Here is a 72089-nt window from a genome sequence, read left to right as displayed (position 1 = left end):
GTATAGGAAGCTATGTGTCGTGCTGTACTAGGGTGAGATGGGGAGGAACATTTGCTTACTCTTAATTTAAGACAGCCCCAGATCAGCTTTAAATCCCCACCACCAGCTGGGAGAAGAAGAAAAATTACGTACAGTTACTTTTGATTCTCATTTTAAAGATACACTAATTGTAGCTAATGCCTAAAATAAAGTGTTTACCCAATTAACTGGGTCACCAATCCAATAAAGGAGAAAGCAGAACCCATCCATTGTCGTGCTGAAGGGTTCAGCGAGTTCATGGCTCACATTTATACACTAGCATCTAACCACATTTAAAACTTTTGATCTTCATTTCTTTAGAGCTCAATTACCATCACTAAAGATGTGTTAAGTCTGGTCTTAAATATATATTGGAATAAATGTATAATGATTGTGAGGTCTCTAGACACTATGATAATGAAAGCCATAAAAATATGGAGTCCACATAAGTGACTCTTTGCTATTTTCTCTCCTAACAGAACTTCATTAATAAATATTAATGTTATTTTAATACTTAAACATGTTCCACCATGTATTTCACATACTTTTTACTTTGGCACCTAAGCTTCCTAAGAGAAATTACAATGAATTTCAGAAGACTTCCTCAGCCTATCCTCTCAGACCAAACAAACTATCATTATTTCCTATTTTACTCTTCCTTACCCTGTTTTGGTAATAGTCATCTACATCATTCTGAGTACGGGTGAGTGATAGGTGGTTCTCTCATTTAAAGGAGTGCAGTTATCTGAATGATATTTTATAATTATGTCTCTCACTGAGAAGCAAGCAGCAAAATAGAAAAATCCTATTTTTTATGTATTCCTATAAAACTAACAACCTACTCCTTAGAATTTATAGATACTATTGATTTCTGGAAGCAGCTTTCTCTAAACAACTCTTAAGGCTTTATAGAATGACCTGAAAACTATTTTTTTTCTCATCAATTACTTAGTTTCTAACAGTTTGAAAATTTTACTGCCTCTGTTTCTGAAGTATTATAAAAAATGCAGAGCCCCATTTCCATCTTGGCATGAGTATGTAAATAAATAAGATAAATGTGTGCTTAGAAAATACTTTATTTGTGTTCATTATGTTACAGATATTTTTAACAAACATTTATTTATTTGAATAAGTAATTATGATAGCCCAGCTGTTCAGTGATTTAACTGAGAGTTTAATGGAGGAATAATTTTACAATAGTTTATTTCAAACACATAAAAATTCTACTGTAACAGTCCTTTGTTATTGAGCATTTCTGAATCTCTCAATTCATTATAATTCCTATTGACACAGGTAGTCTACTATAAATCTACAGAAGACTGTTAAATCTTTCATATATTGATAGCATGAGATATATATTGCATACAAGCATATCTCGTAGGCTATAACAATATGAACTTTGGTAGACATTTGCTTCACTTCCAATAACTGGAAGTAAACACCTTCCTGCTGCAACTGTACAAATAAATAACACAGGAAAATACATAGAAATTAAACTTGGGAGATGGGTAGTAACACTACTGAACTGCAGGAAGGCTTCCTCTGCCTCCTTGAAAAGGAAAGATGCATTCTTCCATGACTCCCTGAAAAATAATTCACAGCTACGTATTGTTGTAAAGTACTGAAGAATAAGAATACAGGGTTTTAAGCCAGCATATACAGAAGGCACAAGGAAAATGTATCCAGAGATCTCAGCACAGAACAAAATAAATAAAAATCTGACTTGAGATCGAGGATGAGGACATACAGTCACAGGAAATTTGGCCAGAAAGTCCTGAATACAAAATAAAAGAAGCACAATGGCAAAGAATAACAGCCAAGTAACAGAAATTAGCAGGCAATTTATATGAACACAGAAAAAAACCTTTTTCATGATGAGAACTGATTATTTTATACAGGTCTTGAAAATATCAAGTGTCAGCAGTGAAGTAGATCAAATTGATACTGATATCACATAGCCTTTGCAATTAACTTAAGTAGATCAACAGGTTGCAAACAGTTTTTGTCTTCTAAGCACCCAGCTTTCTGGACAAAGCAGTATCTGCTTATCTAAAACAGATAATAAAATTTTTGAATAGATTTTATTGGATTTGCAAAATTACCTGAGCATACTAATAGCATTAGGAATTCTGGCCAAGGACTCTTTTCTATCTCTTCAATTTAGGGATAAGAATGTCATGTGGGACCACACCCACTCACTCCAGTCTGGTTGGCTTAATTTACTGAGCTTCACTCATTCTGTAAATGATCTAAAGAAAATGAGTACAAGCAGGACGCACAATACCAAGCTGAAGCAGGACGAATTATTTTCAGGACAAAGCTGAAAGCAGAGGTAATGAAGTATCTAATGTGAAAACACAGTTCATGGGAGATGTCAAATGTAAGCAGCCTGGATGGGCTTCTAAAGTGTCTCCAAGACTGAGGATGCATTTCATTTTTATTAATATTTTACTTTATTTGTTAGAAAAAAAATGTCATTTAAAAAAGATGCACAGAATCAAATCAGTAGTTATAAAGAATATACAGGTGAACAAGAGACTGAATGAAATACCCAGAACCTTAAGGCAGAGCTGGATGCATCTGGGGAATTCTATGACTGAACCTGCTCAAAAAAAATAAAAAAATAATAAAATAAAATAAAATAAAATAAAATAAAATAAAATAAAATAAAATAAAATAAAATAAAATTAAAAAAAAAAAAGCACTATACCTATTTGTTTGTCTAGAATAATCATTAATGCTAAATACTTCAGAAAACACAGAAAACAAAGTTTATAGTAGTAGCTCACAGGTTGCCTAGAACTAATGCAACCTGGCCTCTGATAGTGAGCATCAGAGAATCAAAAAACAGCAATTTTTTACCTTGAAGAAGGGGTGCAATAAAATATCTGGAAGAATGTGATCCAAAATCCTAAAATCACCTGAAGTTTGTGACTTTCCCCAGGACTAGTAGCTAAGTACTAGGATTTAACTTCAAGGGTAGATTCATCATGAGGGAAGGTAACTAATGGTCCGTAGCACCTCTTTCATTATATATTCATATATAGTATAGTGCATAACTTCTATCAGAGCACTCACCATACAATCTTCCTGTCCCTATTACAGAGACAGCCTTCCTATGCACGTCCAAAATTATTAATTAACTGTTTTCAGGTGTCTCTACTGAAATCTATTTGTTCCTTTTCAGGGCAACAAAAGGATATGAGAAAAGTTATTCTTTTAGGTCTGAATATAGTCAGATAGAATAGATATCCATAGATTTCACTTTGATTGTTTGACTATAGTGCTAAAAACAGTCTCATTTCAGGGAGATTTTACTCAACTGAATTATTTTTAGCTTTACAAAACAAACAAAAAACTACACACACACACACACACACACACACAAACTACTCACTCATATGAGTATTGAGAAAAATAAAATTTAAGTAATTAAATATTTAAGGAAGCATCTTTTCACAGAATCATAGAATCATGAAATTGTAGGGGTTGGAAGGGACCTCTGGAGACCATCTAGTTCAACCCCTCTGCTAAAGTCTGTTCTCCAGTATATTTTACAAATGCATATAAGAAGGTATTAAATATCTCCAGAGAAGGAAATATTTTCCTTTCAACATAAGGAAATATGAAAGGAAATATTTCCTTTCAACATAAGCCCAAGCCTTGTCCTTGCACTTACAAGCTTAGACTTTCCTCTTTTTTTCTGTGGGTTGCACTTGACAATTCTCAATCACATTGGAAATGTAGAGGCTTGGGCAGGACAGAATAATTAAGTGCATAATGGTTTCTTTCTACTGATCCCTAGTTCTCCCCAACTTTCCTCTACTCTGTCTTATGCTGTCATGGTTTTCCTCTGCTTCTCAGAGTTCCATTCCCAGCATGGGTTACCCAAGGCTACTGTTCCTCAGAGCTGCTCCTGCCTGGGAATGCCTGAAGGCTTCTCCACCACACCAAAATTTTGTCTTCCTGTAGACTGAGTTCTGTTTTAACAACTGCTTGGCATGGATTCTTTCATAGCAAGAGCATCCAAACTCTGTCATTTAGAGATTAATGATAACTAAAAACTGCAACCTAAACCTTGTTTCTTTCACCCAAGTAACAATAAAAATGAGTCTGAGCATAAATATAATAGTAATCCAAGGCTGAAATGGATGCAAAACATTATGGCAAGCCTTTCATCTTCTCAAAAAACATCAGAACCCACAAGAAGGTATGTAAGAAGCTAAACAAGAAGCTACTCTTCTCATACACATCATTCTGTGCCTGGTTACTCTGTTACTTCATATAATTTGACAATGAATGGACATATTTCACATGATGTGCCTACTCAGATGGAAGGATGAAGTGCTACCAGTTCTTCCAGTCTCAATATGTCTTTAGGAAACTTAAAAGACTGAGTGCTACAGACAAATTACAGCTTCTGTGAATGTTTTATTATTTATATTCAAGTACAACATTCCAAATAAGGGGCAACACTATTGTTTGTCTATTTTCATGCTAGTGCGATTCACCAGGATCAATTTCATTTTCACTCAGTTTTTATTTTTGCTGGAGTATTTCACTGAATTCAGAAGGAATGGAATCTCACATGGGTAAGAAAGGAAATTTATAACTTTGGGTTTCTACATCAGATGATTTGCAGTACTGAGGAGGTAGAAAAGTAGAGAGAAATCTGCTCTGGGAAAACTCCTAGGAGGCCTAGTGTAAGAGTGATTGAGTCACACTGTGTGGTTCTACATAGTGGGATGTTAGCAGATCTAACTCCCTAACCTAATCTATTAAATTCCTAGAACACTGGAAATAAATAAGGAACTCTGACACACTCACAACTTCAGATAACCAGAAGCTGAGCAGAAGACTGCCACTGGAGACTGAGTACATCGCTGATAGATTTTGAAATACAGAGAAATTTCAAAATGCAGACGCCGACTAAAAATTCTTTAAAGAGAAGGTAGATTCTTAGCAGTCTTTCGTTCTTCTGGGAATTGGAGTGAGTCAATAAAATTCATTTATAATTCAGGTTCCTTGAGTACGAGTCATATTTTCTCTTACTCTACCAATTTTTTGCTCAATTTTTAATAACTCATTGGACTTTGATCAATTTCAAGGTCATTTCTCCCAAATGGTCTGAACATTTTACAACCAGCTTTCCTGGGTGTCATTATATTTGGCCTCAGAAAAAACAGTTTCTCAGTTAGCATGTGAAATGCTAAGTATCATCCAAATATTCAGGGTCTCGTGCAATCAGAATGATTTGTGTCAGGTCAAATTGTTCTCCCAGAGAGAGAACCATTAGAAAAGGTCGTGATCATGTGACTTTTCTAACTCCTGGAACTTCTGAGCCACATTCCTCTATAGTTTCTGTGACATTGAGTATGAGAAAGGAAGAATGTGCAGGTTCACTTAGAATAAAGCTAGAAGACATCAAATACCACATTCAAGTGGCATCCACAAACAGTTTGAACTAAGGAGCTGATGCCATTCAGCAAGGAGTATACATGACCAGGGAACGAAAGAAAAGAGCTTTTCAGATCTTTATTCCTTCTGCTGCCGGAGAAGACTTCATGAAATTCTAAAATGAACTTCAAGTATAGTCTTAAGAGTTGTTTTCACAAAGAGGCAACTTCCTTGCAAAAGTCAACATTAAAAAATATAATAGGAACTCACAGCAGAGACTGACTCTAGTATTTTGAAAGCCTTGCACTTGCCACAGTCTGTCAGAGAAGTCCTGCACTGTGGGTATATCAGCAATAGGGCTAATCATGGTTTTGTGTGTATGAGTCCAGTGAAACCCCACATTACAACTATATCTATGCATAATCTGCCTCCTCTCTCTCAGATGAGTATGTAAAGAAAGCAAGCTAGGAATGCAGGTCAGAAGAGAGTTGTGTTATGTGTAAGCAAATTCTCATACCCAATTATCAGAAGATTAGAAACTTTAGATGCTCTTATATGTGGACATTTAACTCAGTCAAGACATGACCCAAAGGGCCCTCTTATAACAAGGACAGTGTATTTTTATTTACACAGTAGTATAGATGACAGTAAAGATAAAACAACAACTTGCATTCAGTTTTTTTGCTGTTAATACATAAATGTAAAATGGTATCTTGGGCTGCATCAAAAGTAGCACAGCCAGCAAGTTGAGGGAGGTGATCCTGCCTTTTTGCTCTGTGCTATGAGACCTCACTGTGTCCAAGCATGGAGTCCTCAACAAAGGAGAGACATGAAGCTGCTGGAGCATATCCAGAGAAGGGCAGCAAAAATTACCCAAGGGATGGAACATCTCTCCTGTGAGGACAGGCTGAGAGAGCTAGGATTGTTCAGCCTGGAGAAGAGAAGGCTCTGGGGAAACCAGATAGCTTTCTTTCAGTAACTAAAGAGGAGTCACAGAAAAGAAGGGGTTAGACTCTTCATCAGGGTCTGTTCTGATAGGACAAAGGGAAAAGGTTTCAAACTAAAAGAGGGGAGATGTAGATTGGATATATGGAAGAAATGTTTACAATAACATTAGTGAAGCACTGGCACAGGTTCCTCAGAGAGTTCCTCTCTAAGGCGGAAGCCCCATCCTTAGAGACATTCAAGGTTAGGGTGGACAAAGCTCTAAGCACCCTGATCTAGCATCACAGAATCATAGAATGGTTTATATTGCAAAAGAAATTCAATACTATCCACCTCCAAATCCCCTGCCATGGGCTGGTTGCCAGCTCAGGATGCTCAGAATCCCATCCCACCTGACCTTGAGTGCCTCCAGGGATGGGGCATCTTTGGGCATTCTGTTCAACTGCCTTATCACCTCCTGAGTAAATAATTGTTTTCCTAATGTCTAACCTAAATTTTCCCCCTCTTGGTTTAAAGCCATTCCTCATTGAACGTGTTCCTGTTCATTGCAGGGAAGTAAGACTAGATGGCCTTTAAAGGTCCCTTCCAACTCAGACAATTCTACAAAAGTTCAGTGGACAGCCACTAAATATCACAATCCCTGATCTTTATTTTCTGATTCTAAACAGTCTGATTTCATTCAGGACAAGAAATTTATTTGATACAATATCCACCTTCTGCTTTCTATGCTAGCTCACATAAAATAACCCAGCAAGTTTTCCAAGCTTTTCAGATGAGAAAGAAACAATTAACCAAAAATCCATTCTTTTTTGTGTGCTTTTCAAACATATACTCTGTATCCATGGTTACATTCTTATCAATCTTTCTCTAGTAGTATTCAACTTTCTAGTTGAATATGTCTAGTTTGACTTATTCAGAGCCGTGCTTCTCACAAGAACCAAGGAGATATGATGCATTTCCTTGAGCTTAAAAGCTCAGTGCTCTACTATTTCAAAATAAAATGCTTCAGTGAATTGTGCTTACTTTCATCTCAAGGATATGCATTCTGCATTGAAGACATGGAACAGTAAATTAATGCACAGCCATGATTTCCAGCATCTTTGCCCATTAATTAGGGTTACTGACAAATTAAATACCTTGCTAAGAAACAGTACAAAGCTCTTCTTAAAATAAATCTTTTTTTTTTTTTTCTTTTTTTTTTTTTCCCTTCACATAGTGATGCATTGCTTTATTGACTAAAATGTGTTACACTCCAAAGCCTAACTGTTTTCTTCAGGACACAAAGTTCTGGCAAACAGACAAAGAAAATTAATTCCATGTTCAGAATTTCTCTCACACTTAGTGGTTCACTTGCTCTTCAGAATATCATTTTTACACATTTTTCTTTCATTTCTCCACAATTAACCCCAGAAGAAAGAAATTAAGTTCAGTGAACTAATGAATTGAACCTCACACAATCCCATATAATCCTGAAGTTCCCCTTTGAGTGTATCAATTTTATGCTTTAACTATAGATAGATATCACTATCCCCAGCAGTGCAATAACTTAATACTTCTGCTTTTTGAAGACGGATTGTGTTAAGAAAGTGAAAGATCCAGGAAATAATTTGGTTGCTTAGCATAGAACACAGGCACCCAAATTCAGACTACAGTCAGAATTATGAGGCTGAAAATCTCTTGTGAAGGACTGCTTAACTGTAGGTGCATCCAAACTCAGAAGGAGCCTCCTGGTTTTACCTTCACATTTATATGTTTTCAGAATACTGTTTATGCACATACTCATAAATTCTTCATTACTGCTCTTGCTGACTGAGTTGCTTGTCTCCTCATACCTAAGCTAAGGATGGGGGAACAAAAGTTACTGCGTTCCAGTTTCCAGAAAATATATGATCTATAAACCACATATTGCTAGGAACAGGTAATTCAGCAGTGTGATCTGTGAGGTCCTTTTCAGCCCAAGCCATTCTATGATTCTCTAATTCTATAATTCTGTGATATGCTTTTTTTTAAATAATATATAATATTTCATGCTATCTTTCCTCTCATTAAGCAACAGTTTATTTTGCAGACTGCTACGGGGAAAATGAATGTCTTGAATGTCTCTAGGAATGGGGCATCCACAGCCTCCTTGGGGTAACCTGTTCCATGCGTCACCACCCTGTGTGTGAAAATACTCCATACCTTTTTTTTTTTTTTGAGAGAGAGCTATGGTCCTAAAAATGGTTCTAGCAATTAGAGGTAAGAATATTCAGTGACTTTTTTTCTTAGTTTTAAGCTGTTTGAATTATAGTTTTTATAAATGCCCTGACAAATTACATAAAAATTGGTCACTTAAATTATTGGCTCACCATAGTAGTATCTAAGTGATAAAATAGAATATAACTGGAATCCATAATACATCACTGTATTGAAATGTAAAAATAGTTGGTAATAACTAAAATACTTAAAAGGATATATTAATTTTTAAAATAAAAAGAATAACCATCTCTGAAACTTTATTTGTGTTATAAAACCAAGTTACACCTTATTAGTAATAAATTTTAATACTCTATGGTTATCTATAGAGTAATAAAATGATGCAGAGAAACTACACTTCTGAAAGTTACTATGGTTAATAAATATAATTTTTCTGTGAAAATCTGCGTAAAGCTAGCAAAAGAGGAAAGAGAATCTCAGTGTTCTAGTTTTTCAGCTCTTGTTGTTGCAGCATACTTTATATGTGCGTGTTTATAGATTAGTTGCACCATAAGACACAAAGTGAAGTGAGACGGGAGTCGGTTATTTCATCTGAACTAACTTACAGTTTTTACCAATAATAAAGACTGAATGTGATGTGATTATGTTTTCACAATATGTGTATTTGCTTGAAGCACATTAGTCTTCCAAACACCTGAAACAAAATTGTAAGAGTTGAGAAAGAATTTTACTTTATATCTGGCAGTGAAAATGTTCAGTTTGTTAATGTTTGATATTAATTATGAAATGGTGGATAGTCAGATTAGTTTTCATTGGCAGTATTTTGGTAATCATGAATCTTTTTGGGCATAACTTCATTTTTGCAGTAAAATAAAACCTCTTAAAGGTGTTTTCTGATAAGCACACATAAACAGTAAAGGGTGTGGGAGAGAAATCATAGTTTCATAGTTTCATAGTTTCGTGCGGGTTGGAAGGGACCTTAGAGATCATCGAGTCCAGCCCCCGGGATTCGAGCCTCTGTGCAGCAGAGCGGCACTTCTACCACTTGCGCCACAGGGGGGATTCGATCTCCGGGCCCCAGTGTTGCAAGGCGGCGTCTTTAACCACTGCGCCACCGGGACACACAATGAAATAAATATTTACAAAGGATTAAGGTCTGTAAATTATGTATCTTTCAAAGAATGTAACTTTCCTGTCAAACATCCTATTGATTTTTTTCTAGACTCTTTAACACTTCTTCATCTCTGGAGAATTCATATTAATAAAAAATAGTACATCACTAAGTTTCAGAGATAACTGACCTCTTCATTCACTGTTTCACTTCTGTACAGATATCAAGGAGAACTTGTGAAAATGCATAAAAATGTAGGAGTGACAATACCTATACTATTCTGAATACATCAGGAGTGATCAGTCTCACTGATACTCCAACCCAAGTAAAAACCTCATTATATAACCAAGAGCCATAAGATTCATAGTGCATACTTTGGGAAGGTGAAAAAAATCAGTTCTGGACAACATTTACAAATATAAGAACACTTCCAAGGGTATCATCATTACATTGCAGAATGAGTTTCAAATGGCTGTACAGTCTGGGAGATCAAGTAAAATTAACTTTTCCTATTGACCCAATATAATGCAAGAATGACTTAATTTCCCCAACTTGGCCAACAGCAGATGTTAAGGAAGAATAAGAAAAGATCAAATACACATAATACTTTTTCCAGGTCCTGGCTCCTGGGAAGAATATAAGTGGAGCTGGGAATGTGTACTAAAGAAAGAATATTATCCTCATGCCACTTAAGACTTACAGCAAAAACATGGACCGTTTCAGGCCTCAGTAGCTAATTAATAGCAGAATATTTTTAAATAGGTTAAATAGTTGTTGTACATGCTTTGGAATTCAATGAAACAGAAAAATCTAATAAGCAAAATCATGGTCTTTTATGTAAACTAATCACCAACATTTAAGCTCTCTTTGTAACATCTTCACTGCATTATTCCACAGACAATAAATTGCTCCTTTCAGTAAAGGCAATATTTCTCAACTCTTATGCACTATAAATCACGTTCTCAATCTGCCATGCCAGTTTTATTTTAAACAATTGCAGTGAAGTGAGTGCCACAATTCACATGCCATATATTACTTTAAATCAATTTAACAGCCATAATCATTGTTTTCTAGTTTCAGTTTCATATTTATGTGTCTTGTCAGCTGGGAAAACAGATATCTTGAATTCACTTGTACACCCCACGAAAAGCAGAATATTATATTTGATAAAGCTGTCAGTAGCACCTGGGGATTTTCAACATTATTTTGATTGGCCAGCACTTATAACAATTGTTAATGATTTTGATAACTGGTAATAGATCATATTTCTAAGGCCTAATAAAATGTATTTATTTATTATTGTCACGGGTTACCTAGATTTACCTGTGCCCGTGACAGGGGCCGCTGCCCTGGAAATGAAGGGAAAGAGGGGAATGGACAAAAACAGTGGCAGCAATCTAAGGAGGAAACTTATTTTACTAAATACGATATTGGAATACAAGATAACACAATATAATACAATATAATTGAGGCTAACAAATCACAGTATCTTAGTCACAATCTCATGCGGGTTGGAAGGAACCTTAGAGATCATCGAGTCCAACCCCCGGGATTCGAGCCTCCTGTGTAGCAGAGCGACACTTCTACCACTTGCGCCACAGGGGGATTCGAACCAGACACACTCTAGGCGACAGGGCTGGAACGCAGAGAGAGAGCGAGAGAAGAAGAAAGCGTTCCAGCCTGGGAGCAAGATTATATATGTCCTCCTCCAGTGACTTATCTCTGGCCGCAACATCCTCTGGGATGTGTAATTCTCCTCCGAGAGCTGAGTACTCGGGACGCTGCCATTCCACAGAACAAGAGCTCATGCTTCCACCTTCCACACTTCCACATACCCTTAATTACACTTCCACATAGCTTTAATTACACTTTCACATACCCTCTATTGCACTTTCACATACCCTCAATTACACTTTCTTATACCATCAAAACAGTTTGTCCCATTCAAACACCCTTAATACCATATAAATTTCCCTTAGCAATCCATATCATTCAGTTATAAACATAAACTTACTTTCTCTTTAACCCTTTTTCCTTTGTACACAATTCCACTATTTATACCCCCAGCTAATGATTCATACTGCACATGATGTTATGATGTAGAATATTGACAGCAACAGCACAAAACCATGACAATTATTACACACTGTTTACTTTGAAATACTTTGAAGTAATTGCTGTTAAAACAGATTACAGGATGCTGAATGCTTTATGATGGAATATTCTTGCTTCTTATTTTTGTTTCTCATCAGACCACAATTTTGGTTATTTTGGTATCCCTGAAAATAAAAAATAAAATTAAAACAAAATGTTTTAATTATATTAATTGCTCAGTATTATAGTTCAAAAGGCATTAATTCCCAAGCAATTTGATATGTAATACATGAAAAAAAAATGACTGGACATTCAAAACTAATGAGCAACCATGTTCAGATGGGGAAAAACAGAACAAAACAAAAGAAAACAAAACAAAAGAAAACAAAACAAAAATTAGAGGGGAACTTACCAATTTTTATAAAGATCTAAAGATTAGAGGTACCAACTGTTGTACTACTTCAGTTGAAAAGTTGCTCCTTGAAGTCTGCATTTTTTCTTCTTTTGACTACAGATCACCCTAACACATTGTTTACAAATTTACAACTCAAACTTCCATCATGAAAATGATGAGTGACCAAATACTGTCACAGTTCTTCAGGAAGAACATGTGTATTAAAAATGCAACATCCAACATCAGTAATGGAATTCCCAGTCCTTGGAAATCCTCTTAGAAATATAGCAAAGTTTAAGTCCCAAAGAAATAAAACTTATTCCTAATGGAGTATCAATATTCACCTATATTTTTCTTTCATTTGTATATAAAGAAATTTTATCTTTAATGAGTATTCAAACTGACGATGAATTGACAGTTTCCTGTGATAATGTCTTCCCATGACTATTTATTCCCATTGTCATCATATATTTTCCTTCAGTGTGAAAATTTGTAGCCCTATCTTTCAGTCACTGGAACTGAAAGATTGCTCAAATCACCCCTAAAATTTTGTAAATTGTAATGCAATACTTGGTACATTCACAGTACATCATACACATTTAAATTGTTTGTGTTAATCCTATCTCAGTTTTCCTTTATTTTGAGCTCTGATATGTCTGTAAAAGTCTATGAGCAAAATTCGACGTCATCTTCCAGTATCAGTCTCACAAATATGCCATATAAAAGCAATATGACCTACAACATGGTGCTCCTGGTTTTATAACAGGAATTCATTTCTTTCTGACAGTTTGTATCCTGACTTTTGGTGTATCAGTTCTCTGAAAAATAAAGGAAAATTTTCCTCCCTGAAGCAGCACTGAAGAACAGAATAGACATCCCAGGGCACTTGGCTTCTTGACTTTGTGGTGAAAGTGGGCAGAGACATAACAGGGCCTTATTTCATAAGGCACCCATAAGAGTGGAGTACTATCCCAGTGTAACTGAAAATCTTGTCATACTTTTTTCCAGTTCATTCTTTATAAAAAACAGGTGTTTGAAGGAGAAAGTTCAAAGGTAGAATCAGATATTCTGTAGAGCAGGAAAAAGGTTAGCAGGTAGATAAGGTGACTTTTAGTTGATTGCTGGAATGATCTTGTAAATTACCAGCATAAAGTTAAAAAAAAAAAAAAAAAAAAGTGCGCAACCTTGAGAGCAAGGAACATTGTCACATCTCTCCTAAGCAAATGTATTGTGGACTGTCTAGTCCATCACCTTTTTCAAAGCAAGATCAGCTAGAGAAGGCTGCGCTTGAATGTGTCTAATTTTGGAGATCACAGCTTGTCTTTTCGAGTGCTTGATTGCCCTTTCTATAAATTAACCAAATAAAAGAAAATGGTTTTCTGATCTTTAAATGGGATTTTACGTATTCCCATTTATGAGTATCAATCACCTCTTTCCTTCCAATGACTATAGCAAAAAGACTTGGTCCACCTTAACACACCAATAAGGTCTGCCCTGAACCTTCTTCATGATCTTTCAGTCTTTTTTTGTACGGTATCTGCTCCAGTCCTGTTCTCTAATCCACCATCTCAATGATCCTAGTGATGTTAAGTATCCAGGTAGTAGCTCTTGATCCTTGTGCTGGACCTGACAGATGCCTATATGTGGTCATGTATCTGGTCCACCATGTCCTTATCAAAATGAGCCACAGCAGCTCTGAAGTCAGTGCTGAACACATAAGAAACTCTTTGACTATTTGGGAAGTGTTTTTTGAGCTTTATTGGAAAAATAAAAAATAATTTTAAAATAAAATCTTAAAATTGTGGAACTGGTTTATTCATCCACCAGATATTCAGTGTTATTTTGTATAGCAGTTGGCATGAGAATCCCCAGCATCTACTGCTTACTCAAAACCCCCCTAACCTCTGTTTTTATTGCTGAGTATAACATTATATAGCATGGAATATATCTTTTTACATTGTGTGTCAGTTGCCCTGGCTGTGTCCCTACTGCTGCAGCTTTCTCTTAGGGAAGCAGTGAGAAACAGACAAGGCCTTGAGACTGTACAAACGTGGTTCAACAAAAATTAAAACACTGTGTTATCAACACTGCTTCCAACATAAATCTAAAATAAATCATGAATTAACTCCATCCCACACAGATACAATACAGGGAGCCTCTGAATTTTGACAAGTCTCAGGAGCTCAAACAGATGTTTTTGAAAGACTATTATTTTTGGATAGTCACTTTAAAACTACTTTTCAGTAAATTAATTCTTGATTTCTCTTAATTAGTTCCTCTGAAGATACCTCAAATTTTAGAACAGAATTTAAAAAAGCAGCCTGTACAACATTGTCAAAAATCTTTTCAAAAACCCGATTCTCATCTGCTAAATGCTGAGTTATGCGGACAGACTGAAAATCCAGCAAAACTTTCATATAAAAATAAAATAAAATAAACTTATAATTAAATAAAATTAAATAATTACAATAATTATATTTATTGTTAATTAAATTCATTCCTAACAAAACCATTTGGAGGCTAATATCCCACATACATCTTACTCAGGCTTAATTCTGCAATTTTGCACAAGATAAATTTCACTCATTATTGCAATTTTATCAGTGATTTCTGCTCTTAATCATTACATCAGGATGCCAAAAAGAAAAAAAAAAAGAAAAATCTTGAACATCAATTTGGTTGCAATATTGTGCTGTATTTATAAAAGACTCAGATGATCTTAGCCAGAAATTGACGATAATGGAAGGACTGGAAAAAGAAAAAAGCATATTCTGATATCCAAAGTATTAAAATATCTTAAAATATTACTAAATTCAGTTAGAAGGCCATAATCCAAGAATTCTCTTGCTAAAAGACCAGCCTTGCACATGCTGTCAAATCAAGAACTTAGAAAGCCATATCCCTCCGCAAAGACATCTCTAAAACATAGAGATAAAACATAATACACAGGCACTGTAAAAGGAAAAATGAAAAACAGAGACCCATACAAGCCTTTTGTAAAGGCTCTTTGGTTGATCTCACAAAGGTTTATGCACATTCCCTGCTCCCAGAGGACTATTCCACAGGCTGTTTTTATGTGCCCCTATCACACATCCCCACTCAGGTGTGACTTCAGTGAGGCAGATTGTCTAATTTTCAATTACAATCATTCTCTCATTCACAGAGATGAATATATACAAATATGTTCACAGTTTGCATATATTGACTGGTCCAGTAAGATCAGACACACAAAACCTTACCTCTCATCAGCTTCTAATAGTGAGGGAAAACTCCAAAGACTAGCCTAATGGAGTATATCTTGTGGGGCTTTTTGTTTTGTTTTGTTGTTGTTTTTTACTTTATCATAGTAAGAACTTTCCCCATTTTTCTTCTTCCTCTTTTATTTATTCTTTCTTATTGTTATTTTTGTTGTGGGAGCCCACAGCTCTGAACTATACATCTACTTCTTGCCAAGCTAAATCTTCAAGTTCCATTAAAAAACAGCCTGCTTAAGATAACAATAACAATTATTCATTCACATCAAAAGGTGTCATAGTTACATCAAAGTTGCATGCTCTCCTCACTGCAGTACTTAAAGAGGAGGAATCACAAACAAATCAGATCATGTCCATATAATATCTACATGCTTCTTAGAGAGAGTCTACTAGAACTCCTCCCAAACTTTTGTTCCAAATAGAACATGTCCCACATCCTAGACAAGCTGAGATTTCACCACAGTTTACCCCAGATTAACAGTTCTACCAGAAAGTATCTTGATAACTTACATATAAAAACAATTGATAAGTCTTGTTGAATTCAGAACTTTTTTGAAAATATTTTTCATCCTATTTTGTTCAAAAATACCCATAAGGGAGAAATAATTTTGGTTGTAATTTTTATAACAAAATAATATGTACACTTCTTGACCTCTTCAGGTCACAGTTAATTTATTATCACGATTAATGCAGATAGTATTGCCTTCCTTCTACGCACTCCCGAGATTTACCACATGAGGTATTTTTAAGTATAAATCCCTTAACATCTGCCTTAATTTAGTAGATAAGATCATTAACAGCCATTATATCTAATCAACATCTAATCCTTGTAGAAGGGATTCATTAGCGGATGAAAAGGGAGCAGAAGCCCACTAATGATAAATGTTTATTTTCCTTGAATAAATTTCCACAAGGGAAGAGCTGGGAACACTTTAAAAAAACTCTTCCAGAACAACACTGAGCTGCAGACTGAGCTATCACCCTCAAGCAGCTGATCATTAAGAACACAGTTCTTGCTTTTCTATCTTTTTCACAAAATGGAGAAAGAGGTTGAAGTTAACAAAGTATTGTTAGAACAATATCTTGCTTGTGGTGACATCTGTACCCACTGGAGTAAAAAATTCTTTCTTGAAAGAAAGTAAAATTATCATGCTTTCAAAGCTTTTCACTGTATGGAGAGATATTAAACAGCATATCACAGCAACAAATTTTCTGAGGTCCGTACAAGAGGAAAAGGAGTGTGACTGTTATTAAAATTATTCTCATCCTAAATCCAAAATGCAACACCATACCAGCTATTAGGAAGAAAAATAGTTATATTCCAGCCAAAACCAGAACAATTTGGAAGGCCAGAGTGATTTGAGAACATTCAGCAGCTGAAGGGGAACATAGTGATTACATGCATTTCTGCCTACAGACCTCAAAATCTTTTTGTAATATTTTTTCCTTTTGGATTAGAAAAGAAAATTGCAAGGTTTTAAACCAGTAGTCCTAATAAAATCTCTAAATAATTCAATACTTGCTGACAATTGGTTTATTTCAAGCTATTCTCCTCCTTTCTGTATTTTTTTTAAAAGGCAGATTTTGGCTGCACTCATAAATAGTAAAGCACCTCCAAATTATTTAAAAGGCTTTCAGTGTAGCATAAGAATTTGTCCACCATTCAGATTCTAATTGGAGGATGTTCATGCATTTATTTTTCATATATTTGTCATACCACTTTTGTTGATTTATACAAATGTGGAAATTAGTCCTGTGCTTTAAGCACTTGTATATGCAGCCCTTTGCTAAATCTTTGTTCATCCTTTGGTTGAACAGAGAGGATTTGAAGAGTCTGTGTTAAAAACCTATTGATCCTCAAATAATCTATGCATTTTTTTTTCATTGTTTTTTTCATGTTTAACCTCAAACATACACTTAGAGTAATTTTATTTCTAGATTTCAGTTAATTTTTGCATTAAAACTACATTGAATGAAACTCATGCATATTGTTCAAAAGTATGCATTTCTTGAAAAGTATTTATATCTCTGTGTTACATAGCAAGGCTATTCCTTTCCAACTTCTCTAATGCAAGACTAGCTGTAATTGTAGCTGTATGATGTTCTGAACCTAAGACTTAGAACTTTCAAGCTCTCTAGGCAAACTTATTAGGATGGTACTTTCAAGCAATTTGTGAGCAGGTACAATAAATATGGGAAAAGAGCACATGGTAGGAAAAAGATGAGTCATAGCTCTGCAGCAAGACATCTCCGGATATCAGCAGGACAGGAGAAAGGATTCTGAAGTACTGGCCAACCAACACTGGGCTCTTCCAATGAATTAATCCTAAACTCATGCAGTTGTTGATCACTGAACTTGTCCAACCCAAGTTTATCAAAATGTCCTAACTTTGAGAAATAATAATATTTGATTACTTTTAGAAAAATATTGTCATTCAGCCTACAAAACCTCTACAATTCTGATTAACATGATATCCAGTCAGTGGCACTAGTATTCACTACCTACATAGTAACATCTATAATAGTTGTCTATGTTCTGAATTCAAGGACAGTGCAACCATCTGGTATCTATTTTCTCATGTAAGCAGCCTGCTCCAACCTAAAAGTTCAGACTGCCTACAAATTACATCTGTCCTTATTGCAGGTTATGTCAAAACAAAATTTCTGCTCACCTTCCTGCCTGAGCTTGTCAGTGTAAGACTTTATGGGTCTGCTTGAGAATGAAGGCAAAATGTGGCACTCAGCATTGAGCATGAACAATTGGTCTTCCCAGGGGAATAAGCTAAGAGCTACAAAAGCTAATTAATGGTAGACAAGGAATGTAAGTGTTTATGTTGGCCTAAAATTGGCCTTGGTGACACTCTGAACAGAACTGTAGATGCCACATTTGGTCCCACTCCAGGTTAGATTTTTTTAAAAAATATTTGTTTTCAGCAGATTTTTAGAGTTCAACAAATTCAAATTAATATCAATCTTCAGAATTCCGTTATGAAATCCAGAAGACACACCTATTTCATATTTGCCTTTTGTATTTGTCCTTGAACATCAAGTCAGTTTACCAATACCTCTCATTTTGCATAAATTTTGTTGTTATTAAAATATAAAATCCATACAGAAGTTTCACTGATGTGAGGTTTGACATACTCTAAGAAGTCCAGTCAATCTGAGGGATATTTTATTAATTTATGTTTTCAGCTGTGATAACACTCAAGAAACAAGATGAGCAGCTCCAGAGATAGTTTTCACAGTGATGTATGCAGCTACAGATAGGACTTAACACCAAGGTCAGGAAAATTCACACAATCTGTTTGAGAACATAATGTTACAAAACTGAACTCATAAATAGACTTTGAGGGGAAAAAAATGAACAGAGATGAATAGTGAGAAGTGTGTGTTCATTTGCCACTTACCACCTACTTGATATTAACCCCTACCCAGAAAATACTGCACATGAGGTGAGTCTCCATCAGACTGATCAGATTGTTCCATTTGGAATTTAGTGTCTGCTCTTTCCCCAAGCTAGAAGCATTTACCTACACTGATTCTTGAAAGCTGAGTTAAAATCTTGTCAGTAAATGTCTATCTATATTTTTGCCACTTTTCGTATGACTGTCCTAAAGTCTAAATGCTGTTATGGGAGAATGCACAGTACATAAAAGGAGCAAGTGGAAAGAATCAGCAAGGATCACTCCAAGACAAAGTGAAAGATTCCAAAACAGAGGTCTTGAATAGACAGTAACCAATGTTTTCTTGAACATTATATCTTTGTCTGTGCAAAGATCATTAGATCATCAAAACAACCAAGCTGCCATCTCCCACATTTGGTTTGTTAGTGGGTCAGGATATCATGCCTTCTTTCCAAGACACAAAATAAGGATTCTTCAGTCTAGTGGTTTAATTCTACATATCAAAGTTTCATGAGAAGAGACAGAGACATATCCACAACATTTCGAACTCTGAAACCTGGAATGTATCAAGAGTGAAGAACAAAAACTCTTAGTATTCATCAAGGCAGGATTTCACTCTTGGTAGAATACAGTGGATATTCCGGATGGTGGATAAAACACATATGGTCACCAACTTCACTTCTGTGCATTGCGTTCTGGGGTAACTGGTAGCTAGTACACATTCTAGTACGCATTTCAGTAATGAAATGCAGCAGAGACTTCTACACATATGACAAGGAACACCCGCATCTGAACAAAGCCAATGGGGAAACCATGTGCTGCAACCTCAAAAAATAATGATGGTGGAAAAAAACCCAACAAGAACAAGTGTTAAGAGAAGACTGTAAATTTAGCGAAAATAAGCTGCAAGTCAGCATCATTTGGAGTATATTGAGAGTTTCAATCACTTTCAAGGAGTTCCTACCTCTTACCTGTTTTATTTCATTCATGTTGTATGCCTAACAGGTTAATCCGCTGTATTGTTTTTGCACCTACTTCATTGTTCCGCCGAATCAATTTCTGTCAGTAAGGTTTGTTTCACTCTCATGCCTCCAGGTCCTTACTTATACTTGGGATTTGTGCTTTTTGTTGTTATTGTTGTTTTTGCCCTGAGCAAGTTATTTTGGTTGCTGAAGCAATGCACCACTACACACAGTGCTAAAACACAGAATGCAGATGAAGGAACAGGTGCACTGCATACTGCAGTTCAAAAATTAACACAAGTTCTGTGGATACCTTTTATTTTCTGGAGAGAGAGGTGTAATTCAAGCAAAAACACTATTTTCTGCAAACAAGTCCCCAAAGCTCTGCCACCCTTAGTCTTCTGCAGCAAGTCTGATTAAGTACAGAGGGTTCACCAAAGGAGGTAGGTTAGGTTATGCCTTTAGGCACAGCCCTGAGCAAAGAGTGCAAATGAGGGATCCAAAGGCTAAGAACTGCTCTGAGAAGGTTAATTATTTCTTTCTCTCCCTCATTTACTTGCTCCATTATTTTTAGTTTTCAGACAGTGTATAGCATAAAACAGATCTATATTTTCACTGTAAAATCAAATGAGGTGGAGTTGGAGGAAATGGTTTTAATTCTGCCATTGTGGGGGAACTGTGGCTGGCCACCAGGCCCCAACCAGCCATTCTCTCACTCCCTCTCCTCAGCTGGACACAAGGAGATAGTAAGACAAAAAAGAAGAAAAAGGACCTGGGTAAAAGATGGTAAGGACAGGAATAATACCGATCAATTACAATCAACAGAGAACATTGTCAACATAGAGAAGATTAATTTAATTTGCGGCCAATTAAAATTAAAAGTGAATGTTGAGAAACAAAAGCAAAACTAGAACCTGCCTCTCTGCTATCCATCCTCTTTCTTGCAAGGCTCAGCTTCACTCCCTCCTCAACTCTTCTCCTTCCTCCACCATGAGCAATGCATGGGATGAGGAACAGAGGTTGCAGTCAGCCTGTAACATTTAATCTTTACCATTCCTGCTTTCCTACATTTTTCTCCTGCTTCATCACTAGTCCTTCCCATGGGCTGGAGTACTACAGGACCTGCTCCAGCATGGTTCTTAACCACAAGGTGAGAGCAGCTGTAAGGTGACCATGGATGGCTCCATCATGCATTTGGTTTGGCCAGCTAGCACTCTGCCAGACAATTCCAGCCCATAGCCAGGGCATCGGCCTGAGCCAAGAACCATTACCAATAGACAGTTTAATTGGAAAGAGTTCTGAAGGGAAAGAGTACTTAAAAGTATAAATAAACAACATCATGTCAGTTGGCCTCAGTTCCAGAGACAAGTCCCAGGGCACTATAATATATTAATATAAAACAGAATTATAGAATCACACAATCATAGAATTGCTTGGGTTGTAAAGGGCATTAAAGTCATCTAGTTTTAACTCCCCATCCACTAGATTGGGTTGCCTAGGGAAACTTCCAGCCATAGCTACTAACAGGTGAAAGAAGATAATGACTGAGTACACCCCTTGAATGGCTGACCATTCAAATGCATTTCATTCACATGCTTTTCATCAGTCAAAATCACCACAGCATATTTTCTGCTTTTCTCTCAGATTTCATGGGAAATATGAAAATTTGTGCTTCCTACATTCAGCTTACTCATAGAGATCTCTTCAGGATTCAGGGCCTTCCAGATTTTGTGCTTCCCTGGCTGGCTGCTCTTAAACAGGAAAAGGTAGAGCAGAAACTGGATACCTATAGCTTGTGTCATCAAGCTAACACTACTTACACTGGCATATCTAGAAAACTCACCTGAGGCCGTTGCACAGTTGAAGGTTTGGAAGCTGTCCTCCCCACACAAAACTTTCTGGTTAAAAAATGTCTCTGAGGCTGAAGAGCAGAAAGTAGGCCACGCAGGACTGCAATAAACAGCCTTTTTTCTACAGGGTTGGATGTACTTAGCAGTCCTGAATTGTTCATAGCAATCCAATTCTAGAGAGATAAATTTTGGGCCCTGGCATTACAGCATTTAACACTTTTTGAACAGGAATACATTCACTCTGTGTTTGTTCTTACCAGGATTTATAGGAATCCATGTTTAATTACTGCAGTACTGGCAGTCCTCCAACTCACATTCCACATTATCTCGCTTCCTACCATGCTGGTATTAACAGATATATTCTAATATACAAAGAAAAGAATCACAACCTCTAAAGCTTAGTTCAACTATTTTAGCATATCTTGCACCAAAATAGATGAAATTCTTTACATTCACATCATAGAAAATAAAAAACCAATGCCTGTTGCATTGGATCACAGTCCAATTGTTAGTTTGTAAATATCACCTTCGCACTGTGTTGAGAGAGCTGGTTAGCACCATGTGTTCTGACATTAATGTTAATGTCATTTTAATATTAATACATATTAATATAGATAAACTTTGCTCCTGAGACATTTGGTGATGTGTTAACTTTGCATAGTGGCCAACATAACAGCATTGCAGTGGATCAGCTTGGAGGGATCTTGCAATGAATGCAGGAAGGTTGAAAGATCTGCAGATGTACACCAAAACTATACACTACAGGCACTATACAGAGTGCAGGCAGTGCAATTTTCTGTTAGTCCTGAGCCAAAAAAAAAAAAAAACAAGAGTAACGTGCTGAAAGAAAATAACCTAATGATAATCATGATTTCTAAGGAAGACCTTCTGAATTATACCCCTTATGTGATTTGTACAGAACTAAGATGTTCTCTTCTGGTCAGAAAATTATACTTAGTTCTAAAATGACTTTTTAGATTACATTTTTTTTTTTAAATCATTTTTCTTCCAGAGAGACCTGGGTCCCATAAATTGCTCATTTTAGACATATTTGAGGACCTTATAAAAAACCATTTTCTCAGTATACTTATATATGCTAAATGTTAATCAGATCCTCAGTCTCAAGAAATGTACTTGACTATTTTAATCTTGGAAGAATTTTCTTATTCTCTTTGAGACAGAAAATTATAATTGCAGATAGATTTCAGTAACACATTGCTGTCCAGTGCTCTGTTACTCTTCCTTTCATTTAAGCTTTTGGTGGAAAGGAAATAAAAGTTACCAAACCCTAATTAAAGAAATTTACCTCCTAATATAGTCATATGCCATTCTAATTTAAAAAAAAAAAAAAAGTTTTATTCAGTAAGAGCTGATGATTTGAGGAGGTAGCAGCACCTTTTTAATCACAATACAAAGCTGCAACTGCTTAGATAACTCTTGAGTGTGCTTCTAAATTATACTTCAGTTAAAGAAGCAAGAATTGAAGGCTGACATTTTAAAACTCAAATTGTTAGATGCTTTCTTTACTAGCATTTTACTTGACTGCTTCTAATTCTGAAAAGTTGATTTATGATAGCGAAGTCTAGCACACAATAAATTTCACTTTGAGTGGATAGAGGTGCTGTCAAGTCTTATCATCTTTAGAATGAAGGCAGAAGACCCTGGCACAACTCACTTCTAATTAAATTTTACTCTCCATTGAACACTTTGCTGAAGTTCACAGTTGCTGGCAGCACAGGAGAGCCTGGGGCTGTGGTGCTGTGCTTGGTGCATTCACTGGTCTTTCTGCGTTTCTGTAAACACTCTTATATTTTATCACCTCATCAAAGCTCCAAGCTTCATTCTTAATACACTGAGTAAAACAGGCATGTTGCATGTTGCTTCTGGATCTAGATAAATGTCAAGTGCAGAGTGAACCTTTATAAATCCAAGACTTATTTGCTTTAAATTATGGATGATGACAGAAACCTTGAGGACAAGTATATCAAATTAAAGATTTACACAACTTCTCCAGCTGCTATAAATAAATGTTTTAAAACTCCAATTTGTTCTATTTTTCAAAAATAGGAGAATATGTATCTCATTGAAAGGGCAAGAAAGAAGTAAATGTACTTCCCATAGGGAAGGAATGGTAAAATAAACATTTATAAATCCTTCTACCTAGTGCTTTGTTAAAATTGAGCTCTAATCTGATGCTTATGATAAATAAATAGGAAGTTGGCTGTGATATTCTCAGCGTTCTTAATCTTCTCACTGCTATAGTGTGTTGCCATTGTCTTGTACACCTGTTTTAACTTCATGTCATATTTTATTCAGGACAGGAAATGTTGTAGCTGTGGATTTTGTGCAGCACATTGAACAAACTGACAACAAATTCCCTGGGTTATTGCAATTAACAAAACATGACAAAGAACTGTTACCCATGATAGAGAAGCTGGCATGCCCCTTTGCCCCTTCCAGTTCACAGACAAGGGTCAAGTATCCAAGAACTCTATCCTATGAAGAAGATGACTGTTCAGAATACAGAATAGGCAGTGTGTGGACAGTGAGAAGCCCTACAGAAAACAGCATAGAGGGACTTGTATGAAAAGCTTAGCATGAGCTAGTTATGTGCGCTTGCAGCCCAGAAAGACAACTGAGTACTGGGCTACATGAAAGGAAGTGTAGCAATCAGTTTGAGGGAAGCCAAAAAGATTATTAAAGGGCAAGAGCATCACTTCTACAAAGATAAGCTAAGGGAGTTGATGTTGTTTGGACTAGGGAAAGAAAGCTCCTGGGAAAGATTATACAGCAGACTTCCAGTACCTGAAGAGTATCTACAGGGAAACTGAGGAGGGTCTTTTTGTTAGTCAGAGCAGTGACAGGACAAGGGGTAACAGTTTTAAGTGATAAAGAAGAAGTGCATTATTACAAGTATGGTGAAGCAGTGAAACAGGCTCCCTGGAGCAGTGATGGCTGTCCCACATCTGCTGTTGCTCAAGGCCAGGTTGAATGGAGCTTTGGGCAACCTGATCATGTGGAAGATGTCTCTGCTCATGGCAGGGAAGTCGGAATCAGAACCATTCTACGATTCTATGAAGAGCGTACTGAAAAATTATCTTTTGTATAAAATAGCTACCCTAGACGAGCATAATCATAGAATCCTTTGAGTTGGAACAGACCCTTAAATGTAATGGTAAGAATATTTTTACGTGCTTACTAATAGGCTCCTCTCCTCCTCATCTTATATCTTTTTGTGACTGTCTTCTAAATTTTATCAACAAATACATCATTTGTTTCTACTACAAGTGTGCAATTTGCCTTACTCAGTGGAAGTGAGGCCTTAGGGCATGCTGTATATATCACTCAAGAATTTCTACATTAAAAAATTGAGATTTTTGGAGATGAGGTCTCATGAAGAAGCCACTGATTTTAGGAGTTAAAAGTTTTGTCCATCTCACTGAATGTATAAGATCAAGGGTTTCCACATGCATGAAAACAGGCTTCAGCAGCATCAACATGAAGTACTGATTTGAAAGAAAAGTAAACTGATATATTCAATGGATAAAGACTTTTTTGAGGGAAAATTAGTTTTCACTTGTTTTTTTCACTGGTGATGTAAACACAGTCTTCACACCATAGCTTCTTCTTTCCTTGCTCCCACTCTTTAAATCACAGTGCACTCCCTCTGTATATAATTAATTTAAATTCATAGAAGTAATACAAACAAGCTTCATTTTGAGTGAAGTTCTGACAGATGTTGAGGATTCTTAATTTCTATCGATGTCAATAAGACTGAAGGACAACTCAGCATTTGGCAGCAAGTACTCATCACCAACCACTCTACTGTGCCTCTGGCACTACATGTTCAAATGCATCGTCTCCAAGGATGTAATTAATGCTGGTACACAGAGTCAGGAATTGGCCCATTCACCTCCAAAGATTCATTTTGGCTGTATCAGTCACCATCCTGCCAAGTTCCAAGCTCCTTTCAAAGGAATTGGTCATGGATATCAACATATGCAACTGGTGATCTGAGGGTTGTCAGACACAATCAATGTATGGTCAGAGTTAAACCTCAGAAATGATGATATTTTTTAAAGTGCTCAGTAAGGTACGTTTATCATACATCAGCTGTTAAAAGTTTGGGTCACAGGATAAGTTCTTCACAGAGAAAACTTCATTAGTTCAAATGTCTTACTCGGACACGGAGAGAGCATGCACAAACAAAATGATATCAGAGTTTAAGATCAATAAGGGACATTTTCTCCTGTCCAAGAGTATTTGTAGGATTAGAAGAATTTCCATTCTGCAAACAAAGACCTTTTCAAAATGTCATTACAATGAGACAAGCTCTTTAACCCTAGAACAGTCTAGCAATTTAACACATCAGCTTCCACAGCCCAGGAAAAGCTATTATCTACTGAGGCATGGAGCTGATCTCTCTTTAGCCCAAAGACTTGGCAATTTGCACAAAACCTCGAGTACTGTGTCCAGTTTTGGGCCCCTCACTTCAAGAAGGACATTGAGGCCCTGGAGTGTGTTCAAAGAAGGGCAACAAAGCTGGTCTAGAGCGCAAGTCTTATGAGGAGCAACAGAAGAAGCTGGGATTGTTCAGTCCAGAGAAGAGCAGGCTAAGGGAAGACCTTATTGCTCTCTATAACTACCTAAAGGGAGGTTGTTGTGAGCTGGAGTTGGCCTCTTCACTTGTGTAACTGGTGATAGAACTAGAGGGAATGGCTTCAAACAAGGAGAGGTTCAGGCTGGCCATTAGGAAATACTACCCTGAAAGAGTGGTCAGGCACTGGAATGGGCTGCTCAGGAGGTGGTGGAATCACTGACCCCGGAGATGTTCAAGGAACATTTGGATGTTGTGTTCATGTACATGGCTTAGTGAGAACTTTTGGTGATGGGTGGATGGTTGGACTGGGTGACGCTGTGGGTCTTTTCCAACCTTGGTGATTCCATGATTCTATGAAATAACCCCTGTAGGCAAAACTGGAAGGGGAGCCTGACAGACATGCAGAGTTTCAACATGAGCCACCTGGTTAGGATTAAGACTTTGCAGAAGTCTGGAGTTTGCCTTTGCTTACAAAACTGTTAAAGTGTAAAATTTTTCATTAAGTGTAGGAAAACAGAGGTCATACATTTTTATTTTTTTTTTCCTTCTGAAGATCAAAACTTTTGAAGGAAAAAAAAATTAAAAATTCAGGGCAAATGTGAGTGTTATCAACTGCCACTGTTTCCTGTACATTAAAACATCTTGCTAAATTCAATAGTTCTTACACATATTTTTAGTCTATACATTACCGGTCCGTTGTTTAAATCATATTTACTCTCTAGACTTTTGTTTGCAGTAAGTTTTATTCAGAATACATAGTGAACAATACTATGTGGGGAAATTTTGCTACAGCAGATAGCTGATTTCATAAAGGAATTGTAACGTATCTGAAGCCTAAATAAGTGTACAGTGTTGCTAAATTTAACTCTCCAGAGATTAAATACAGATCCATTAAGTTGCTGCACGCTTTTATCCATTCTCATTTTCCTGAAAGATTTCTCATTTATTAACATGGCTAATTGTTAATTAGGAAGCGCATACAAATGTGATAAGATTTAATTCACTCAAACAAATACAATGCAAATCTTTAATGAAAGGATTTGGTTGCTCTTTTTTGTCTTTTTTCTTTGCTGTTGTTTTTTTTTCCCTCTGTTTTGATTACCTGATAAAAAAGTTTTAGTCTGGATTCACCAATCTTGTTTAACACCTGAGTTACCGTGGAGGGTTTGATCTCCAAATTCACTAATTCAAAACATAAAAACAAACAAACAAACAAAGCAAAAGCAAATAAAGAAATGAAAATAAAAACTTTACAATACTTTGCTGGAAAAATTCTAACTGAAGTCTTTCCAGTGTTCTCTGGACAAGAGAAATATATCATGAAGAAAAGTCAATACTTATGAAATTCTCAACAGGAAAAAAAAAAAAAAAAGCAAAACTGTTCTATCCTGGAAATGCTGAAAATTTACTTTTGGAAGAAAACTTTCCATTTCAAAATAATTTCATTTTAAATTAGTTTTGTTGTGTAGGCTATATCCTGACTCAGCAGCAGACATGTTGTATAGAATCTCTGTCAAGGGAAGTTAATATCAAATTTGCTCTCTGCTCCCACTGACATCTGAATATTCAGGAACATGAAAGATCAGGATGTAAAGTGGAGTAGGCAATAGCATCTTAGCATTTGAGACTCAAAGCTCCCAGCTTACATTACTAGTAAATTCAGTTTGTGAGGTGCAGCTACAGCCTAATTAATAGATTTTGAAAGCAGCATTAAAGATAAATTACCATTTTACTTAAGAGATAAAAAATCACAGTTATAACTCAGTGTACCACTTAGGCTTAAATGAATTTATGTGAAATATGAGAAGCAGCAAAATATATATATATATATGAATTTCCCATAAAATCTGAATTGTTTTGAAAGACTTCAGATTGATGGATGCAATAAAATGAAAACATCCTTTATTCCACACTGTTCAAATAAAAATTACTGATTCCTCCTGGCAGGTCTCAGATGATAGTCTAGGAGGAGGCATATATTTTCTTTGTAACAGGGATCTTGAAAAATAACGTCATGTGAAGGATTTATAGAAAAGCTTCTCATAGTCTTTCATAGATTTTGCTTTCTCATGGAAATGTTTGGGGCTTTTTGTTTGTGAAAGTTATGTTGTATTAAATTTTCCCGTACCTACTATTTAATAATTATAAAGTATATCCAAGTGCTCAGACTGTAAAAGAACAACTGCTAAATTAAGGATACAGAATTATCCCATGACTCAGTACATATCAAGCAATTCTACGACAACATTAGACATCTGCAGTTTTGTAGTACATTCTGAGAAAGAAAAGCAACAGTAAACAGTTCAATCCAAAATGGCAGTAGAGATTAGAAAAAGCAAAGGGTGAGCAGTTCTGGGCTTTGCAGTGGCGTATTTATTCCTTGTAGGCAGGTGTTGGACCCAGAAGTAGTTTTAAAATCTGTAAAGTGTGCTAATAATGCACCAAGAAGTGCAATATTTTGCTCATCATTTCTGGAGACTGAAGAAGTGTCTTTTCTTCATTGATAAAAATATAGAGAGACAGAAAATGAAGAACAGCACAAGCCAAAATTTGTGTTCAGTCTTCCATTACTTCCCCATGTGCATTCCAATATTTCAGTTTGTGTAGTCTGTTAAATGTCTATAACCAGCCAGCTTTGTTGAAAAAATAAACTGGATTTAATACGAATGCTAGAGTATAGGACTCACCACTTTCAACATGACCCTAATAACTAATGTGACTTTGAACACCATAATACAAAACATCTGTGTCCACTCCCACAGTGACCAATGAGAGCTAATTTTCTACAGGCAGGACAAATTATCATCTTCAAGGATGATAGCATTTATCTTTGTGATATATAAACATGTCTTCCCCTTTGGCCTAAGAAAAGATTCATCTAAGTAAGAGAGCAAGAACAGAGGCATTACAGCAAAGATACCCCTTGTGGAAAACCAGCTGTTACCTATTTATCTTTGTAGGGCCAATGAGCCTTTATCCAACATACAGCTGTTCCTTCCTTTCCTCCTTATTAGGTACATCTGCCTCAAGTAGATGTGTGTGATTGTTAAATGCTTTTTCTGAGCAATTAAAGTTTTATACCTGTTCCTAGTATACTCTGACAGGTAGTAGTTTAAAGACTTTGTTAATTTATCTTCACCATAAAAAAGAGACAGCCTTATTTTTATTTTCATAGGGATGAAAGAATTAAATATTCCTTGTTTTTAAGGTATCACAAATTCAGGTGAGACAGCTACGTTCTTCTCTCCCTCTGTGAATTCTTAATGCAGTAGTAACGTTGTGTGACCTCAAAATCTTTATAGGGACTGAAATTTCCCAGAGGAAAGATGTTTCTCTAAGCACATGTCACATAATTCTTCTTCTTTGCATAAGATGCCACTAACCATTTAGTGGCCAGTTAGTCTAATTACAGTGCCATTTTTCCTTTCAGGTTATAGCACTAGTTTTAGAAGCACAAAGGCAGAATTATATTTCCTACCCATTTATATGCAGTGTTTCCACACTTGCTTCTCATCCTACCCTTCAAAACATTTGAGTCAGAAGGAACATTTAGAGGTCGTCCAGTCCAACATTCCTGCAATGAACAGGGACACCTACAGCTTGATCAGGTGCTCAGAGCCCCACTCAGCCTACCTTCAGTGTCTATAAGCGTGGGGCATCTACTACATCTCTGGACAACCTATTCCAATGTCACACCAACCTTACTGTAAAAGACTTCTTCAATATATCATATCTAAATCTCCCCTCTTTTCATTTGAAACCATTTCCCTTTGTCCTATCACAACAAATCCTGCTAAAGAGTTTGTCTCCTTTCCTGTAGCTCCTCTTTAAATACTGAAAAGCCACTCTCACATTACCTCTGAACCTTCTCCAGGCTGAACAGCCCCAGCTCTCCCAGCCTGTTCTCATTAGGGAAGGTGTTCCATTCCTTGGATCATTTTTTCATCCCTCCACTGGATGCGCTCCAATAGGTCTATGACTGTCCTGTTCTGAAGACTCTACATCTGGATACAGTACTCTAGATGAGGTCTCACAGCACAAAGCAGAGGGGCAAAATCACACGCTAGCCCTGTTGGCCACACTTATTAGGATGCAGCCCAGGATACAGTTGGCTTTCTGGGCTGCAAGGGCACTTTGCTGGCTCATGTCCAGCTGTCATTCACCAGTACTCCCAAGGCCTTTTTGGCAGGGCTGTGCTCTATCTTTTCATACCCCATCTTGTACTAACAGTGGGGATTGCCATGACCCAGCCATAAGACCTTGCACTTGGATTTATTAAACTTTCTAAACTTCACCTGGGCCCACTGCTAGAGTCTATTTAGGTCCCTGTGCACGGCATCCTGTCCCTCAAATATGTCAACTGCACCCCACAGCTTGGTGTCATTTGCAAACTGCTAAGCATGCACTTGACCCCACTGTAGATGTCACTGATGAAGATACTAAAGAACACCTGTACTAATACTGAACCTTGAGGAATACCACCCTTCTACTTAAGTGTCCTTAATTCCATGCTTCTCTGCCAGGAACGCTCATATCATGTAGCCAGTTTTCTTGCAGAATCAACTAAAGACCCCATCTGAAAACTAGATTTTGCATATAAATATGCCATTGTGAGTTATGCAGAATGAAGCTGAGAATGGACCAATCAGGTAATACAACAAAGGCATCCCAAATTTCCACTTAGTGTCTTAAAAAATGACTGAAGGGTTGATGGTTAGACTAGATAATCTTAGAGGTCTTTTCCAGTCCTAATGATTCTGTGATTCATGATTTCACATTTACATAAAAGGTCTAATGTCACAAAACACAAAACCACAGACTTTTCAGTAATTTCAGCTTTGTCTTGTCTCTTGATCAGCAGCCACACAGTGTCTGAAATTTCATCCAAACTAGAATCACAGAATAACAGATTGGCTTAGGTTGGAACAAAGCTTAAAGATTAACAAGCTCCAGCCCTCTGCCATGGGCTGGTTGCTACACACCAGCTCAGACTGCCCAGGGCCCCATCCAACCTGGCAGAGAGTACCTCCAGGAGTGGGACATGGCTGTCTAGTATTTGAGAGTAAGTGCACTATAGTCAAAATTCATGTGACATGAAAGCTTCTCTCAGATTGCAAGCAGATGAGTGAGAGCAGTCCCAGAACACAGCTGAGGTTTCCATTCATTTTATGCCAGGCAAGTACATATCTGCTGTATTCTCAAGCACGGCTGCCCGTAGCCATAAACTGGAGATTGCAGGAGCACAGAAACCTACTCAGAGTTACAGCAGTGCCCATGAAATACAGTTTCCATCCAGACACTATTTCATTCTATCTGGAACAGTCTGCTTGCCTGAGTTCCCAAGAGCTGCAAGACTCCCTCTGTCTCTCACAAACTTCATTCATCTGCATATGATTCCCGTTGTACTCAGGAGGAAAAAAAGAAAAAAGAAAAAAAAAAAATAAATAGAAATGATAATTGCAAATCATTCCAATAGATAAGCAGGACAAATAAAGTAGTGTCTGCTAATTCATCTACCCCACTTCTTGGAATTATAAGGGCTTTCTCGTAGATTGAGAATAAATTAATCATGATTCTATAAACCAGAGAACACTAGTAAACTCAAAGAGAATAGCAAGTACATGACAGGAAGCAGAGCATATCATATGCAAGGATGTATTTGCTCATTAAGCACTACACATAAATATGCAGTCTCCTATTCTCAAGGATGTTAAGGATGGGTGTAGGTGGAAGGCACTAAAGAGTAACAAATAAACATTAGCTCCTATTCAACCACACAGTCTTGTAAAAATAGATACATGCAGACAGAAACAAACCAAAAATGGGGGCAGAAAGATATGCAGAGAATATTCACAAAGATTTAAATAAAGAATGTTTGGCCTTTTGGGAGTTTGAGGTTTTCTGAACTTCTCCATCTAATTGGGGAGGAATTTCAGTTGTAATTCAATTATTTAATGCAGTTTGCATTTGTTTTTCTGCAAGAATAATTGCTAGGGAGAAGGGAGAAAAAAGAGAAACTACTGGTTTTCTTCCCTCTACCACTTGTCTCTGGATGCAGTGCAGTAAGACTACTGAGGATGCCTTTTCTCTTTGGCCACATACTAAATTTTTATCATGAACTTTGTTCTTTCTGGTTATTTCCTGTCTGGTGGCTTTCAGTATTGGACTTGTTCCAGAATGCTTTTACTTAGAAACATCTGAATGACATAATCTAGGGAGACTGGCTTCTGTACTGAATTTCTTCTTATTCTCAAGAATAATCTGCTTCTTTTTACATCAGCCACTGAAGGCTGTGCACTTGGCTTCCTACAGTCTGAAACTGGTATCGTTTTAGAGTCTGATGTAGGATTGAGTGACAATCAGTTAATGAGTTTATCTCCTCCAGAGCCTTGCTCATCTCTTGAGAGCCCCAGAAGTATAATAGGTTGTAGAAGGTGGTCGTGAAATCATTTGCTGTTCTACCTTACTCTTGTGCAAATGAAAATCTCACTGTGCAGCAGTATAAAATGCTTATCAAAATATTTTCTATTCTGAAGAGCAATGCAACTTCTGGAAAATAAAAAAAGCCAAGCTCTATGCATCACTGTATAGGGTAAAGTGTGCTTTTCTTCTTGCTGATGTTAAGTAAAAGCCTTATAGTGTCTTTGGAATCTGTTTTCTCAGAATTATCATCTCTTAGAGTCCCAGAGACCACAGTGTGATAGCAGAGTTGTTAGATTAAGCTTTATAAGACATAGCTATTTCTTATTGTTTTAACATACTCTGCCTCCATTCTTTCCAATCTAGGTTTCTTTCGTTCAAAATTAAGCTTTTTAAAAGGCAGAACTGTAATGTCCATGGTGAACTTAAAAACAGCTTCAGCTTTTTGACTTCTTAAGCTCTGATGAGCAGTAACTCATCTCAGCAAGTTTCTTCAAGAGCCATCTTTTTTTTTTTTTTTTTTTTTTTTTTTTTTTATACCTCTTCCTGATATAATCTGTAGCCTTAAACAAATCTACCTGATTTGGGTGCTGTCTTCAGTTTTTTACGGGGATATCGTTGAGGGAGTTAAGAGAAAAGGAAAGGACAGGAGAGGAAAAGGAAAAACAGTTAACAGAGTACTTCTCCTGGTCTCTGGGCTCTTTCAAACATGTACGTGGTGACTGCACTCACTGGACCAACTAAGCTGCATGAAAAGCAATATAATTGTTTCAAAGAAGCTGAAAAATAATCCAAGATTTATCTTTTCAAGTGGTGTAAATAAGAAGTTTTTTTCAATCTCAGACAAGCATGCATAGTCTGAAAATCAATCAATCAAGACTGTTTCTAACACATGGATGTTAGTCTTCTGTGTTTAATTATAAGAAAATTTTCTGTTTCATCATTTAAAGGATAAATTCAATATTTTGTATCTATAATGTAATAGGTATGTTGCAGCACAGAGAAACAGAACATTTACTAAATCAGGAAATCTTTGTTTGAGATTTTATTCTATTCTTTCAAGCCTATGAAGACATTAATTTAACTCATTTCAATAGGGAAATAGCTTTTCCGTTATCATCAATAAGGCAGTACTGCCATTTACCCTAAAAATATATTTTCACAACCATTAGGAAGAAGGACTAAGCATAAAACCCACCAGTCTTCTTTGGGTTCAATGACATTTGTAACAGAGCAGAAGCATCTTGTAAGCTGTAAGGCAGAGGTGTCTTGAATGAAATACACCTTGATACTGCACTGGGTTTACATGGCAAAGTTGTGTGGCTGCAGGGTCAACCAATGTGAGCAGAGCCCAGCAATGACCCATGTCAGATCAGAGCCAGCTCCAGCTGCTCCAACAGGGACTCTCTGCTGGGCGGAGCTGAGCTGTGAGCCACTCTGTGTGCATTTGGAAGCAACATAAACACATGGACCAAAGTTACCTATATCATCCCTCACAAAAAGCTTGGCTATCCCAGAAAGAACTAAGCAAAAATACAGCCATCCTGTTCACCTTCCACCTTCCCATATCAGGAGATACATGGACCAGAGTTAGAAATATTCTTTGCTGAAAAAAATTGGGATGTTTGTGCCAGCACCTGAGAAATTTTTTTCTGGATATAATTCAAGAATTCATTCCATTGGCTACTTGGGCTAACTGCATATATTTATTCTTACACCTCTGTTACACACACTCGAAGATTTAGAAGATCATGTTGCTTGTAGCTGATTTAATTGGTATCTGGGGAATTAGGTCTGGCAAGCTGCACAACTGCTTGCCGGGTGGAAATTCTCAATTAGCAGAATGCTAATGAAGGCACAGAAGTCATGTTTTCTCATTGTCACCTTTTACCCTTTGCCCAGTTTTGGAGGATAAAACAGACCAGTTATAATTTTTGTTAGAACAGGATTAATAGCTTGAGTTCATACATTCAATGTAGGTCTGCTTTTGGCATCTCATAGAGCAGCAGTAGAGACAAATCATTTAGATACATGTCTGGTATTTCATGTGTTAAACATCTGAATTTTTTAATATATTTTAATGGGTCATTGCATTTTCACAGTTTAGTAGATTCATTTTTGCTGATTCATTGTACAAGATTCATTGTTCTTTATAAATCCAATGTTTTTTTCATTGGAATCAAAATTTTTCTTCCAACTTTGCAAAATTGGCATATATGTCTGCAGAACTCCTCATAGAATCACAGAATCATTTGAGTTGGAAGGAGCCTTTAAAGGACATCTGGTCCAGCTTTACTGCAATGAACATCATAGAATCGCCAAGGCTGGAAAAGACCTAAAAGATCGTCCAGTCCAACCATTCACCTATTACCAATAGCTCCCACTAAGCCATGTCCCTCAATACAACATGCAAACATTCCTTGGTTGATCCATCTACAGTTTGATCATATGCTCAGAGAGCTAGATCAGGTCTTTCAGTCATCTTGCAAGTCAGAATAGGACTTTTTTAATCCCTCCCCCTTTTTTTTTTCTTTTGGTATTATTTTTTTAAAGTAATGTTTTAATGTATCAATATAACGCAGATATGAAACACAAACTGAATTGTGTTAAATGCTACCACTGATTGTGGTCAAATATTATTTTCATGTAAGTGATATTTCAAGAAGCCTCTTTCCTGCCTGTCTCGGTAGAAAATTATTATCCAAGGCTATTACAATAAAATTAATTGGAAAAAGAAAAAATGATTACAAAAAGAGAACATCCTTAACTGACTGACTGTAAAGTGATGACTTATTTTTAACCTAAAAATGTTTGTCTTTGATGAACAATGTGCACAGAAGCTGATGAACAATGTTTCTCTTCTGTTTCATTTTCCAAACAAGTTTTTCAAAGAAGCTTCCTGCTGTTTTAAAGTAATGCAGAACATCAAACTAAATAATTATTAATAAAAAGTTAATAACTATTTCTGCAACTGCAGCATTATTTGTAAAGAACTCTATGGAAAAAACATAGAGAAACTTGCATAAAAGTGTAGAAGTTGTATTAGTGAAAAGGTTCAAAACAAAACAGAATCTATAGTTGCCTTCTACACATTCTTCTTAGTGAATGTTTCATGTGCCCATTAAAGGAGAGATATCTAAGAGTTAGGAACCATTAAGAGAAGATGGAAATGATTTTTTTTGTGCATGTAATAGTAATGGAAGAATTTTATTCTTATAGATTTTGGCATGAGTTTTAATTCACCTTAGGACTTTATCAAGCATTCCTACCTTTCCATTTAGAAGGCATACATTAAGCACATTTCACTTACATTATGTTTTTCAGAGGAGCAAAATAGCTGCTGTTCACATCTGTGATTGCACACCTCTACTAGGATTCACCTGAGAGTCACAGCCAAAGGAGAAATATATGTCAGAGATTTGTCTGCATCTGTCCGTGTACTAAATACCATCTCAGACTGAAATAAATACTGTTAGAGTGTGTAAATAAAACAGCAAATGCAGCAGCCTGCAGGAAAATGGAACATACTCATGTATTCTTAAAATTGGATGCTTGTGGTAAAGCACTGAACATCCACATTTAGGCTATGAGAGATGAGTACGTGGACAGCAAATGACTGAGTGCTCACAGACCAGTGGCATAGTTATCAAGTAAGTGAGCTTTACACATACAACAATACCCGAGGCCAGAACTCTCAAAATCCCTTAGCCCTGCAGCTGGAAAAAAATAAAAACTGACACAAAGGCTCCATTTCGTTCTTTTCATCACATCCCTGGACTGTCACCCTGGGCTTTTGGTTCCAGATAAAGACAGCAACTTCTGTGTACTCTTTGCACTCATTAATTTTTAGTGGAATCTCTCTGCTGGAGGCCCTGCTTTGTGTCTAGCCAAACTTCAGTCGTGAGTCAGCAGCTTTCCTGGTGATTCACTCTGCTTCTGCAGGTCAGAACACTGTTGAAATGAGAGCTAACTGTTCTACTAGCTGTTCTGTCCATCTCAAAACAAATACTATTTCATTTGCAGCAGTGAATAAGTACCATATATTTTGTTTGCATACCCTAGTCAGTATTGTGCTTACACTATTTGCAATTTCTAGCCACATTTCATCTTTGCAGTTTATCAGAACCAGAAACACAGCAGTAACATCAAGTGCTTTGTTCAGTACTGGGCTCCTCGCTGCAAGAAAGACTTTGAGACCCTGGAGTGTGTCCAGAGAAGGGCAACAAATCTGTGGAGGGTCTAGAGCACAGTTCTTTTGTGGAGCAGCTAAGGGAGGTGGAACTGTTCGGTCTGGAGAAAAAGTTGCTCAGGAGAGATCTTATGGCTCTCTACAATGCCCTGAAAGGGGGCTGTGGTGAGGTGGGGGTCAGCCTCTTCTTACAGGTTACAACAATAGGATGAGAGAGAATGGTTTCAAGTTGCATCAAGGGAGGTTAAGGTTAGATATTAAGAAAAATTTCTTCTTCAAAAGAGTGGTGATGCACTGCAACAGGCTTCCCATGGAGGTGGTGGTATCACCATCAATGTCCTAGTGGCATTTAAGAAAAATGTAGATGTGGCGCTGAGGGATATGGCTTAGTGGGCATAGTGGCAATGGGTCAATGGTTGGAGCAGATGATCTCAGAGATCTCTTCCAACCCTAATGATTCTACAGTCATAAACTGTGATTCAACCGTTTGGTCTTAGAGCTCATCCTCCCCAGCACAGTATGGCATCCTATATAATTACAACTTTCACACTGAATGAAGAAGAAAGAAGCCTATAGCCAGGGGAGCCATTTGAACAGACCTTTTAAAGCCCAACAGAATAGGGGTGCTTTTACAACCTCCATGTTTGTTGGCACTTCATTCTAATTTCTGCATGGATGAACTTGTGTTAAGTCAACTGAAGTGTGTTCTTCATGTTTGGACTACATTTTCTACTATTTCTCTGTAATGATCTTGGAAGCTCATAAAGTTTTACATGAGTTCTTGTTTTCCAGACAGAGCATAAAAATTTCTTCAGCTGGATACAGTGAGGACACAACTTTGCATTTAGACTAAAATAAGTATGCAAAATCAGTATTGGTCTTACTTAATCCTGTCTAATTAATGTGATTAGGTTTGGTGTGTACCTTCCCTGTTAATTATAAACTTTGTTCAGTTTTTATACCTTAGTTGCTTTCCTGATACTTTTAATTCAAAACTAAGTTATGAACATTTAGCACCTGATTGAAAGTCTATTGCGGCTTTCATGAGAAGTTCTTTATTAATAATCACAACGGTCCTTATCAATATTTACTCACCAAAGGGAGTAAGGGGACTTCTATACAGTAACAAATTTTTCAGAGTTGTTCATTGCTTAAGCAGTAGGGAACACATTCAGACATCCTGACACTGATGTTACAGTCCTAGTTACCTACAGTGAACAGAATATTTAACCTGAGTATTGGTGTCAGGAAATGGTTCTTGATATGTCACATAATTCCAGAATGCAGACATCCCTGCATTAGTGGAAAAGGGATGTGGGAGTGTACAGAAACATCTAACACAGTGGGCTCTTCCTTACCTTCTCCGAATGGCAAGAAAAAAGAATGATGTTTTTGAGCTATATTAAGGTTTCAGAACCTCAACAGTTCCAAAAGGGAAATTCAAAAATGAAAGAGCAATTATCCAGGTTACATGGAGTAGAAAGTCAACAGATGTGATGTATCATTGTGCTGTACACAATCAGTCTGACAGCCTTTTACCTACTGTTCAGTTTATCTTTTGATGAAGAGCAATTGCTTTCCTAGACTCTTGCAATTTCCTCCAAAAAAAGCAGGAGATTGAACAGAGAAACATCCTGGGGATTCAAAAACTTCTATGGAAAAGTCCATGCAGAGGCTTTCTGAAATCCTTGCCCTTTACTGATATGTCAAAGTTATTTAAGCTGACACAGCAGGACTCAGGACCTGTCAGCTCATGCCCTGTGTAGAACATCTTCATGAATCATGCATCTTCATAAACAGATAGCTTGTAACTCACATCCCCATGTGCACTACCAAGATATATTGGACTTGCTAGCATACTTGGTGCTTAGGGTAGATCTGGTGCCTTTCAATCATCTGCAGCAAATGCCAACAGCTACACTTCCATCCATTTCAATGACCAGCCCATAACTGGTCAGCCTAAGCTATAACTTCTGTATCTATCTTTTGATTTAATCTTTCAGAAGTTTGATCTTCCCTGTGTTTTCTCTCTGTACTGAGTGTTTGGCTCAGCACAGCAATGTGACATTTTCCTTAGTCTGTTTAATGAGGTACTGCACATCCCTCCCTTGCCGACTGCTGTAAGGATGAACAAAAGGAAATTCACTCAGTGGGCTCAGAAAGGCTGCAGTCATAAGTGAGAGTGGGCATGGGAAATGCCTCAAAACTTCCACAGATATGGAGAAAGATTAACAGCATCTGGCAGGCTAATGTATTTCAAGCACCACTTAGAAGCAACCCATAACCATTACTGAACATATGAGTGATATTTTTACAGGAAGCAATTCACCTGTTTCCTAGTTTTTGCCTTTCTGAAGAACGGAAAAGAGGTTATAAAAGTCACTATGTTGGAGTGTTCTGCTTCAGAATAAAACACCCACAAAACCACCATCCTCTTTCTATCAAATGACTCATATTGACGCAATTACATATTGACAAGTACCTTGTACATGAGATGGGCTTTCCAGATGGAATATTTAGATTGATTAAAAAACAAGCAAGAAAACAACAACAAAAAAATAACATCCTGATGGAATAACATGTTTGTCTGTTTGTCACAGGATATGTATGAGACTTGTGGAAAGCAGGCTGGAACCTACACTCAAAGGAGAGAGTCTTGTTGAAATGATACCAAGGAGTTCCATGTATCTAGCAGGAATTAGAGACTACTGAGGGAGCATCTGACTACAAAGAGGCAGATCAGGAGTACCCCATGTAAATCAACAAAAGAAAGGGGTTGTCAACCCTAGATTTTCTAAGGAAATTTCCCAGATATTTTAGTGTGTTTTTTGCTGTTTGGTTTGTTGGTTTTGTTGTCGTTGTTGTTGTTTTTGGTTTTTTGTGCAAAAGAAGTGTTGAATCTGAAAACAGTAACCATTTTAAATTTTTTTTGCATAAAAATGTAGTCATGCATTCATGGAATCATGAAATAGAATGGCTTTGCTTGGAAGGGACCACTAGAGTGATCAAGTTCCAACCCCCCAACCACAGGCAGGGCCACCAACCTCCAGATCTGGTACTAGACCAGGTTTCCCAGGGCTCCGTCAAACCTGGTCTCGAACATCTCCAGGAATTGGTCATCCACAGCCTCTCTGGGCAGCCTGTTACAACACTGAATCACTCTCTCTGTGAAGAATTTCCCCCTTACATCTAACCTAAACCTTCCTTCCTTTAGCTTTAATCCATTCCCCTTGTCATATCACTATCTCCACTTGTAAAAAGTTGATTCCCCTCCTGTTTATAATCTCCATTCAAAACATATTTCCAGAGAACAGAAACAATTGCCAGTGGACTTGGAGATTTCTTATTAAAATAAATACACCACTACTTTGCAGGTCAACTTACTCATATTTTAACTGATCAAATATTCAAGCTTTTTTAAAATTAAGTTAGCAGAACTGAGCTGCGTAGCTGAGGCATGAACATCTCAGCAGTGGTTGTCTGGGGAAGCCACTTTCAAAAGCCAGAATTGATAAATTGGTATCATACAATTTATGAAAGCACAAATAGCAAAGGCTATTGATGTCTTATATAGCCAAGAATAGATATGAATTTATATGTATGGAGATACTATTTCTGTAGTGGATGTTCCTTGTTTAATTCTCTGTAGCTCTGGAGCAGCTCAAGAGCTCCAAACATTTTTCCAAAAAAATTTCCCCTGGTTGAATTAATTTGTAAAGCAACAAACCTAACGCTTGTGTTTTTCTGCACATTTCATTCTTGATATTGACAGCAGCAAAGCAGAGAAACTAACTACATACATCCAAAACTCAACTTTATAATATATAGCCTGTATCTCCATGGTATTGAATAGGTGTCATGGTTTTGTAATTTTTGCTATTGGTATTCCACATCATAACATCATGTGAGCACAGAGAACTATGCGTCCCAGAGGACCTCACAGTCAGGGAGGAAAATACGTCACTGAAGTTATGCTTATTCTCTCTCTCACTGCCTGACAGCGGGTGTGGGTGTGCTTCCAAGCTGTGGCACCTTCAGTTTCAAAGCAGGCTTCTCTGTCTTCGGAAACCTCTCTCTCACTCTTATTTTACTTGATCTGTTAGCCTCATTTTCAATTAGATTGTATTACATTGTGTTATCTTGCATTCCGATATCATACTTAGGGCCTACTGTCCCCTGTCACAGACATCATAGATTGATCTAGATAACTCTGTGACAATAGATTACAAAGAAGATCTATATGTTGCCTAATATCCTTATAATGATCTCCTTGATTTAAAACTCAGTGTAAATATGGGCATGTGATTATATATTAGAAAGAAAATGGTGAAAATCTGCAGAAGAACTTGAAATAAAAAGGATGAGTACAGTTTTTTCATAGTACAGAATTATAGAATCATTGAATTATAGAGTCATAGAAACACAGATTTGTAGAAGGCTTGAGTTGCAAGGGACCTTGAAGATCAAATTTCAACCCCCTGACATGGGCTGGTTGCGACTCACTAGATCAAGTTACCCAGAGTCACATCCAAAATGGTCTTAAAGGTCTCCAAGGGTAGGGTATGCTTGTCCCATGTCTTTTTCTCTCAGAGAGTGGTCCGGCACTGGAATGACTGCCCAGGGAGGTGGTGGAGTCACTGTCCCTGGCAGTGTTCGAGAGGCGTCTGGATGAGGAGATATGTGATCCTGTTTAGTGGCTTGTGGCAGCAATGGTAATGGGAGGATGGTTGGACTAGATGATCTTGTAGGTCCTTTCCAACCCTGTGGTTCTATGATTCCATGGTTCAAAACAGACCCGTAGGAAACACCTCTCACCATGAGCCCCCGCCTGGACATAGACCTGCTGGCCGCAATCCTTTGGCTGCAACCATCCTGCCATTTCATCTGAATTTATACTTTTTTTTTCCTCTCAAATTGAAAAGTCCACCATGAATTGGATGAGTCTTTTTATTTTAAAATAAATTTAAAAAACAGAATATACAATCATTCTGTCTGCTTTAGTTAATCAAATGATCACTAATCAACCACTCACATTCATATTAACAGCTTTATTGTCCAAGCCTTTTGCAAATTACATAAACACATATTAACACTACTGCTAACTTTGCACCAGTGCCTGGGAAATGAAGATACTGAGGCAAAGGGAATTCCCAGATAAGAACTGAGTGACCCAAATTAGTCTTTCTCTTCCCATCTGCCTTGCTTCATTCTGAGCCCTTAAAGCAAAATGTAAACATAATGAATTGCAGTGTCTTTTTAAAACATAAAGTGGTCATGGCCAACCTGTGTGAAGCCTTTCTGGGGAAGCAGTTGTCACAGCAGATGGTGTTCTTTTCATAATCCAGGTTGCAGGAATGGCAGTGCAGCAGTGTGAATATTGTGTAAAGGTTGTAAATGTCACAGCCTGTTACTACCTGGGCACCTGTACAGAGCAGGTGTCAGTGCTATTAAAAATGTTCATCCTGTGAGGCTACTCCACTAAAGTGGGTAGGAGAGGTATTTACTGGAACTGAGCGCTGCTGCTGCTTTTGGTTACCTGGCTTGAGCTCACATTGGGCAATGGAGCAATAAGTAAAGGTTAAACCATGCATCAAATCCAACAGTGACACACAATTTTCTCACTAACAAGAGGCAGGAAATACATATATATATATAAGTGTTTCAAACCATGCCTAAATCCAGTGTTTGAACATCCCGCAAATGGTCTTGCTCCATGATCATAATTGAATGAGCTGCTTGGCATTTGGTAAAGGACTTTCTTACCTGTAGACAGAATGAGACAAGAGATAAACCTGGGGCTGATTTAAAATGGCATAGATCTGTCAAAGCCAATAAACCTACAATGATACTTATGAAGGGAAAACAGTTCCTGAGCATTCTTAGTGTGTCTTTTGTCTTCACTAATGGCGATGATGCTTAATAGTGCTACTGATGTTCTTTTTTTTTTTTTTTTTTTTTTTTTTTTTTGTGGTTAGTCTTTTTACATTCTTCGTATATTCATATTTGGGAGATTGTCTGCCAAAGAGTTTGTTTCCTTTCAGGAAAAGAAAATTAAAAAAAAAAAAAATGTACATTTTTAGGAAGCTTGAAGAAAAAAATATATATTTAGTGAATGAGACCTGGCTGCAAATCAAACAGCATGCTATGGACAGAAGGGCAGTTCTCCTCTCTGTATTTTGGGTGCTGTATGATATAGGGATCAGAAGTTGGCCAATTAAGGGCTACACAGAACTGTGATCAGGCAATTAAGGACAATTCATGGCTCAAAGGATATGAACTATGCTAAGACAATTATTTTTGCCCTATTCATAGCCACTACGTGCCACCCTGAGCTATGGGAAGACCTCTATGGCATCTCTGGTGAACAAAAAGGCAATGGCTGGTTTCAAGCTATTTGGAATTCTGTTCTTTCTTCCTATAGATACAGATCTTCTTTATGTTCTCCATTATATTTTGCTCTACCATGATGTGTTCAGACAAGCAGAATTAACTGTATAATGTTAAATTTGACTGGATGTTTCTTGATTTTTGAAGATTAACTTCTGCAGCCTTCAAGCTTTATTACTGTGGAGAAGTAAAGTGGGGGGAGGCATAAAATATATAAGTGTAGTACGCTTGCTTAGCATAGCATTACTAAGTCAATACAATTATTTTTCAAATAAGCAGCTGAAAAAGATATGTAGGAGCACTAAAAGTTAAATCAACATTGTATTGATATACAAAAGTGCTGATGGTGCAAGGGGATTACAAACCAATCAACAGACTAATTGTTATCCAGAAAAATACTAATAGCTTCTCATTATCACAACTACAACATATCTATTAGAGAGGACTGTATCTCTGTCTTCACCTGCTCATTAGAATGGCGCCTCGATTATTAACATTCAATTAGTAGAAAACCTATTCTGTTTTCTCTTGTGTAAAGTCTCCTCAAGAGCTGATAGTTATTTCCAAGGAGAGAATTCACTTTATAATGACAGTCTGTCCTTTCACCACTGGAGAAAAATAAGAATAAGAACAAAGTAAGAAAAAACAAAGCCCAAACAATCCAACCCTCAAAACCCTGTTCATAGTCCATCCTTGGCCTTGCTTACAGCTCAGCTACTTCTGAGTTCACTCATTCCTGCAAGCCAATCACCATACCATGGGTCCAAGAATGTCATTAAAACAAAATACACTCAGTGTACTCCTACAGCAACATTCAGTCTTTGTTACTGAGGGTGGCTTTATGGTGTATTTCTCCCCTTGTGTCACAGTTTGTGCCAGGTAGAAGTTGATTATTGGCATATCTACAGGATCGGGGACAGCTATGCTGTGACTCTGTGACCCTCCTAATTGTGCACCTTGTTGAAAAGTGGAGGAGTTCTAGAGTGCAGTAGATGAAACAGTACCATATCTCTCAGCATTTATTTCTAGTGAGAAACATCTGTCTCTGAACATACACTGTTTTGCTGATCTTTCTGCACCTGCCCTTACTGCAAGACTCCTTTTGAAAACAGTAGCAGTAAGACTTTTCACTGCCACCAAGCTCATACATATGAATAACCACCTGATGTGACTTATCCTGTTGTGAAAATGGATGGACTTCCTGTCAAAAGAACCTCTACATTATACATTAGGCTGTGTTCTCAGAAAACTTTAAGTAGATCCTGCTCCAATATTATCTCTGGACATTGCTTGTGCAATCACATTTTCTGACTGTTTATTTCTTGTATTCCAGGTCTTCACAGTCCAACTCTCAGCATCAACTAAAACAGTGGGTTGCTTGAAGATCCTAGCAAATAATCCCAATGCCTCTCTTGAAACCAAATTGCTTCAATTCAGTGTATAGTTGCAGCTGCTAATGAGGGTGTGATTCTGATAAACATTCTCACAAAACTCTCACAGGTATCAGACTCAAACACCCCTTACTGCATTATGCTTTACTGCCTTTTTGCAGAAACCACTACCAAGAATCAGACAGAAAAATTACATGGCCATTTTCAGTGGAAAGAGACCCAAATTCCAGCCACGGTCCTCCAGCTTTCAGATCAGCTATTGGCTATAAAGACAATTCTGAGATCTCAGACAGAGCTAAATATGCTTCCTTTGTCTCCACCACTCATGCAAAACAAAAGGATGCCATGACAACCAAGAAAGCATATTTCAAAGACTCTAGTGTCTGTACTGACTTATACTTACAGAGCTTAGCACTACCTGTTGTAACCAGTGTAATTGATTTCATTGTTTTTATACCATTCTGTTTACAATGCACACACTGGTACTCCAGAAACCCATTATTCTAGGTGAGCTAGTTCCTCAGACTGGATAAATGTACCAAATGAGACATTGTACCAGGCTGCTTTATGATATCTGCATTGGACATTAGGTTCTCTAGTCAAAAATCTGCAGCTGCTCTTTTCATTCCTCACCTAACACAGTTTAGTTTGAAGTAAATTCATATACAAAACTAGGTTACAGACGTCTAACATCTGTTCACTGCACAAGACCACAGCTTGCATCTAAGCCAGCTGCATGTGAAGTAAAGGTATTGATAGTGCTCTCTTTAAAACATAACTGGAAGAAGCAAGTTATGAATTATGCTCTTCCATCTACCTGTAGCATGCTAGGTTGTCACAGAGCAAGCAAACTCTTCAAACATGCCATGGAAAAGTGGAAGAACATTTTGTACTATTTCAAAAAGTGCAGTTCTAAAAACTAGTGCAGTTACTTTGCCTATTTACAGATTGCATGTGATTAATGAAACATGAAAGATCCCACTCTTTTTCAATTACCACGACACGTTCCTGTCTAGCTAGTCTGAGATTTCAGTGAATACTTCAGTAGGGCTTTAGACACTCAAAAAAGGCTACAGACCCTAAACTCATTTGCTTGTAGAACTGCCTTCTTTTGCTTGTGGCCCAGGCTTCACAGCTGGCCAACTTGATCATCAGACTAGATGCCAAGCATGAGGACATCATAAAGTACTCGTTGTCTTGTACAGTAACAAGAGACTGTACAGTTTATGGGAGATATATTACTTTGATTATGTAGAAATGGATACGGAATGGATATGAAAAGCTGAGACTGTTCTCATTGCATGGCAATAAATAATCATCTTTGTGTGGTGCTGATCTCAGAGCAAATCCTTTCTTCTCATCAAAAATTTTTCTAAAATCCTTTAAACAGGCAATGACTTTGTAGTATGCAGGTGACTCTGAAAGATATAAAGAGCACAAGAACTCTATTTGATAGAACAAAGTCTCAGCTACAAAACACTAGTTTTAAACATAGTCACCACCATCAACTGTGAATTTCCAACAGCAGTGAGTGCATGCTATGCTTGTAAAAATCTGCAGCAGTGTAAATGACCCACTGTTACTGTCAGCCCTGCTGAAATACACCACTCACCACTTCATTGTGCTTCCATCCACTGTTTGGTCTCCATAAACATTCAGTAAGCATCAGTAAATGTCAATGAGTATATTTTTTTTCCACTTGGAGGAATTTGATGACACATCTTTGCTTCATATAAACTTCCTTGTCAGACATTGTTTTGTCGGACTGCCCCTCTTCTGCCATCTGTCACATGACAACAAAATGTAATAGTATTTTGGTGGGAAGGTTCATGCTTTACTTCCCTGCCACCAACATCTGCCTCTGATATCACTGGCCAACTTCATAAATAGGAGGCATTACTTTCAGAGCAGCCCTCATAAGCAAAATCAGGCAAAAAGGAACACATTGCTTAAAGCTGCAATGATAAGACTTTATTACTGGCTATAGTCTTCCTGTCAGCCTCTCCTGAAGCTGCCAAGTTAGTCTCCAAGGAGCTATCTAGGGTGTTAAACTGCTTCATCAATCCTGAGTGCCTCCAACCCTCCGCAGAACACAGTAGAGCTACTGCAGTGAGTTATAATCATTCTCTAAAATGAACATTCACATTCAGAAAATTTTTCCACACACATGGCTTAACTTTTCCACACATGTGCCTTTGCTTGTGAACTTTGCTTATGACCATTAGCTAGGGACACATACCTCCATTCCAAGTCCAGGAAGCTCTAACACCCAGAGAGAACACCCAAATACTGAATGGTCAGCAAAAGAGCTGTGAACAATTGGTTTCACCCTCATTTGAAGCAGTCAAGGCAGGACTGAAAGGGCAAAGCAAAAATAAAAGCACCTTTAAACACTGTAGAATCTAAGCAACCTAAGGCATTCAAACTGGATATATTTATTCATGGTTATAGCCAATTTGCATTCAGTTCCAAGCTTGATATAATTTGGATTCAGACTAGCATCATGAACAGAAACCACAGATGGAAGATTTTATAATTTCTATACATAAATGCATTTCCTTTGACACCTCTGGAACCTTCAGTACTTCAGTCTTGCCTGGAAAGGGTGATAGGCAAAAACCTGATACAATTCCTAAAAATATTCATATTCTTCCTGTCACTTCTGGTCAGATATTTTCCTGCAAGAATTGAGTTCTCCATCAGTGGAGTTACACAAGATCCAGTCTTTTATTTTTTAACATGTACCTGAAAGCACTGAGTTAACTGCTGAGGAGATCTGAGCTCAAGCTCCACTCACATACAGATAAAACACTGCTCCTGTACTTCACATCTACAGGCTGTATGACCATTCCTGAAAAAATACCACTTGTTAAATGAGGTTGCTTAGTAAGAACACAAATTTGAGTGAAGACAAATCCCCATGAGAGGTTTGATACAGGTGAGCATCTACAGCTGTAACACAGCCTCTGATGCAATAAATACACACCTGAAAATCACCAAATTTATTTAAAGACTTGGAGCATGCCTGGATTCCTGACTAATATTATTGGTAATATGAAGCTGCATATAAATGCATATTTCATCAGATTTATTATGTAAGAGATTCCCTGACAATGCAGCATGATGAGATTGCAGTTATTATTGCCATAATGTTTTTCTTGATGGCACTACACTGATAGGCTAGAACTGGATATGAATCTTTCAGCATTTCTAGAACTCATTAACACTTCAGATTCTGTTCAGTACATGTCTGGTCATTGTATGATTTAGGTTAGAAACCTAAATTTTCCTTTCTTTTTCAATAATCTAACCTATATCATAGTTAGACTCATTAAACTAGCTAATTCCATAGACCCAGTGGAATATGGATTCCTACTCAAGAGAACCATCTAATAGATGATCTAACCCTCTATCAGTAGATAGACTACTTTGCTCTTCCATAAAATTTAAATCATGTTTCAGTTCTCAAAGCTGATTTTAAATATTTTCCAGGATGAAGGCCTAGAAGAGCTAGAAGCATTATGATGAGCACCAAGTCAATAATAGTGCTGTGCTGGCCTAGCTAAGTTCACCAAATAGGAATGTAATCCTTTCTAGAATATATACGAAAGCATCCATAACTAAGAACATCACAGACATTGCAGAATTCTATTCCAATATCAAGAACGGCATCTTCAAACTTATCTGTATTTCATACAGATAAATATATGCATATTCAGAAGAAAACATTTCACAGTGAAATACATTGCTTCTCATAATGCTGCCACTGGAGAAGGGCTGACAAGTACTGTGATAGAAGTTGTAGTCATATTTTTGATAGACATTTGTTGAAAAACATCTCAAAATTACACAATTAGGATGACTATACAATATCCTACCTTCACTTGCCAACCTTTATATAAGGCCTGCAGAGCTCAGAGGTACAGACAAGAGCAGCCACTTTATTAACAGATAGAACTCTGCAATCTCAGTGAAAAAATTCTCTAAGATGAGAGTACCATACAAGAGTTCTCAGAATAAATTTCATGTGCAAGCAACACTTTTGGCAGCATCAGTAGGGATAGCAATATGCAACTTAGATATATAAGAAAGAACATGTACTTCATTTCAGTTCATATATTAACTTTGGATTGTGTGTCCACTGTAAAAAGTTCCATTATTTGTTGCATTTCTTTGAATTAAGCATGCTTAACTGCTAGCCATCCAGCTAAATAGAGAAGGAAAAAAATAAAGGACTAACATAAGTAAACTTTGTCAGTTTTCCTAGTAGGTTAGAACTGAACTGTAACCTTTACTCTTATATTGATTTCTGTCATTCTTGCACTGCCTTGGTATTCTGATTTCTCACATAAGATCTGCCAGCTCATCAGCAGATACATTTTAATTAATTAATTTTATCTATTTAAAGTTTATAAAAAATAAATTCCTCATAACTTGGATTATGTATATTTTATCACTATTGTTTTAATTTTCTTCTGCTGTGGGCAAAATCTACCATAAACAAAAGCCAATAAATCTGGATTCAGAACTTATAATCAATACATAATATTGCAAAAGCAGCAAAATATGAGGCTGTGCAGCAGCCCTCACTTTAGTTAAAAGTAGTTTTAATGACTTCATCCTTCATGGTTGCCCAAAGCACCCTGTGAAATAAACCTTTAACTCTTACATCGTTTCTGTCTTAAGGGTAATGAGCCATATGTGAAGACATCTGCAATGCCTGGAAAGAATGATCATTAATTAGAGAGAAGACAGGACACTTTCTGATTGCTGATATAGAAAGAAACGCCTTTCAAAAAGTCTCTGGGATTTAAAAAGGGAATTTGTCCTCTAGTTTGCAAGATGTGAACACTGTAGGTATGATTTTTTTTTCTTGCATGTGCAGGGAAGTAAAATTGCTGTAGTGTGAGAGCAAGACACCAGAGAGGAGATGGAGAGCCAAGAGAAGGGAATTCTGTGGAAAAGGCTAAGACAACAGCATATGTTGTTTGTATAGAAATCTCTTTCTGACTTATCCAGACAGTCTGAAGGCAGACCCAAAAGCAGGGCACAGACCATAGGCTTAACCTCTTCTTTTTTTTCACACTCTAATTGCCCTTAGTTTACAAATTACAAGGTCAGACACTCTAGTAATTTTCTTTGGATCGAGGTGAAGCCTTGTCATCTTCTCCTGACTGAACATCCATTTTGAGTCAGATTCATTTACACCTTTATGTGGGCACCATCTGGCGTCATGCACACCATCCTGCAGGGACAGCCCCTTTACGCCCTCTCAATGAAGCATCTTCCTGCATTAGAGTGGAGTTTTTGTATAAATTTTTAACTTCATCATTGGGAACAGTCCTTGGCTTTTTCCAGGCCTGGAGAAGAAGAGCTGGAAGTGTTTTGCAACAGAAAGAAGCAAAAATACACTCACAGATTAGAGAAAATAATTTACATGGAGAAGCAGAAAGAATGATTCCTGGCAGACTGAGATAAGAGGAATGAATCATCACCTTGCTGATCTCTCTCCATTGATCATAAGGGGAAATGAGACAGCTAGTTCAGAACAGATGCCTGACTTTTAGACTCCTGAAGCTAGACGATCGTAATCCCTGTCAAGCTTGAGAGATGAGTGCTTCAGAGCCCAAAGTTCTACGTGTTCTAGAAGGTATCTCATGGCCAGAATTCTGTGTTATGATTAACTTTACTGCCAGTTAAACTTAATCTCTTGAATTGTATTATAACGCCTTACTGGGTTACTGTATTCTCCAAGGAGGGGTATATTTGCCGCGAAACTCACACTTTTACAGCCTTGCAAGTTTATTTTTCCATCACACAAAACAGATACTCATGTAAATATCACTGACTTGCACAGGATTTCTTTTCCACCTCTCTGTCTCTATCAAAGTCCATGGTTTACATGTCCTAACAGATACAAAAACAAGCAGTTGTAGGTTATTCATATATCATTTAGATATTTGGCATACTAATTGATCAATAATAACATACTGCCTTGTAATGTGTAAAATATCAGTATATAAAGCAGAAAAAAACTAATTGAGTTCAGTTCAGAAACAACAGATTGGGTACCTGGGTCAGGAATAAAAAGGCACAAGTTGACCCCAATTCATGTTGAATCATGATGGCCCTGACTCTGAATTGATAAAGTCTGCTGGTATATAACATCTAAACGAGGGCTGCTTGACAGCATGTCAATTTAGAAAACAGAGAGCAAGTGATTGGTCTGTAACTTTTAGTTAAACAGCTGAAGTATATTTTTTCTTATTTGAAAAATTCATTCTGCACATTTACTTCTTATTTCATTCTCATTATACTATTACTCTGTATAATTTATTACTATTTCCTTTCATTTCATTTTATTACATGAAATTCAATGATTTCCATGTGCCATTGAAGACTTCACAGAGTAGGAAAGAACAGAACTTTGTGAAAATGTCCTTTATGATTAATAAGACGAAGCATTCTTTCATCAGGTGTTCCTGTACACTACTGCTATTGGTTTTCATCAAATACAACTTGTTCTCAAATCTTAATTTCTTTGTAGCTATTTAAATGGAAGCTATGGTCTTCATGAAAATGTACTCTGATTTCTGTCAAACAGAGCCTGCTCAGCAAAGGAATCTGGCCCTGTTCCCCAGGTAAATCTACTCCTGGAGGCATGACAACCACTAAATGAGGATTTTGGTGCATTGTGGGAGTTTCTGGAGTCTAAGTCCTTGACAGATGGAGGCAGCATCTGAACAACTCTGCTAGATTCAAGCCAGCATCATCATTAATGTATATACATGACCTATGTAAGTTAGAATATTTGAAACAAAAAGAAACAAGTGCCAAGTCTCCAAAAGACTCAGCATTCTCCTGATGTTGCTTTTAATTCCAATTAACTAGACGGCTGCTACTAGATTCTTCAGAAAGAGTGGTCTGATGAAAAATCACTGCCTTTTGTCCAATAAGGATAATGGCAACTCTAAGAATTAGCAGATACAGTATTTTCAGTACTTATGACTCTGGAAACACTGATGGATTCTTAATGGATAGCAACAGGCGAAGTAGCATCACACATAACACAGCAGCTTTTTGAAGGACTGGATGTGCAATTCTCTAATGCTATTTCTTAAAGTCATCAGCCATTCAATGCAGTGAATAACTGTAGCATATTTAAAATATGCATATATATTATACCATCCTTAGACAGTGCTCATATATTACAAAGGAAGATGAATATGGCAGTACTACTCAGTGCTGACATCCTAGTGAATAGCATGGACAAGAAAATCACTGCTATCAGAGAGATAGGCCTCAGGTGACACTTAGAATTAAGAAAACCTGACAGAAAATAAATGTCTATCTTGAACCGTTAGAAGATTGCTTTAAATATGAGTTTTGCTCCAAACAACAGCTTAGCAATTTGTGATTTTTAAAGGAAAACCTGTTTCCTTTTGCTTGAAACATTTATGGATGATAGTGCAGCCCTGACAGATGCTGATAACAAAAACTACAGCTGACAGAAATTCTCATCATAAAAAAATAATAATATTATGACTAAGAAATCCAGCCTGCCAACGCTTATTTGTAGCCTTAAGTTGTAGCAGACACACATTTTAATGTTTGTAGCATCAGGGCCTAAGTTTAACTGGATATTTTTAATATATATATTTTTTCAGTAGCACAACCTGCTTGGCATTTCCTTGCTTACATTACTAGAAACAAGAGAAGCTACGTTATTAGTTACAGGGACAAGAGATAAGCAGGCAGTGATTTTCAGGACTGACACTGCAAGCCTGGAAATATCAATAGGAGCAGAACTGTAATCCTGAAAACAGAGTAAAAAGCGGGGGAAAAAAGGAGATTACTAAAGTAAGCCTTGAATTCTGCTTCAAAACAGATGTGATAAAGCTCCCTGGGTATTTTTATCTTTCAAAGTCCTTTGTAAAGGTAGTTAACACATTTATCATGCACATCTGGAGAAACGGGTTCCTAAAGGCATACAACCCTGACTGACGATACTCAGAATTGCACTTTTGTATTTCAAATAGAGCTATTCCTGAGATATACCCTGCTGGGAGAACAGGGATGATCTCAACAGGGTGAATCACTTCAGCTATCCAAATCATGTCCTCTTTATCCAGCATGTCCTCTTTTGTCCATGTTCAGCTCAGTGAAGGCACACAGGGACTAATAAGGCACAATTCATTTGACCTCTTTGGGTGATTGCTTCAGATCACAGCCTGAAGAGATGTCGGGTGTCATTCTTTCATGTCAGTAAGGGAAACTGAGAATGACTAAGACAGGCTGTTCTGCAGTAAGGTGAAACCACCCCAAATCACTGTTTTGAGAGAACAGATAATTTGGTGCCCTAAGAAGACTTCTCTGGCACAGTCTTATTCTGGCACAGTCCCATCATTAAGATGGGAGAGTTCAGAGGAGGCCTATGAAGATGCTCGAAGTGCGGGATCACTTCTCCTATGGAAACAGGAGGCTAGGCTAATTTAGTCTGGAGATGAAAACACTCTGGGGAGACCTCATTGCAGCCTTCCAGATCCTAAAGAGGACTACAGGCAAAATGGGGAGTGTCTTTGAGTATAGTGACAGGAAAAGGGGTAGTGACTTTAATGTTATGCAGATTAGACACAAGGAAAAATAATCCTTCACTGTGAGGGCTGTGAGATGCTGAAACAGTTTGCCTAATGAAAATATGGATGCCCCATTTCTGACCGTACTAAAGGCCAGGTTGGATGGGATACTGAGATACCTGGTCTTGTGAGAGGCCCATGGCAGAGGGGTTGGACCACGATAATCTTTAAGGTCTTTTCCAATCCAAACCATTCTATGTTTGTATAATCCAGTTTTGGCATTTGTAATGGATGTTGGGATTTCTGTCCTGGTGATTATACATAAGAAGATACACATTTATATTTAGTACCTTCCATCATAATGGCAGCAGTTTATCTGCATACAAACATCTGCTTTTTTTTGTTTGTTTTGCCTTTCATATTCTCCACAGAAGCAGCTATCTTCCTTTTCTTCTTCCTCACAGATAAGCTATCACACTCCCCCTGTATCTCCCAGTCACCCTTCCTTCTCTCTTTCTCTCTAGCCCTTTATGTATAGTTGATGACTATTATAAAAATCCAATTTTAATACCATTTATGGTGAAGATGTTGAAAAAGTACATCTCTTCAAGTCAAAATGGATCCGTGCCCCCCTGCCACAGGAAAGTCAAAGACATACAGACCTGATAGCAGCATCCCATTCTTTGTGTGCGCTATTAGTGTGTTTTCATAGTTCTCAATCCATGGATACCCAAAGGTTGTGGCAGGTCTTTGAGACAAACTTTTGAAAGTCTTCTTCAAGTAGGAGAATAAAAGCCCCACTTAGATTTTCCTAAAACTTCAGATTACTTTGTTCATCCTTTGTTGCCCTAGAATGTTAAACTTCAGTCTATGTGCTTCACATGATATTATTTTTCTCAGGGTGTCGTCATTTTGGAGCAACTGAACCACAAACTGGCAAGCTCACCAAATGAGGGAACATAAGTGTAATTGCACTTAATTGACAAGGCATCACGTACTGCAAACGACAAGTTCAAGGGCAGAAACATTAATGGCAGCAGCATATATATATAGTGGCAGTTATTTTTGATCAGGAATAGGGTGCAGGGATGTTTTAATTGCCATACTTAATGTTATACATGCCGTGCTACATTTAACCTATTTGAAAGCTGGCATGCAGGTTGAACAGCATTAGAACGTTAATAAATTGCTGCTGCTTGTGGTTCTGATTGAAGAAAGAATACGACTGTAAGTTCAGGCTGCACCATAGGAAAACTTAATGTTTACTTAGGGAAACAATGCTTCCCTTATTAACTTTTCGAATCCTGCAGCAAAGGTAACACAAATATTTTTTCAAGGTGAGTCACCTCAAATTCTGGTAGTGTTTTCATGTTTTCTGTTAATTGCAGGGAAACCAGAGTAGGCAGCAGTTTGCATAACCTTCAGGATGCGGTAATGTCTGTATAGACCATGCCTTCCTCACAGCTTAGAGGTCATGTCATATTCATTCATCTCTAATGGGAGGCTGTCATTGACTGCACCTTTAATGTTCTTATCCAATGGAAAGCAATTAAGAGCAATATTTTTTAACAGGATCAACAAAAGGATTGGATTACAGAGGACTGATTTTCAGTCAACACTGTGTACAGTGTTAAAAATTGGCAGGGAAAATAAAATAAAAAACAGATGTGACAATATGATTTGAGAAATCCTGTCCAAAAAATAAAACTGCAGAATTCAATTGTGTTTTCATGAGCTTTGGTACACCAAAAATCTCTGTAACTGCTGTTCAGTATAGGTACATTTCAAACATACAGATAAGTTTTAAGTCCGTGTTCTGAACCTATGTCTTTTTTATTACCACAAGAGATGTATTGCTATGAGACAAAATGAATAGTATGTGCTTGTAGGAAGGCTCTGCCTGTCACAAGACTACGGTGCTTTTAGTATTCAGAGGCAGAAGAGTGTGCGGAGTTAAGTGTATATTCACTCTACTATTTTCTGAAGAGATAAAATCTTTGGTTCCACTCTTTGTAGAATTGATTCCACTTCCATGCACATAGCAACCAATGTGAAGACTCAGCTAGTACATGAGTGTCCAAGTCACAGCTTTAAATTATTCTTTCTTGCCTTTATTCTTCTTATCAAATGTGCCTTTATACAAATTAACAGGGACCAATTAGCAGGATCTCCAGATAAGCCTTTATATGTTTGATTTTATAGCAAAGAAATTAAATGACCAGTGTCTTATCTTCAAGTTACAAAACTAAAATAGCTAACGAGTGCAATGCAAGCACAGAATAATCCTTACAGGACTGATGCATTCAGAATATAATTGTAATTAATGTTTTAAAAGTTGAAGGAATAAATACATGCATCAGTACGGGTTAGGGAATGATAGTGGACAACATGTTGGCCATGAGCCAGGAGTGTGCCCTTGTAGTCAAGAAAGCCAATGATACCCTGGGGTGCATTAAAAAGAGCATGGACAGAGGGTTGAGGGAGGTGATCCTCCCCCTCTACTCTGCCCTGGGGAAGCCACATTTAGACTATTGTGTCCAGTTCTAGGCTGCCCAGTTAAAAAAAAGACAGGATTCTCCTAGAAGGAGTCCAGCAGAGGGCAACAAAGATGATAATGGGCCTGGAGCCTTTCCCATATTCAGGAAAGGCTGAGCAACCTGGGTCTGTTCATCCTGGGGAGAAGTCTGAGAAGGGATCAGATTAATATTTATAAATATAAGAAAAGGGATGAGAGGCAAATAGATGAGGCCAGGTTCTTCTTGGTAGTTTGAAATGATAGGACAAGAAGTAATGGCCTAAAATTTGAACATAGGATGTCTGTTCTGTACTAACATGTGGAAGAACTTCATTACAGGGAGGGTGACAGAGCTCTGGAAGATTGCCCAGAGAAGGGCAATCCAGCAGGTCGAAGGAGGTGATCCTCCCCCTCTACTCTGCCCTGGTGAGGCCTCATCTGGAATATTGTGTCCAGTTCTGGGCTCCCCAGTACAAAAAAGACAGGGATCTCTTGGAAAGAGTCCAGCGGAGGGCCACTAAGATGGTGAAGGGCCTGGAGCATCTCCCCTATGAGGAGAGACTTAGGGAACTGGGTCTGTTTAGCCTTGAGAAAAGAAGGCTGAGAGGGGACTTGATCCAGGTTTATAAATACCTGAGGTGTGGGAGCCATAGTGGTGAGGCTGGTCTCTTTTCAGTAGTGCGTGGGGATAGGACTAGGGGTAATGAGATGAAACTACAGCATAGGAAGTTCCGCACAAATGTGCGGAAGAACTTCTTTACAGTGAGGGTGACGGAGCACTGGAACAGGCTGCCCAGGGAGGTGGTGGAGTCTCCTTCTCTGGAGATATTCAAGACCCGCCTGGATGCCTACCTGTGTGACGTTGTGTAGGGAGCCTGCTTTGGCAGGGGGGTTGGACTCGATGATCTCTAGAGGTGCCTTCCAACCCCTACAATTCTGTGATTCTGTGAAGCTGTGGAGGCTCTCTCTATGGAAATATTCAAGACCCAGCTGGACACCTACCCATGCAACCAACTGTATGGAACCTGCTATCACTGTGGGGATGGATTCAATGATCGCTTAAGGTTCCCCTTCCAACCCCTGCAATCTGTAATTCTGCAATTCTGTGATTCTGTGAAGTTAAAGCAAATAATTCACAGAGCAGTAAGCTTGTATTGCAGCAAGTTCCTTTAACATCTGTTTAATAGATATATTATGAATGCCAAACAATAGTTGTATACAACCAAAGAAATAATATTATAGAAACTACTACAAGTTTTTCCCTTGTTTCTTTTCTTTGCCATGCACTAACGTGGACATGGTTTTTTATTTAAGAACTAGATTTGTACAACTGCTTCAACAGCAATGACTTCAGGGACACTCACATAAGAAACTAAAATCATTAGACTGCACAGAAACACCTGCGCCTTGTGGAAGTTCACTGTTGCAATTTCACTTTGAGCATGCTTTCTTCTATACTTGGCTGTGCAGAATTGCCTTATTACTTTCAATTCATGATTCATAGTCTCATAGAATGTGCAATGGAATATGGGTCTTTTTGCCAGCAGCAACACTTAAAGAAACCTTTCAAGAATGGTGCAAGAGTACAATTCAAATCATCTGACTTTCTGCTTGCCCACTGTTGGACATCTCCAAGTTTTCAGAATTTGTTTGGCCTCTTGAAAACTGCACTGGTTTTATCACCGATTTCCTTATCACTTATTAAGAATAGAAGGAAGACATGGTGTTATAGAGATATGATTTCCATAATGGAGAGGTGTTCAAGGTCAGGTTGGATGGGGCCCTGGGCAGTCTGGTGTAGTGCCTCATTTGGTAGTTGGCAAACAGACCATGGCTGAGGGCTTCGAACCAGGTGACCTTTGAGATCTCTTCCAACTCACATAATTCCATGATTCTATGACAATGCATGTTCTTCAGGCCCTGGAAATAATTGTTTGGAAAGAATTTGAAACACTCACCACTGAAGGTCTTAAAAAATATGCCAAACAAATATTTGCCAAGAAGAAAATATGTATTGTTGACACTGCCTTCAAGGTTTTCTGGGCTTTTTCCAGGTTGTTTTACAAGATTTTGTATAGAATTGTATTTTTAATGCAAAAACACTCACATCTAAACAACACAGAAGATAATATTTGCAAGTTTGTTGTGCAAGAAGAGCAAGCATGGCTTAATAATTTATAAACATTAATTTCATAGTAATTATCAGGTAGACGAAGGTAATAAAACTGTAAGCATGAACATTAATAAATTAAATTATCTTTAGAAATGAGTAAATCTACCAAGTAATTATCTGTTCCAATAGAAACACCTTTTTAAAAACAAACAAACAAACAAAAAAACAACAGGTCATTAAAATAAATACTTTGAAAGAAGTATAACTATCTACTAAATAACATGTGCCTGGCACTGCAATCCTCTGGCACAGAAAGGTCCACGCTCATCTTCTTACCTTCCAAGAACTCCCAGTCTGTGTGTAGTTTCCCTGTAGGGAATGGTCTTTGGCCAGCGGGTTTTATCCAAATAGTGACCATAACGATGAGTGTGGGCCAAAATTGTGTTAAGGATAACGTTAGCATTTGAACAGCAGGGACACTCAAGTTTCAGTGCCCAGAAATGTTTTCTGTCAAAATTTAATTTAATGATATAGATGTAATCAATGAGAGGAGTGCCATGGCAGAGTAATTTGCAACTTGTTTTATAATTATAGTACTCCGCAAGAGTAAACATGCGATGTAATTGCCCTGAGGGCATCACCATGGTGGCTGTTCAGGATCACAGTCACAAGATTACTGTTTCTGAATAGCAGGCACTGGGGTGGGAAAATGAGTTTGGACCATGCCTTTGCAACTTGGAGGGAAAAAATATAAAAAAGAACTGCACGAATTATGTCTCCTGAATGACAAGAGGAATGAAAGGGAGTATGTGTGATTTCTGATTGAATTCAAAGCTCCAGGTCTTAAGAATAAATAAAACACAGGAGAATGCAGTAGCATGCAGGTTCATGCCAATAGCCCCAGACAGTTCCCAGTGTTTTCTGTGAGCTGGCTCTAGCTCATCAAAGAAAACTAGACTATGGGAGGTATTAAAATAAGAGTCTGGCTGAACTGTATTTTGTATGGATTTGGGTTAATATGTTTTGGGTCTAGACTGCTACTGTGTGGTCAATATTACATGGCCAGTATTACCTGGCACCAGCTACCCGTCTAGAAACCAGATGCAGTATTTGGTCTCTGTTTCCACATTCTGGGCATAGTCCTTAGAAGCCTTTAATGTTGATATGTAAGTGAATTGGATTGAAATCTGAGGTTTTGGCCTTCTTTCCTAATAGAAAGACATAGTATCCATAAGAACTTTTTTTATTCAAAATCAGAGTAGAGAAGTAAGTGAACATAAAGGTGAAAGAATCAAAAGAAACAGCCCTTTTAGCCTCCTAGTCCTGCTTTTCAGGATTGAAGCTCTTGGGTTTCCCTCTTTGGAAGCATAAGTCTCACTGCCTTTCTGAAACACTGGAAAGTATCCTGTTTGACATTCAGACAGTCAGAAGTTCAAATCCCGGTAAAACTGTCATGACGTTCATGAATATTTTCCTCCTATACCTTCCAGGAGCAGTAAGCTCAGAAAGAAAATTACAGGGGGAAAAATTCATAGCAAGTGAAGACATGCTACAATATCTAATGAGAACACAGCCTTTATTCTGATAAAAGTTCTTTGTGTTACTCTTTTATTAAGAGGGACCGTGCCAATTTCTCTGTATACATGGCAGATCAGAAGGGGCTTTTATAATGCAAAGCCTTAGTGTATCTTCTGAATGTACCTGGCATTGCTCTGAATTTCCAGTACCTACTGTTCCTCTTCATCTCAATCAAAGAGAATAGCTCTGAACAAAGATTAATGAAAATCATTATTAAGGTGATTATTAGCAGAGATTACTTTTGCTGTTAGTGACTGAGGCATTAATAATGCTCTGTTTATGGGTGAGTGCCATTTTCATTAAAGCTCCCACGTACACACCCTTTTTCTTTGTAAGATTACGAACCAGCTTTAAATTAAAAGGACGAATGCTGGCAGCCTGGGTATAGTTGTTGCCCTATTCCCTTTCCTCAAAAGAAACAGATAAAATCAACTGAAATTATTTCTTAATTGCAGGCAGAAATGAGTCACAAAATCTGTCCATGGTCTTTATTTAATCCTATTATTTGTTTAAATAAGTTATGTTTTCTGACATTTCACTGAAACATTCACAAGGATTGAAAGACAATGTTTACTTAATATCACAGAATCATAGAATTGTTTGAGTTGGAAGGGACCCTTGAAGGCCACCTTGTGGAACTCCCCCATGATGAACAGGGACACCTACAGCTCCATCAGGTGCTCAGACCCCCATCCAGACTGATCTTTAATGTCTCTAAGGAAGGAGCATCTACCACATCACTGAACAAACTGTTCCAGTGCCACACCAATCTTATTGTAATTTTTTTTTTCTTATATCCAATCTAAATCTGTCCTTTTTTACTTTAAAACCATTTCTCCTTGTCCTATCATAAAAGAATCTGCTGAAGAGTCAGTCTATGGTGGCCCAGAGGTCCTTAAAGCAAACTTTCCTTCAGTCTCAGTTTTGAGAATGTTACTCACTAGAGAAAGCTTTGCCATTCATGGCTTATCTAATTGCAAACTTGCCAGCCATTTGGTTCCAAAAAGATTTGAAGGACTGTCTTTCTTGTGTAAAAAGCAGTGTTCAATCCCAAATAATACAACAAGCACATCATTGCCATTCTTCTCTAATTTTATGTTGATGTAATTATGGATGAGGAAGATCTTGCTTGATTGTAGGCAATATCATGTACATTTATGCTAGTCACTCTAGGCTCTATTTCACACAAACCTAGAGAGTGTTAATCATCTAATAAACTTGACATAACTATCTTACGATGAATCACTTCCAGAATTTCCTCCTGTATTCCTCTGAGCCACTGTATATGTCAGAAGTTTGGAAATATGAATTGTATCTACTGTTTTTACCTGTAAGACGTATGGCTAGATACTTTTCAGCTCTCTGGATGTCCACAAGATACTGATGAAAGTTTGAAAGACCTTGACGCAGAAGATGAATCACAAAACATCTTAAATAAAAATGTACACAAATTCTGATCTACTTTAAATTTTATCTACTCTCAGGCCCTCATTCCTCTCCATGCTGGAATCTGAATGACTGACTCTCCCAAATTGTTCAAATATTTCTAACAAAAACAAGAATTGTAGAAGAAATCCCTCCAATTAGTGGAAAGTAGGTGATGTCTTTTAATAGATGTATTATTAACCTTTCAAGAAACCTGACCAGACTCATTTGCATGTAGCCAAAAAAATTAAAGATTTGGACTCTAATAGCCTTTGGGCTCTCATAATAATAGAATGTGGCTGAAGTAGAAATGCAGTCATTTTCCTGTTCCAGCAGAAAGCATGTGTGTGGTGAAAGAAAGTCTCGTATATGCAAGGCCTCATTGCAAGATTTTACTACTACTAGTCTTCTAAACATACACAGTCACAGAGCCATTTTAAGGAGTCTCAGCAGCTTAGTTTATTCCCCCTCAAGTATGAAGGGTCAGACAGAGCAAAAGGTCTTGACAAAAATCAAGTTTGAGAACTGTTTCTGCTGTGAAATGAGATTAGAAGAATAGCTATTGTTGCTGCAGGGAATGACCACACACTAATGTGTTTTTTAGCCACTGAACACACTTTGACCTCTCTCTCAGCCTCTGCCATCAGCCTCAGCTGTTAGTTCTGCACTATGTCTGCCCACAGCAGAACAGAAGGTTTCTGAGGGCTTCAGACCAAAGAAATTATGGAATCACATAATGGCTAATGATCTCTGGAGATCATCTGGTTCAGCCATCTGCATTAGCAGGGACACCCAGAGAAGGGTGCCCAGGACCATGTCCAAGAAGCTTTGGAAATCTCCAAGTTGGAAATCCTCTCAGGGAAATCTGTGCTACTGCTTTATCACCCACACAGTAAAAAAAGATGCTTCCTGGTATTCAGAACAGACATTCTGTGTTCCACTTTATGTCCACTGTCTCTTGTCCTGGTACTGGGCACCACAAGAGCTCCATTGTCTTTGCATTCTCCTTTCAGGTAGATGTTTACGAGATTCCCACAAGCTTTCTCTTCTCCAAGATAAACAGTCCCAAGTCTCTCAGATTTTTCTCATAGAAGAGGTGTTTCAAGCCCTTTAACATCTTGGTAGTCCATTGCTGGACTCTCTCCAGTACGTCCAGGTCTTCAGAACTGGGGGGCCTGGAAATGGGCACAGCACTCCAAATGCAGCCTTTCTAGTGCTGAGTAAAGGTGAAGGATCACATCCTTTGACCTGTTGTCAGTACTTGGCTTAATGCAATCAAGAACACTGTTGTCTTAGCAGCAAGGGCACACTGCTGACTCGTTTAACTTGATAGCTATTAGGACCCCTAGGTTCTTTACTGCAGAGCTGCTTTTCAGCTGGGTGCCTCCAGCGCACACTGGTGCCTGGTGCTGTTCCTCCCAGTGACAAAGCTCTGCACTTCTTGAACCTCAGGAGGCTCTTACAGCCCAATTTCTCCAGCCTGTCTGATCCCTCTCATTGGCAGCATGACACTCTGGTGGATCAGCCAATCCTCCAAGTTTGGTAGTATCTGTGAATTTGCTGAGGGCAGACTCTGCCCCAGCATCCAGTTCATTAATGATGACACTAAACAGGGCTGGACCCAGTATTAATTCTTGGGTATACATTACATGAATCCTAATGGAGAATCTGATGTGGAATGTAAAGAGTGAAGTACCAACTACTTCAGTTTAATGCTTTTAGGCAATAATGACTGAAAGACAACAGATTTTGCAACAAAAGCACAGTTTGGAGTTAATGATTAAAAAACTCAAACAATATATTTTCTTTGTTTGAGAATAAGGTATCCATTGGCTGTAATGTACAGGATGGTATCAACTAATACAGCTCATCTAGATCTTACAGGTCCTTGTGCAGTGCCAGATATTGGGCTCTAGAATATATCTGCCCACTTCTTCATGTAGTAATGGGTCAATTGTAATAACTAATAGAAGTTTTTGGAAATCACAAGCCTTCAGTGGAGGCAACTTAAATGTATTATTATATGAGAGCTGCTCTGAAAGTAATGCTGTCTATTTCATGAGCCCAAAACACCAGAGGAGAGTAGTGGTGGTATGACAGTGGATTTGGATCTTCCCATTGATATTCGGCTATATTTTGTTGTTGTAAGACAGACGGCTTCCATCTTCTTCTGGACAGTTGGATTAAATAGCATCCGATATGGAACTGCATATGAAGAAAAGGTGTTCATTGAACTCCTCCATGTGGACAAAAATGCATTCACTGACATTCATCAACTCTTTCTGAACATTTATGGAGACCAAACAGTGGGTGTGAGCACAGTGAGGTGGAGGGTGATGTGTTTCAGCAGTGATGACACTGACAGTGAATCACCTCTGCTGGTGCAGATTTTCATGAGCATGTCAGACAGGCTTCTGCTCACTGTGGCTAAAATGCGTAGTTAATGATGGTTACTGTGTTGAAAACTTCTGTTTTGTAGCTGAGAATTTGCTATATCATATAGTGTTCTTGTGCTGCTTGTATCTGTTCTGATGTCCATGAAAATAAACGTGAGGCATTACTTTCAGAGTGACCTGTGCGTATATGTATGATACTTTAAATTATAGCAAAATCTCCCCAGTTTCAATCTCCGAAAGGCAAGTCATATAATTTTACAATGTTACCATAGATTTCTTAAAGACAGACAGATGATTGATATATTGTAAACTGCAATACCTATAAAAGTTGGGGTGACTGGGCAGGATTTGGGTTTATGTCGACAGTGAAGCCATGAATTATCTGAGGAAATATGACAAGCAATTCATCAAAATATAAACCACATAGTCAAACAAGAGTATATATTCCTTTAATGCTTAAGCCAAATCTGATCAGAATTCAAAAGCAGGCTTTCTATGACTTCAGGAGGATCAGGACACAGACCTAAAGCAAAATTTGTGTCTAGATTGGAAGGCTGAGTATAAAGTAGTATAAAGTTTGAAGTCAGAAAAGCACACATATTCATCCTTTATCAATAAAATACTTACCACTTTGCAACTTATGTGTTAGTATGTTATGTTTTTGAGCTGAAACACATAAGTTATAAAGGATCCTGCATCACTGGCTAATGTGGGGAGTGGGGAGGAAATCTCCCTCTTGTCTTGGAGAAGAAAAACCTGAAGTGCCATCTGTCTGCCAGTCATGTAAGTCAAGAAAATGACTGATGAATTTTTTATTAGCCCAACCAGAGTCCTGCACTCTGGAGCTTAGAGATATCTTGACTTTAAATCCTGACTGATGTGACATGCTCTGTGCTGCCTATTTATTTGGAACTTGCCCCATTTGAAACCACATCTGCTGGTACAGCAAAGGATAATAATTCTTGACACAGTCTGCAGCTCAGAGCTTTGTTTAATGCTTTTTATCAAGAACCTAGAGAACTGAAATCTCTCTTTTATGCACAGAGCAAACACAACAGGAGCAGCTGTAGCATCAACCTTCGTGCCCTGCCTCAGCACCAAGAGATGGCCATGCTGTTTACCTGTTCAGTTTTCCCTCCCTGTGCTCATTCCAGCTCCTACATTAATTGCTGTTAGTAGTAGCATGCACTCTGATGAGGTCAATTGTCTAGAGGAGAGTATATTAACTGTGTATATTACTTGAAATGTTTCATGTCTCTGGAGGTGTTCAAAGCTGGGTTGGATGGAGTCCTGGGCATCCTGACGTAGGAGCGGGCAAATCTGCCCATGGCAGGGTAGTTATCTCAATGATTTTTAAGGTCCTTTACAAACAAAACCATTCTATGAGTATATGATTCGATCTCTCCCACTAAAAATGACCCATACGTGCAGAAAAAAACAGTGATAATTTCAAATTAACACCTTGTAGGAGAGTAAAGGCCTTTTCTTTGGGTCCGGGCTCACACAGTCTTCAAAGTTTCTCATAAAAAGCTTTTTTTATCAACTTCTGCCAGACCACGTAAGCAAAGACACTCTCAAACAAACAATAGCAAACATCAAAAGAGATTTATCCTGAGATATGCCAGAAATTCAATTGAAAGCATTGCAAATCTGTATGCACACATATAAAGGAGCTGTCTGAGTACTTGAAGTTGAGTTTGCTGTACAAACGTTTCTCTTGTTATTCAGACTAACGAAACTAGAGAAAACACATTCAGAAGGAGGCTTTCTAAAGAAAAAGTCACAAAGAGGTTGAAAAAAAATAAAAACCATGAATTTGTTCATCACTATAAAGTACCAAAGTGTAGAGCATTACTGCAGAGGCAATAATATGGAACCCAAAGCACAATATGCAGTACATTAACGTGTAACTGTGGACAAGTTTAGCTGATCCAAGAAGCTAACCTGGCTAATTACCTCATCCCAGCTTTGGAGCAGACTCATTCAGCCCAACAGGTAGCAGCTCCAGCCCAGGGCCTGCTCCTGTGTAGGCTCTCCATGGGCTACAACCTCCATCAGTCCAAATCCACTGCTGTACCATGAGCTTTTCCATGGCTGCAGGTGGAGATCTGCTCCAAATTGTGGCTGTGGGCTGCAGAGGAACAGCCTGCTCCACCATCAGCCTCTCCTGGGCTGCAGGGAAATGCTGCTGAAGTTGCAGGAGCACAAACTAAGACGAGGTTTTTAAATTCTTGTTTATCATTCTCTAAATGCTTCTGCCAGTTCACCTCATGGAGTGTTTTCAGAAACCTGGCATTTTATTTTCCTTTTTTCTTTTTTCCAGAAAATTGTCTAGCTGTGTGCCAAAATAAATACCTTTGAATGTTTTAAATTATGTATCTTCCCTTGAATGTTGTTATTTTGAACACGCAGGTGGAGATATATATGCTTATTTCGAGTTGATTCTCAATTCTCAATTTGAATACACATTTGGAGAATAAGAAGTGAGAGCAAAAGAAACAGATGTGAGAAAAATGGTGATCATCATCAGAAGCATTTGGATAAATTCTTATTTTGGAGGTTGGGTGAATATTCCTCTTTCTTATGGTAATATTTGAGAAATGTGTAAGCAGTATTTGAGTGAACTCTGGAGGCTTTGACAATTTTTACAAATTAATGTATCTGTGAAGAGAATATCTCACATTGAACAAAGTATTTCCACTGCTTTCTCTCTTTGCTAGCACCAATGGTAAAAATGTACCAGATATTCCCAATGTACCTTAGTTTACCATATCAAAATTCATTGATTTTGGACTATCTATAATCTCAAATTCAAAATTTGATAACCTTGGAGAAAAGTTGTTTCAGAGAGTTCAAACCTAGAGCATACCAAAAATATATTGCAGAGGCACAAAGCATGAAGTTGCCTGTTTCCATTTTGAGGACCAATACAAAAATGGGTCCAAAACCCAAACACTTTCCAACCTGTAATATATGTTTCCCAGATCTGTACAATTGTCTTCTGCACACCCAAGTTATCACTTCAGTGCAGTTTCAGGGTCAAATTATTTTCCAGGACTTATTGTGTTGGTATTTTCTATAAACAAAACAGAAAGTCTACTCTGGAAATCTTATTTTCATTGAACAGCTTTAGCAAAGTTGCATCAGAGGTCTCTGTTAATGAGCATGGCTTTGTGTTGCAGCAATCCTGAAGGGTTGTTTTCTTTTCAGTGATTGCTGCCTTTTCATGTAGGTGAATATTAAACAGTCACATCATCAGAAATAATATCAGAAATAAAATATAATAGACTGTTTTTTCCCTACATGTGGTACTTCTAAGAGCCTTAACTTTTAGAAAGACTTTAAGAAATTATCTCTCTTGCTCTGCTCAGTGTCATCATTAACCTGGTTAAGGCTTGCCACTGAAAGACACTTTTTATAATAGAGAGCATCAATTCTTGGACGAGATTTTCAAACTTTTCTTGGGAGAATCCACAACTTGACATGGAACCACTGATTCTATGTTGGAAACTGAGGTACTAGGAGGATGGACCACTCTGTCTCTTCTGATATATGTCTGTTTCCAGAAAAGAGAGAAAACTGAAGTTTATTCCAGCTCTCATAGTAGCTCTCAGAAAAAAAAGTAGTTATTGCAGTGAATGCAATATTTGTTTTATTAAGTTGAAAAACTTAAAAAAACAATAATCGTATTTGAAAACAGATACCACAAATATAAGTGAAATCATGATGGCTAATCCTACTCCTGGTCATGCTCCATATGGTTTTCATTCAGCTAGAAAACCTTCCAAATATTTCACAGGTCTGTAAGATAGGTTGTTATCAGTAATGAAGTTGCTGACTGCTGCTTCCTCCAGACGTATTCATCTGGAAACTAGATTGCTGGAGATTCATTTGGAACTCATGTCTCAGCTTTTCAGTGTCTCCTATAACACATAAATGCAATACTTACTTGAGGTACACATTTCTATCACTTTGCCCAGAAAACTGTTGACTTTTTTTTGCTGTTTTTTTTTTGTTTGTTTGTTTGTTTGTTTTTTTGTACCATGTGATGTCTTCAAGGAATGCTGATGATCCCTGAGAATCCTGCTGTATTGGAATGAAAATATATCCACATAAAAATGTGTACCAATTTTTTACATGGTCTGATAGTGGTAGGACAAGGGGGAATAGCTTTAAGCCAAAAGAGAGGAGATTTAGGCTAGATGTGTTAGGAAGAAATTTTTACTCAGAGGGTGGTGAGGTACTGAAACAGGCTTCCCAGAGAAGCTGTGGGTGCGCCATTCCTGGAGGTGTTTAAGGCTGGGTTAGATGGGGTCCTGGGCAGCCTGATCTGGTGGGTGGTAACCAGCCCACAGAATGGTGTTGTAACTGGGTGAGGTCCTTTCCAACCTAAGCCTTTCTATGATTCTGTGATTCTATGAAAAATACATTATTCTTTACACACCTCTGGAAGATGTTGCAGAAGATAAGATACATATGTACTACCAGCAGGTTTAAAAGACTTTAAGTCCATAAACGGATCCTTTAGGAAGTAGGAAGGAATTTTCTTGGCACCCTATCCAACAGTAATGGTTGTTGTTGGAAGTATGTTGGGAATGGACTGTGGCCAGGCTCACACACTCTCCTACCTCCCATTGCCCAAAGGGGCAGAATACCAGACTAAACAGAGACACTGGACATTTTGTAGTGAAGAAAGCATTTCAGTGATGAATATACATGATTTTTAAACCGATTGTAAACAGTTTGTGTACTCTTTGAAGAAGTCACCCCTGCAAACCAGAAAGGATGGATTTAAACTTCTGCATCTAACTCTCTGTAAAATACATACTGGAGATCCTTTCTTGTACAATTATAGCAAAAGCAGCAACAAAAGCATCTCCTGACTACTTCTCAAAAGAGACTGCCCTAAATTCCAGGTGAGCTTAACAACTAAGTGGGAAAACATCTCATTACTTCTTACTGGACTGCTAGACTGAATAAAAAAACAACACATTGCCTTCAGCCATCTTTTAGAAGGCAAATGTGAATTCAAATAGATTCAGGTGAAAGAGGAGAACTTCAGCTGGTAAACAGAGAGAAACTTTCAGACAGCATGCTACAGGAGAAACAGAAATTTAAACTCAATGCAAAACTCTGCTGCTGGGAGTTTCATTTTAATCAGTCATTTTCCTTTTGTTGTTTTTATTTGCACAGCAGTTCTGAACAAATTGAAAAGAGATTTTTTCTCCTTTGGTGCAGGCTGGGTTCCTACCACTTCCATTGTAAAGGAGAATTCAATTTCGAGGTGATAAATTCAAGAATACACTGATAAGGCACTTGTAGGAAGCAGGGGAGGAAAAAAAGGTCCACCAGGCATGAATGGAAAGTGCTAACCAAATACATAAAAAGGAGCAATTATCAGCTGCATTTTGCATTCCACAAACAGATAGTCTCCTTCAATCTACTGTCTTCAGAACGAGAGAAAGTAGTGAGCTTTGCTGATGTTAATTTCATCTCTTCATTGTTTTGTTAGGATGTATTTAGATTTTCTGTGTTGATAAGCAGGACTAGACAGCTTATAGAGAGAGATAACATACGCACCAAGCTCTTTTGAACCTTGGCAGCTTTCTGGTTTTAATCTCAATTTATTGTCCAAATTCTCTCTCTCTAATGGCTAGACTAAATCCTGATTTAGATAAAAAAAAATATGGGCTCAGCTCAAACTCTATTTGAGGCTAGATGCTGTGTTCTGAGGTAGAAACATCACCTTCATTAGGTGGGAGTTGGGTAAATTTTAAGCTTTGCAGCCATCACTCAAAAATTTGAGACATGAGTTAGCAGTAACTTAGTAGGGATAGATTATGACCTAGGTGGAGCATAGACAAAAGGACAACCATTCTACGTCAGCTAGATAATACTGTGTCCTCACTGGTGGCCAACAGTATCCGTCTGGGGATGAGACTATAATCACAACAAGCATACAGCAACACTGTGCCAGAGCACTGCCCTGGTCTTTGCAAATGTGCAGCTGAAGGACATCTTGAATCAGACCTATTATCTGAGTCCAGTAGCTATCAGTGTATTGTGACTCCAGGAATTCATTCGGGCATCTTCTCAAAGTGTACTTCCAACACCCACAGCCTCTTTTGGCAAGTAATTTCAAGTTACAGTCTCTGTTGCGTAATGAAATATTTGCTTTTGTTTGGCTGGTTGTTTGCTGTAAACATCCTACCAGCTACCCTAGCTTGAAGATCCTGCTCTTGGCTTGAAGACTTATAAGACTTTTCATATGGACTGAGTGAAAAAATAGTTTGCCACAAACCCTTTGTTCACCCCACAGAATTTCACATGCTTTTGTTATATCCCTTTCTAAATTGCCACTCATTTTGGCTGAAATGCTGCATTAAATTTACTCTTCCACCATCTGAAATCTGTGTCTTGTGACTGCCTTTGCTACCATTCCTTGACTTTTCTAGTAGAAATATATCTTTGGAACAAGGACCAGCACTGCAAACAGAATTTAAGATGCAGACATACCAACATTTTACATTTTCTATTTATTCTTTTTCTTTCCTAACAGTACTTAATATTCAGTTTTCATTTTTTACCACAGCTGAGCACTGAGTTCAATAGAACTATATATTATAACGTCAAGATCTCATTTCTGAGTAATAACAGTTAGCTCAGATCCCATCATTTACTCTGTGAAGTTTGGATTGTTTTTCCCTACGGATGTCACTTTACATTTATCTACCCCAAATTTTATCTACTACTTAATCATCCAGTCTTTTAGTCTTTTACAGTCCTTCTGCAGCACTCCACAACTGGTTCTCACTTTGAATTCAGTAATTTAGCTTAGATTTCCCAATCCTATGACACATGTTTACTTTTTTTTACACCCTTGGAATAAAACACCCACAAACTTTGATCAAGTTGACATTAATGGAACTTTGTGTTACATGTTTCTCTCTAGATTTCAAATACTTGCATGCTTCTGTACATGAAACACAGCCTTTGAACTGGTGGGAAGTTACGTAATCAATGTTGCTTGTGGGAAGAAGGATAAAGATGGAGGAAGAGAGAGGAGAAAGAGGGAGTCCTGATATTATATCATCAGACAATCAGGAATATAAGGATTATTCTGTATGGAGATGTAGATGATAATCTAGAGAGCATGTTGTGTTTCATGGTAACCTTCCAGATCAGCTATCTTCATGACATCAGACTTGATGTCATTGTATAGGCTTTCCATATTCACAGCTGAAACCACTTCGTTATTACTGTTTCTATTCTAGCAGATCTAAATATGTGCTAAGAACCAACCTCCATCCCCGAGGGATAGCAGCCCAATGCTATTGATTGGGCTGATTAACTTTTCTAAATACATGATTAATTTTTCTAAATACATCTGTTTTCCAGAGTCGTGGATGAACTGGGAAATAAATCACAGCCCTCCATTAGTGTTCCTCAACTGTGTTCTCTTGCATTTCTGCTTAGGAGCAAAAATAAATATGATTGCTTTAAGGTGAGAATTTAAATCTTTAAGTCGCCATTTAAACAGATGGGAACAAAAAAATTGTTGTAATAGACTCCTGCCACTACAGTCCTCAGGCTTGCCACACTTGCTAAAGCCTTAGCAACATTAGAATAATTCCAAATTGTACCTTGAGATGTTTATTAAATAAGCCACAGGAAAGCTAACAAACAAGCAAACAAAAAGAGGCTTAAAAACATGCCACTCATGTTTTGAGAAATGCAGTCAAATTGTATGTAAGGCTAAACTGCTTTCAATGCAAGCAATTGGCTTCAAAAGATGGAAACATTTTTCTCTAAAACTTCTTATTAATTATATGTATTTCTTTTTGAATTCAAATCCTGGCCAGCATCAATTTATTCCACCCAACTTTATCAGCCCAGCAATGTTATTCTTCAGTTTTACTTTCAGTCTGGCTCTGTCTGATAACATTTTCTGATCGATGAAAAGGCAGAGGTAGTTACCAAAAGTAATGTTATGTTATAAAGCTGTTCTAGTCCAACAATTACAAGCATTTTATTATGTAATAAAACCAGTGCTACTTTTTTTCAATGCAGACGCACAACATTAATTCGGACACTAATTTGCACATGTTATATTACTGATGGAGGGCAAAAATGCATTTTTTATCAAGAACAAAAATCATATATCTTTAAATGAATTAATAACCAGAGTCCTCAGGAGGCTGTAATGGGATCTTTCATAATTGAGACAAAATGTATTCATAGCTATTGATCAGATCCAACTGTCTGAAGGGTCCTTCCTGACTTGGGTGATATAGAAAGACATTAGCATTAACAGAAGGTAGAAACAGTCTTCTGCTCTGTGCATTTTTAGAATAGCTGAATACTTCCCCAGGCTGCATTAAACAGCAGGGCTAGGACAAGTTTATTCTCACTACTCTTATGTATCTACATCTCTAGTCAGAGAAATGTATGCAGAGGAGAGTTTATCCCTTACAGGAGTTTGTTACTGTTTTCAGGTGTGCATTTCTCTTGGTTCATATTAAAGATTGATGAGCGAACAAATATACCTGGCGCTGAGAGCAGGAAAAATCTTGGCATCCCATAAATGCTCCCTGCACAGTTTTAGCCTTGCCCTAAGAAAAAAATGCTTTTTGCACAGGGGAGCTTTATCTGAAAGATAAAATGTTGCACTGTGCCTGAGAAATGAAGCTTTCCCGGAGCCTCCAGTGACATTTTAGTTAAACTGTAGACAGACTGTAGCTGTACAGATTTCCTTTGAGTTCGATTCAGTTTTCAATGAGAAGCCTGGAAGAGTACAGAGGATCTGAGACAGTACCTGTGGCTTCTGAGTGGTAAAAGCTATAAACAGGTGGATCTTAGAACGAACTGGTC

General features: G+C 37.7%; 1 long non-coding RNA gene across 1 annotated transcript; it reads right to left on the bottom strand.

Annotated features, from left to right (window-relative positions):
* Positions 1-11797: 11797 nt before the first annotated feature.
* LOC146762867 (uncharacterized) lies at positions 11798-65376 on the bottom strand. Its single transcript, XR_014931943.1, has 2 exons — positions 65175-65376; positions 11798-11946 (listed from the first exon to the last, which is right to left on the bottom strand). It is a non-coding gene; the product is annotated as an uncharacterized LOC146762867 (long non-coding RNA).
* Positions 65377-72089: the final 6713 nt, after the last annotated feature.

This window comes from Coturnix japonica, chromosome 1 (genome assembly GCF_054131305.1).
Source record: "Coturnix japonica strain WE chromosome 1, WE-NBRP24, whole genome shotgun sequence".
NCBI lineage: Eukaryota > Metazoa > Chordata > Aves > Galliformes > Phasianidae > Coturnix > Coturnix japonica.
This window is presented reverse-complemented; position numbering and strand designations above follow the sequence as displayed.